Source organism: Centropristis striata, chromosome 2, assembly GCF_030273125.1.
Source record: "Centropristis striata isolate RG_2023a ecotype Rhode Island chromosome 2, C.striata_1.0, whole genome shotgun sequence".
NCBI classification, from domain to species: domain Eukaryota; kingdom Metazoa; phylum Chordata; class Actinopteri; order Perciformes; family Serranidae; genus Centropristis; species Centropristis striata.
The window spans coordinates 13,782,823-13,853,877 of record NC_081518.1 but is presented as its reverse complement, the minus strand read 5'-3'; the positions used below and the strand labels follow the sequence as shown (position 1 = coordinate 13,853,877).

At 39.2% G+C, this 71,055-nt stretch overlaps 3 protein-coding genes and 1 pseudogene across 6 annotated transcripts; all 4 read right to left on the bottom strand.

Moving 5' to 3' along the window:
* Positions 1-11,124: 11,124 nt before the first annotated feature.
* LOC131988375 (low affinity immunoglobulin epsilon Fc receptor-like) lies at positions 11,125-13,220 on the bottom strand (annotated as a pseudogene).
* Positions 13,221-14,168: 948 nt separating this feature from the next.
* On the bottom strand, positions 14,169-28,215 carry LOC131981373 (SHC-transforming protein 4-like). Its single transcript, XM_059345652.1, has 14 exons — positions 28,099-28,215; positions 27,850-27,928; positions 27,214-27,752; positions 25,276-25,346; positions 23,608-23,668; positions 23,380-23,499; positions 23,209-23,262; positions 21,397-21,448; positions 20,577-20,703; positions 18,032-18,218; positions 16,332-16,404; positions 15,999-16,077; positions 15,734-15,881; positions 14,169-14,859 (listed from the first exon to the last, which is right to left on the bottom strand). Exons 1-14 carry the CDS (start codon positions 28,150-28,152, stop codon positions 14,731-14,733), a joined length of 1,773 nt encoding a protein of 590 aa, XP_059201635.1. The 5' UTR covers positions 28,153-28,215; the 3' UTR covers positions 14,169-14,730.
* Positions 28,216-29,993: 1,778 nt separating this feature from the next.
* On the bottom strand, positions 29,994-49,184 carry secisbp2l (SECIS binding protein 2-like). Of its 2 annotated transcripts, none has more exons than XM_059348313.1 (18): positions 48,948-49,184; positions 44,549-44,757; positions 42,766-43,093; positions 42,513-42,651; positions 40,949-41,172; positions 40,303-40,327; positions 40,062-40,177; positions 39,576-39,686; positions 39,345-39,452; positions 38,523-38,690; positions 38,182-38,323; positions 37,262-37,437; positions 36,525-36,657; positions 36,239-36,401; positions 34,185-34,405; positions 33,765-33,919; positions 33,394-33,613; positions 29,994-33,133 (listed from the first exon to the last, which is right to left on the bottom strand). In XM_059348313.1, the coding sequence occupies exons 1-18, from the start codon at positions 48,963-48,965 to the stop codon at positions 32,502-32,504; spliced, it is 3,288 nt and encodes a 1,095-aa protein (XP_059204296.1). In that variant the 5' UTR covers positions 48,966-49,184; the 3' UTR covers positions 29,994-32,501. The 2 variants fall into 2 exon arrangements, with proteins under 2 accessions (XP_059204296.1, XP_059204305.1); XM_059348322.1 differs by having other exon boundaries at positions 40,062-40,174.
* Positions 49,185-49,848: 664 nt separating this feature from the next.
* Positions 49,849-56,267, bottom strand: cops2 (COP9 signalosome subunit 2). Of its 3 annotated transcripts, none has more exons than XM_059348337.1 (13): positions 56,061-56,267; positions 55,469-55,582; positions 55,297-55,374; positions 55,078-55,203; positions 54,874-54,963; positions 54,698-54,775; positions 54,273-54,447; positions 53,981-54,159; positions 53,671-53,723; positions 52,516-52,613; positions 52,341-52,423; positions 51,362-51,420; positions 49,849-50,443 (listed from the first exon to the last, which is right to left on the bottom strand). In XM_059348337.1, exons 1-13 carry the CDS (start codon positions 56,118-56,120, stop codon positions 50,299-50,301), a joined length of 1,338 nt encoding a protein of 445 aa, XP_059204320.1. In that variant the 5' UTR covers positions 56,121-56,267; the 3' UTR covers positions 49,849-50,298. The 3 variants fall into 3 exon arrangements, with proteins under 3 accessions (XP_059204320.1, XP_059204328.1, XP_059204336.1); XM_059348345.1 differs by having other exon boundaries at positions 56,067-56,266; XM_059348353.1 differs by lacking the exon at positions 56,061-56,267 and adding an exon at positions 55,879-56,029.
* Positions 56,268-71,055: the final 14,788 nt, after the last annotated feature.

Here is a 71,055-nt window from a genome sequence, read left to right as displayed (position 1 = left end):
AGTTAAACGACCAAGTATGGCGACACAAAATAAAACGTGGCGCTTTTCTAAGCGGATAAAAAGGATAACTATAATGTATGGCGGAATAGCACTTGGGAGCACTTCGACTCGGCGCAGTAATATCATCACTCCTGAAAAATCTTCTCCCCCTCTCCCCGGGCTGAACACTCAAGTTGGATAAGCTAACGTTATGTTATGGCCACTTCCAGGACAACCAAATACCATACAAAAGGATACTTACAGTGTTGGGTGATCCACTTTGTTGTGTTCGTGATTTGAGTATTGTCGGTGTGGCCGCATCCTTTAGGCGTAATTCTGTGGATGTATAGTCCTCCTGTGTGAAATGCTCGGAGCAAACACGCCAGTTCTTCAGAATATCCACCGATGTTGTTGGATCCATGTCCAAAGCAGCTAATCAAGCTTTCCGCCGTTTGCGGTGAGTTGGAATTCTGTGAAACATGACGGTGTCGTGCCAAAAAGTGATTGCCTGCCAGAATCTGATTTCTGGCCGCGGGAGCGCACACGGCAGCCCGTTGAGCGGTAGCGTAAACACGTCTGCTTTTCTCTGGATTAAACGGTCTTAATATGCAGATACACACAACTGTATTATAATGTAATTATAGCAAAGGCATGTGGCTTTGAAAGTTTAACGTTTGTTGTTGCGTAATTATTACAACTGTGGCCAAAAGAAGTGTATAGTTTGTAGCGAAATCAGACATGGCAACTACGTGATAGACACGTCTATTTCAGTTTTCACCTCGCGAAAACTGATTGAAGGCATAGTATAGTTACTGAGAGGTTATTTCTGCCTAAATATGACTTGATCTCATTCATGAGCTTCATAATGTAAACACTAGAGCTCACAGGACAGCTTGGAATCCCTTTAAAGCACCATTACAACACAAAATAGGCATTTTCACCTGCCAAAAATTGATTGAAGGCCAGATACAGTTACTCAAAGGTTATTTCTGCCTAAATATGACTTAATCTCATTCATGAACTTCATAATGTAAAGATCTGACCGCTCAACGGGCTGCCGTGCGCGCTCCCGCGGCCAGAAATCAGATTCTGGCAGGCAATCACTTTTTGGCACGACAACGGCACTATATACCTTCTGCTTGTTATCGCAACCCTTTACGATACACGTTATAACCATGATTGTTCACAAATATCTTCCTACAACCTGATACTTCGTCAGCTCTGCTCGAACTACTACTCCTGGTGCAGCTCACGTTGGTTCTGTTGACGGAAGTGAGAGGGAGAGGGAGAGGGAGGGGGAGAAGATTTTTCAGGAGTGATGATATTACTGCGCCGAGTCGAAGTGCTCCCAAGTGCTATTCCGCCATACATTATAGTTATCCTTTTTATCCGCTTAGAAAAGCGCCACGTTTTATTTTGTGTCGCCATACTTGGTCGTTTAACTACTCGTGTAGCTGTATTTAAATAGGGAAAACGTGGAGGAGTTTGGTCGCTTCTAACTGTCCATCTGTTTGGATCCTAATGAATGAACTGGGCTAAGCTAAGTGCTAGCCAAGTGGCGCCGCGGGCCAGGGCGATTGAGTGCACGCATTGAGACGCAAGAGGTCTGTATCAACTCGTCTTACTTGACCGAATAACATGTTTTAATATGAAAAAACGGTGGAGTGTTCCTTTAAGGTTTACTTTAACAGGTTTAAGTACAGTAGTTGACTAAATGTATGTAGTTACATTCCACCAATAAAAGACAAGCACAAGTACACTCAAACACAACATAGACACACACACACACACACACACACACACACACACACACACACACACAAAGACTGATGTCAGAGTGATGTCAGAGCTGAGTGTTTCTCGTGAAGCTTAAAGTCATGGTTCTCATCAACATGATGTAGTGTGGGAGAAAACTGATGCCTGGCAGAGCAGGGTTGCCCTCTGTTCTTCCTCAACACAGAGAGGAGGTGTCACTTACAGTAAGACACCACCTCCCCCTCCCATCTCTCCCTTCTCCTCCTCCCCATCCACCTCTGCGTCTCACCCCATCCTTTCCTCAGTTAATCCCTCCACTGTAACTAAGCGTGGGTTTCATTTTGGGGAATGTTTACTCCTCTGGCCTGAAATGGCTGAACGAAAGAGCCCGAAATAGCAAGACTGACACAGAGGTTGAATAAACACTTTTTATAGTAGTAGTCTGATTGTTTCAGCGAAGTATTTTAATACCAAACGCCAGGCAACCAAGTTATTATCATCTCATAATAACACAACTTGTGTTCTTTAATTTACTCGCTTCTTGCTTTAACATTCACCACGACAGAAGCTCATTTTTCTGCAGCTACATCACAAATACTCTTTCACCCAACGTATTTTCAGTGTTTATGTGTTTCGTGTATTCCAAGGCAGTTTTTTAATAGCGTAGATTGAGATTGTTTCTCACTGTGCTGCGAGCAGTAACTGTAGCGAGACTTTCTCACACTGTGTGTTGTCTTTGGCTCCAGCAGCCACGGTTCATTTCCTTTTGTCTTCTGCAGCACAACTGCTGCCAATATTCATGTGAAATATTTCAAGAAAATGAGCTGCAGCAGAAATGAGTCTCCCCACCCCACCCCCCGTCCTCTCTCTCACTCTCTCTCACACACACACTCAATCTGTGTGTGTGTGTGTGTGTGTATGTGTGTGTATGTGTCTGTGTATGTGTGTGTGTGTGTGTGTGTGTGTGTGTGTGTGTGAGTGTGTGTGTGTGTGTGTGTGTGTGTGTGTGTGTGTGTGTGTTGTGTGCGCGTAACAGGTTTACATGTGATTCTGGAGTTTAGCCTCCGTTGGTTTTTTGTCACAAGAAAAATGTAATGATTGAATTCTATCAACTGCTTGGGCTTGGTTGTCTATTATCACTTATGTTCTTCCTTCACTAGCACACACACTACACATATTAGACAGTGCGTCGCTGCAGCACAAAATCAAACATAACCACAAAATAACTCCAAGGAATCCCTTTTCGCCTCCAAATGGATCATTTTCCTCATGTGTACCTAGGCGCTGCATGAACTCATTTCCCTTAAAAATTGTTCCCCCAGAAGAACAGAATTGAATTTTTCGGGTCATAAAAAAGTCGTAATTGGTCTCTTTCATGGTGAGAATGCCTCCTTTAAGAAAAAAAAAGGTAATGAAGAAGAGGAGGAGAGGAGGACCACAGGGTTGACAGTATGAGTCATCTCTTAGTGTCCTGGGAGCAGAGTTTAATAGCTGCTGTACTCACCCTGGATGTTTTTTCGGCCGAACTCAGCCTCTGGCGTCACTCCTGATTGAGAAAACAGGACATTGCATTAGAACACCCCCCATGGATGGAGAAAAGTAGTTAGAAAGCCCCTTGCATCCCAGGTACTCAATGTCAGCAATAAACACTCTTGAATCTGCTTGTATAAACACCCAGGAGTGTACACATATTAAGGTTTGGTGTGTTCTACTCATACACACCCAGGGTTGGTGCCTTTTTGCAAACATTTTGTTCAAAATAACACATTTTTGGGAGGATGAACAGAATGACCTGAATCACATACTAATAATTCCTCAGTTAAGTTGATTTCTCAGTCAGTTGCAAGCCCAAAATGTGCAAGGCCCAGGACACCAAGTGAATGATTCAAGAAATTGAATTGTAAAACAATATCTTTATCCAGCTAAATTCTCAGCTCACTGGCTTATCCTTCATGAACAAATGGTCTTAGTTAACTGGGTAGCGAGCTGAATTGACAATTCAGCCACGTTTTAATGCACTACGCTTCGGAAAAGCACCTAAACTGCAACCCTTCCAAATTGTTAACCACTTCTTAAAACTATTTTGTTTCAAATCACACTGACCACATGTTTAAAACAGCAACTGTGATCTGGGAGAAAATAATTCCCTCAAAGCGTGTTTGACAGTGCAGTTTCATTGTACGGTAACATCATTTTCAGGAGACACTGATGGGGGCACTCATGAGCCACAACATGGCTGTCATGCCATTGCTACACCCACCACAACACCTTAATGCACAGCTATGAATTTGGCTGTAGATGTGCCAGCAGGCTGATTTTGAGTGAAGCTAATCATCTCTTGACTGTAGCTGAGTATTGAAACGGACAAATATGAGAGTGGTATCAGTCGTCTAATCTAACTTTCATCAAGAAAAAAAAATACTGTGTAAAAAAAGTAAAGAAAAAACAGGGAGTGCCACACAAAGAAATAGTGATGGAAAAGTTGGAGCAGTAATAAATGATTTTAATTCACAATCAGATTGCCTCTGATACTTACAAGACTGCCAGTCAACACCGTGGACTCCCACCAAAAGTAAAAAGGACTGTCATTGCTTTTTTATCCATTATTGTATAAATATAATTTCCAAAATGTCGTTTTAATCAAGTTTATTTTATGACTTAATGCCTTGTTGAAATACCCCTGCCCTGCAATAAATACTACCTCTAGTAGTTTATGAGATAGTTTCATAAACATTGGTGTTGATTTATCTACATGGTTATTTTCGAGGCTTTAACTTGTGATATTTGATTGTAATATATCATAAGGTGTTATTTTGTTCACACACTGTGTTTGAATACATACAGATTTATTCAGGGTCTGTCCCCTGTGGGGCACAGTGGATAGTATTTTTGGCCTGAGCCATCATCCAGGCTGGTCTAGCCGCCCACTTATCTCCCCTCCACATGTGATTTACGCAGAGTCAGTGTCCCCCCACACAAATCTGACCATCTTAGGGATGGAAAACATTCCCTGTTGAGTTTTCCCGCGAGGGGTTCGCTGCCACCATGTGTAGCTCAGCACAGATGTAGAGACCCATAAACACACTCTATGTAAATAGGCACATAGAGATATATACTAATATACACTCTCCCAGAGTACTATTGTGATTCATTTTCGCTAGGGCATCAATTCAGATATAAATAAACACTTTCTTTCATAAAGGGGAGAACAGAAGAGGAGCTGAGGAGGTGGAGGAGGAGGAGGAGGAGGAGGAGGACAGAGAAAGGGGTTTTCATCAAAGATACAGGAGATGAAAGGATGGCAATGAGAATAAAAACAGAATACAAAACAAAAACCCCTGAGCTTGGTTGACATTGGCTTGGCTTGTTCAAGTTTGGGTTTCCCCACTAATGTATAAGTAAAAGCACGACTCCACAGCAATACTAGCTGCTCTATGATGCTGCACTTTGAGTGCTTTGAGCTAAATGCTAACATCAACATGAAAACATGTCACAATGACAATGCTAACTAGCTAAATGCTGATGTTTGTGTCATGTTCAGCATGGTCACCCTCATTTTGGCCTGATGAGGGTGCAAGGTGACAAGTCAGAGGATCACCAGAGTTACTACACTTCATCCTGATGAGAGCATGTACAGTCTGACCTTAGTATAATCTAATGTGTAGAAGAGTATTGCAGTGGTAAGCATTCTTTTTGCCACAAAGTGAGCTTCTACATTCAATAACGTTGACCATACAGCATCGCTATCACACCAAATAAGGGATATTTTTCTAGCTTTACATGCAGTGGTGGAAGAAATATATTTTAAGTAAAAGTAGCAATGCCACATTGTAGAAATACTAAAGTAAAATTTCTTCATTTAAAATTCGACTTAAGTACAAAATTATAAAGAACAATATACTTTAAGAACCAAAAGTAAAAGTACTCATCATGTAGATTGATCCTTTTTTATAATAATGCATGTTATATTATTTGATTATGATTATTGATAATCAATTTAGTATTTAAGTTCATTATAAATAACTGCATTAATGTAAACATTACATTAATGTTGCATCTGGTAAAGGTGGGGCTAGTTTTAATAAGCCTACATATCTCACCCTATATACCTTAAATTGTTGATTACATTTAATTAATGTTAATTAGTTTAACTAATACTTAATCTGCAAATTAATTTAAGTCATGAACTAATGTAGTGTAGAAGCATGAAGTAGCAGAAAATGGAAAAGCTCATGTAAAGCACAAGTACAGAAACCTAACTGGACTTAAGTACAGTACATGAGTAAATCTAGCTAGTTTCCACCACTATTCATGTTATATGGGCTATGCACGAACAAGTATATACTCCATTCGTTTGCCAATAAGTAACTCAGAGACAAATGTGGTCAAAATAACTCCTATGAGCAATAAAATAACTAACTCTAGGAGAGATAGTGCTGTTGTTGACACCATTCACAAATAGTTAGATGCAATAGATTTCCAAATTCTCTGTGTTTTACTGCTGAGGTGTGTGAGGAAACCTCCAAACAGAAGAAATATGCCGTTTTCTACAGCTTCTGAAACACGTCATCAGTCTAAAAGCAAATTCTCATAAAATTAGTAAAAGTTATTGAGGTATTAAGGTGATAAGAACAATAATTCAAGTTGGTTTTCTGAGCTGCTAGAGACGCCCCAAGTTCTCCAGGACCACAAACAGAAAGTCCCAGCATGACAGAGATCCACTGAATCATCCCTCCTGTTGTTTGCTAGAATCAGAGTTTTGATCTCAGACTCTGCTTGAAATCCAAGAGAGAAGTGTGCGCTGCTGGCCAAAGCATGAGGAAACGGCAGAGGAATGGAGAGCAAGAGAGAGAGAAAAAAAAGAGACCAACACTGGAGGAAAAGTTGCCTTTTGAAGTTGGCCAACAGAAAAGTTTTGATTCAAGTCTCCCACATCTGCCTGCTGCCTCGTGCAAGAATCCTGGAATCCCCCACCCCCTCATCATCACCGTGACACACACACACACACACACACACAAATGCAGACTCGATTCAAATCCACCAGCACAGAGCATGAAAACAAACAATTTCAAGGCAGTTCTTGAGCCAAGTGGCAGATAAGCATTGAACATGAACATGCAACCACACACACACATACACAAGTCACACACACACACACACACACACACAAGTCACACACTTGGAGCAGAAGCTAATGGCATGAACTGACACTGACCTAGTTTCCAAAGGGGCAATGATAAAGAGAGAGTGGAAAGATGAAGATTTGGAAGAGGTAAAGAAACTCCAGGGCATGTTGTGCTTGAGGACACAGTGTGTTGTGCATTTGTGTGTGTGTGTGTGTGTGTGTGTATCCGCTCAGTAAGGCCTGCCAAACACACAAAAGTCCACACACCCATCAGAGCTTCAGAGACAAGTCGTCATGCTAAGCCGGGGTAGAGGGCTGAGGCCTGAGAGCAGAGGGAGGTAAAAGCTCAAGTAGAGCACTGCTGAGGAGTGAGGCGATCACCGTGGGGGTTACACACACACTCATCTATTCTGCACCGACTCTGGCCAACAGAAACTTACTGTATACTCATTTAACAGAGACTTTTGGCTCGCTCCTCTCCACAGCATGCCCTCACTGGTTCCTGACTTGTGGAAACAGGAAACAGACCACGGCACAAAAACTAGTCCCTCTCTTTGTTTTTGTGCATTTGTTTGCGAAGCTCACATGACTAACACATCTCCTCCTCTGCATCGTGTCTCCAGAGGAACATACATGTAGTTTTTGGCATGCCAGTAAGTAACGGCTGCAACGCGGCCCAGTCAGTGGCCAAGTCTTGTTTTGTTTCCTCCCAGTTTTGAACTCTGTGTGACTCTGATAACATTCAAACAAGGAACAATTTCATGCTCTCGTACTTCGGCCGCTTTTATGACTTTAATTGTTCCATTAAGGCGCTTCGGGGCCTGGGAATGCTTTGTCATACGTGCATTTTTCGTGTGTGTTTGTGTGTGCAAAGTTAATGCCCTCAGGCTCATCAGCACTCAAGTTTATTCTATAAAGGAATTCAAAGAGTTCAGGCTTTTTAATGCTCTGGATCTGAACCAAAGCCACGGAACCTGAAGATTATACTAAATGTTTATCATTTCCTGTTTCAGAGTCATGACTTGTCACTGGCTGGGTTCAAGGAATGCACGCACATGCACTAACAAATGCACACACAACATGTGGTTGCATAGATTAAGGTAATGCATCTGTATCTGGTGTTACAGACTTTGATTTCTCAAAGCCTCTACTTACCAACCTGCAGGCTGAATGCTGTTTGTCCTCTAAGCATCTTATCTAGAAGGTGGAACTCATGTATAATAATGTCAGCAGTTATTACTGGTGACTTTATCTGTGATGTTCTTTAAGCAGACTATCTGAAAATGAGTCACAGCTGAACACAGTGGCCATTTGGTGGAAGCTACTGGACATTATCCAGTGAGTTTAACCCTTTGCTTACATCACTACAAAAGTTAGACCATGGTTGCAGATTTTGTTAGTATAGCTACAAATAACAATTGTTTCTGACAGTTATTTTCTCAATTAATCGATAAATCCTTTGGGTTCTAGGATGAAAAATGTCACAATTTTCTCAAGTTGACTTATTGAACTTTCTTAATTTGTCCGACCAACAGTCCAAAACTAAAATATATTCAGTCTTCTTTAGTAAAAGACTGAGAAAAGACAAATATCCATACTTTACAAGTTGCGACCAGTGAGGCTTAAAAGTGACCATTATATGTTAATAACACCTGTTTGATCTATTTCATTTTAAAATACGGACATAGAGCTGACATGTATTTGGCCCACATAATTGCCCAAAATAAAGCAAATCGATAATTATCCTTTTAATATACAAGTTTGAATACATCTGTAAGTAAAAAATGACTTTAAAGAGCTTGCTTAATGTCGATTAAAAGACCCCTTGGCACAGTCTTTAGCTTGCTTTAAGGTTTAAGCGCTTACTGAGCTCATCTGAATTTACTGCAATTCATAAAGGTGCCAGAACCAGAAGAAACTATGCTTCTCTTGCCTTTTACCCTGCACAGGGATATTAGATTATCCATACACAAACAATAGCATTATGTTATTTCGGATTGGTAGGTTGGCACTCCCCGTATGGAAAAAAAAGGCAAAACTACCAGCACAGAATCCATACAATGTACTGCTGTGGACAGGGGAAGCAGCAAAATTATTATTTATATTTATTTTAGCCGCTAAAAGTGGTTTAATTGTATGTAACATTTAGAATATTTTCACCACATTATTTTGCAAGACAGCAGCCCTTTATTAGTTTTCTGGGGGGAATTGAAGCTGTTCTATGCTCTTGCCAAAGCCACTTGACTCCATTGACAAAAACAATAATTTTTACCTCGCAGAGCACAGAAGTTGCTTATTGTATGAATTAAGTGAATCCAAACTAAGATTTTCAAAATTTGTTGTAACATTTTTAAAAGACAATTACTTATGATCCTCTAAAATCTGCTTATACAGTAACTGCACACAGGTTGCCAGCTGCTACTTTGACGTGAATGAGGGGTCAGAGGGGTCAGAACAGTGACCTCACAGGTATGACAACATGTGACCATTAGCAGGCCTCGCACGTCAGGAAAAATAATAATGGCATGAAACGAGGTCATTGCTGTTCTTGGTAAGTTGTTTTGGGCGAGGTCTGTGTGACTCAGAGAAAGTCCAGAGGGACGTAATTGAAGCAGGAAAATCACTTTACTTGGTTGAAAAATCACCAAATTTCACACTTATGATAGCTTTCATGTTAACAGATGATGGATGATAGATGGTTTTTTTTTAGAGAGACACTTTCAGTTTCTGTTTATTTACTGACTGAATCAGATAAGATGTTGATATCATTATCACATTTAACTTGTGTAGGAGGAGGAGAGATAACATTTAAAGCATGTTCATTTCCTGCTCTTTGTAACAAACAAGATAAGCCCTCTTTTTGAAACCCCAAAAGCTAGGGATTGGGGGAAGTTATGTGAGATCTGTGATTACATTTGACACCATTATCTGAACAGAGAGGCTTTAAGTGCTGTTTTTCTTCAGATACCCTATCAGTGTTTGTATCAGTCTTTAGCAGAGCTGCTTCTTTCTCCATCAGCTGCCAGCGGTTCCCTGATCTCAGCCTCACAAGCTGCGCTGAGGGTGATTAATGTGGGCGAGACCCTCCGAGCCTCTCAGAGGACGATGAGGGCCACAGCCCCAAAAACAGTCAGCTGCATACTTTCAACACACAGTCATCTTTCACTTCACCAAAATCTGAAAGTGACATGCTGCTGAAAACCGAGGGAGAGGTGTTGCAGCAATTATTATAGGCTGTTTACTACCAGTCATTTTCACTGCTCTTTCAGACACACATCTGTTTTAAGAACACAGAAATAACCCAAAAAAAGGCTGGATGTCATTACAGTTATCAGTAATTTGAGCACATATATATATTTACCATTTTTCAGTATGAACATGTATACAAGATTATGGAGGGATGCAACAACCACATAGACCATTTTTAAAGGATTTTAGAAGTATAAGAGCATTTGACCAATCAAGGAAACATATTTTGGTTTAATCTGAAGAGGAATGAGCTTTTCCAAAGACTGACAGCACCATCTTGTGGTCTAATTAATTCAGTCAGTTATAAAGTATATAACTAGATTTCAATAGTGATTATATTTCCAGATGTGGGAAGAAACTGAAATCTTCATGAAATAACATCTCAAAACACTACACACTGCACTGTGTAGGGATATCACTTTTATAATATAAAGGCTTATGGGCATCTGTATACTGGAGTCAAGATTCCTTTACGATTTAAGATTTACATGAAGTTTCTACTGTTGCTAGTGCGATGCTGCCCTTAAACATGCAGGAGATATCACGTAACTTTCATTGCACGGCTTTCACACAAATCTTGTTCAGAACTGGAGCTGCTTTCAAGTTGCAACATGTGAAGTCAGCCCCAAGGAGAAGAGTCGCAGTAAAGTGAACAATTTCCTGTCTGCAGTCAATCATGTGTATCTCCAAAAATCAACTCTTCCTTTTCTTTGTGCAGCCCTTTGCAATAAGCACTTTGATTGGATCTTTCAATTTAGATCATTTCATATCTGGATACATTCATGTTATGTTCAATGAATATATGGTATATGGTTCAGGTATTAAATAATCATGTTAATCATGTGTGAATTAAATATTGACGAAAGAAAGGTATGTAAAAGTATTTTCTGATTAAAAAAACTTGCAAACGTGGAAAATAAGCAAAACTGTTTCCAGGAACAGTTTTTATAGGATTCCTTTTACAGGATTTATATACATACACACAAATCCAGAATAATCACATTAATACAATAGTTTTATATATCTGTCAGTCAGGACAAAATAAGAGCCATGGTCTCACACAAGTACCGCCGCTTGCCAGAACATGCAGTGTCATCCCAGGAGTTTAACCAGTTTCCCTGTCCAATTTGTTTCGGTGGGACGATGGCAACACAGTCCTGTCCTGTCCGCTCTGTGTCCCAGGAGGCCACGGCGTTGTTTGGCTGCAGTTGCTTCCAGTAAATTACATCTCTATGGATTTTGTTACCATTAACCCAGATGTAGACACCCTCTTTCACCAAGTCCTGCAACCCGATCCACACTGATTGCAAGTTTACTTGAGGGTGCTGCTGTGCAAACTGAAATGTCAGGTTTGTTAAAAATGCTTGGTCTTCCGCATTTAAAACAACAGCCAGGTCACCTCCAGCATCAAGACACTTCCTGCGTGCAGTTTCCCACTTCTCGGTTTCCTGGGACAGGGAGAAGCAGCGTGAAGCATGCTCAACCCAGGCAGGCAGGCAGCGTGAACACTGCAGAGTGTCATTGTTGCAGAATCTCCAGAGGAAGGACAGTTTGTCAGAGAACAGGATTGAACGCTGGTGTTGATTTTCTACTTTTAGCTGCACAGAGGTTTGTTGTTCATCGTTTAACAGCAGGTGCAGCTCTTCGTTCTTCACTTGGAGGTGTGCTTTTTCTTGCAATGTTTTCTTCAAAAGCAGGCTTAACAGTGTTTTTTCTTGCAATGTGTTCCTCAAAAGCAGCATGAGCTGTGTATTTTCAGGAGAAAATGAGGTGAAGTTGCTCCGTGTTGCATTTATGAGCAGCTTGAGTTGGTCGCACTCACTTCCCAGAGGGGTGAAGTTTTGATAAGTGGAGTGCACAAGTTGCATCAGCTGATTGTTTTTCATTTGCAATTGCTTGTTGTTCTTTGCTATATGTTGCAATGACGCTGTTAGATATTGTTGTTTACTTATTTGAGCAAAGAGGGCACCGGTCACACCACAAAAGAGCACCATCAAAATTCCAAGCAAAACAGCTTGCCAGCTGGATCGCAGTCTCTTCATGCATTCATTCTGGGTCTCTGTGTTGCCCATTTCCTCCTCAACTCCCGTGTCATTTTTTGCTGGTTCCTCACCACAATTTTCACCTTCAGAGCTAAGAGCAAATAAAAAGAGAAACAGGATTAAGAGATATTACTGTACACTCTCAGATAAATGTGACATGTAGTTTTATAAAACTAGATTCAGGAGCAAAGACCACGCCTCAAACACATCCCACTTCCGCACAAAAGTAGACTACAAATGCACATCTGATTCATTGCCTTCCCTTCTGACTCTGTTCTCTAAATCCCCTTTTTCATTTACTTCTAAATTTCAATTGTAGATTTGTATTCATGAACAAAAAATAGTTTGTCCACAAAATACACATATTATCATCATTATCAGGTTCTTAAGCATCCTGTGACACCATTCCTCACCTGCAGAAGTGATGGGACTCAAGCCTAAATATAGAGCACATTTGTCGATTATATTGCTTCATAAGTCAGCATGACATAGCATGTCAAGCATGAAATTCACATTGACATTAATGTGTAAAATAATACACAGTTTTGTTTTACATCCCATCACCTGAAATGTTCTTAAATTTCCCTTGGATTGGAGTGCATTTTATCATCAGGTTTCTGTGACTTTTTTCCTCAGTAAACATAAAAGATGTCCTTCATAATATCCTTTACGCTAGCTCCCTATGGCTCAATATCACCCCATATTCACACAAAGACTACCTTGTCCTATGCATGATTAACTATATAAAAAAATAATGATAATGAATTGTTCAAACGCTAGAAAAACTTCCAACAAACTAACACAAATATCTACCTCTCATGACTGTACACTTGATTTCATTACCTCAGGGAAACTTGAATCTCCTCCATGTCAAGCAGGTCTTCTTTGTGTTAATGTTTAATTTCTAGTTTTCCGCCAACAAATGCAACAAGTCCACCAAAAAACACCAAACTCTTGGATATGAAAACTTGATTGCCATTTGATTTTGTTGCCAAGCAACCTTCTGTGCTCTGGAACAACTGGACCGAGGCTGAGTTGCTAACTATGGTTGCTAACGTTACGTTAGATGTAGCTTTCAAGGTTTATTTTTGAAATGTAAATTGTATCCGCTTCCCGCTACACACACACACACACGCGCACGCACACACACACACACACACACACACACACACACATTAACGTACATATAAATATTTATATTACAACATTATTAAAAATAAATACTAAAGTTACTTGTGTTTATATCATATATAGGCTAACTGATATATGACCTAGCCAACCTATACACACAAAGAAAATATTTTGGGTGCAAAACGGACTTTGGAGATGTTAGTCTCTAGCAATACAGAAAATTACGTTATTTTGCGGATGCGCCATGTAATGCGAAAAACAATTAAATCTAGCAAGTCTTCCTCTTCTTAGTGCATGACAGATCAATACACTTCATCCCTTGGGGCTTCACTTTGAAAATAACAGTCATGTTTCGTACATTTTGTATTATTTAGTGGCCATATAGCATATAACTGGAAGTAGAACATATAAAATCTTTAGAATAATGTTAATGTCTTCATTGGCCATATTTTTCCATAAAATACAAAACTTTTGGCAGCATTATGAAATGTAAAATTTCACCAATGTTTTGACTATTATTTCAGCAGTAGAAATTAAATCCAAATAATATCTACATATGACTGGTAAATGTTCTGAAATGTTAAGTGTTTGCAACTAAAAATAAGGAAGTTAACCTTTTTCCTTTTTTTATGAGTCGCATTGTTAGATTTGGGCCCCTGTTAACTACCCAAATTACTGTAGTAGGTAAAATTGTGTTGTATTTTTCTTAGTTTATAATCCCTTGCATCATCTTGTAATGTGATTTGTGAAGAATAGTTTCTAGAAGAGTGTAATCCACTGGTGTAAGAATAAATTAACTGTTCTGTGTTTGGAGGCTTTACAAAAAATAATTTACAAACTCCACCAATCCATTCTGTAAAAGAACTGAAGATGAATTTGATTACACGTTTTGGGGAACAGGAATGTTTTTATTTGCATATTTGCCAGCTTGATTGAGACTAAACTGCAAATCTATTTCTGTAGATGCTGGTTACAAAGAGCCTATAAATTCCTTATTCAGGATGTAACAACTAAGTGGAACTGAAAAGTCAAGCGTGGGAAACACGCAGCAATAATAAATCAAAACAAATGAACACAATACAAATTTAGCATGTCAAAAAATGATTCTGAAAGTCAGCCAACATTCTGGTCATTTCCTCCAAACACCAGTGATTGTGCTTGAACTTGGAGTAAACACCATCAAATTCAGCCTGAGAGAGAGAGAGACAGGATGTTCTGCAGGCCAGCGTGCACTTACTTGTGCACAAGTATGACAATATAAATCAAATCAAACAATCAACTGCACACAAACAATATATGTACTTTAACGACTACAGTAAAGTATCAAAACGTGTTGGAAGGGTTTAAGCTTTTTTTCTTTGCTTTGGAACATTGTGCCTCAGCTCCAAAACTGTTGAGAGCTGCTACTGAAGCCTATTTAAAGCATGTGACAGTCTGTGAACGTGTGTGTTAGTGTCTTTGCAGGATCGGCTGTTTCAGACACAGTTCACTGCTTCCAGCAAAGATGGGCAACTGGTTCTCCATGTGGAACCGCACCAGGTGACCAACACTGAGAAACACTTGATCACGGGTCCGCACCTGGTCACACCAAGACACAGACAACAAAGTGAAAACTTGTCCATCCCTTTAAAGAAAACTCCTCTTTATTAACATAGAGGCCAAAATTATCCCAAAACTGCTTCAAATTATATATTGTTTTCATATCATAAAATATATCATTATCAATAGCAAGAGATTTAACATATTAAATATTTTAACCAATTTCAGTCCTGATCATAACTACCATTGCATTACATTTTCTGAATGTTAACCCTTTAATCCCTGTTTGTTAAATGGAATTGTTTTGCTATAATTGCTTGGATTTTATTTCACTGGCTGAGATAAGTCAATAATTAGCTTTGAATTTGATGCATTACATCAAACACTGCAGGGCTCCATGATACAGCAGCAGTAACCGAAGTAGAAACCAGAAAAATCGCTTGTAACCATGAGAAAATGGCTCAACTGGGAGGAAAGCAGTAAAAACTACACCTGTGAAACCATGGCTCTGGATTGAAAGCCTGATATTATGCGGCCTACATTTGATTGATTACAGTAAAAAGACTATAGCTAATGATCACACCGGGAATTTGTTTGTTTTTTGTAAATACATACAATAATTCTGCATTTGATGCATCCTGCATTTTTATTTTTGTTTTACACAGTCCCAACTTTTTTGTCATTGGGGTTGTTAAATGAATGCTTTTGTGCTATAATTGTGATTAAACCATATTTTTTTTGGTTCACTGGGTTTCAATAGTGTCTGTATTCTGGTTGAAAAGTCAGAGACATGATAAAAACAAACAAACATAAAAAGCCAAAAATGTCCCTAAGAATTCACAAGGGTTAGGGCCAACTGCCATTCATCTCTCCTCATGTTGTGTGTATTTGAAACCCAGCATCAAAACTCTACCTGTCCATGTGGATCGACTAGCAGCAGGTGGCGCACATTGGCTCCTTCCATCCCACTGAGAACATACTGACCAGAGGCAGAGCTGCTCTCTCGGACCAGGAAGTCTCCACTACAGGTGAGGAGCGCCTCCGCCTGCTCTCTTCCTAATCTGGGATGAAGGACACAAAGTTACTGAGAAAGGGAGCTGGAGACATACATTATCAGACACACACATTAAAGTTGGTAATTGACTAACAGAGGAAGTACGGGGATGTTGATGACCCACCTTCCGTGGAACCAGCCTTCCTCCTGGATCAGTGTCTCAGAGAGAGGAGTACACTGTTCAGCACTGACTGACACCAAGTCTGACGGAGATACAACAGAGGAAGAATACTCAGGTTTTAACTGAAATTACGCAGACTGGATTCAGTTTAAACTGGGTGTAATCATTTTAAAAACTACAATTAACCCTAATATTAGTTTAACGTGCACTGTCTCATTCACATACAGTAGTCACAGTTAACTTTAATGTAGTTACATACAGACACATTCAGTACTAGTATAGTACAAACACCAGACCGATTTTAAATTAGTCTAGAAGTGTGTTGATGAGTTTTACCTGCAGGTGGAGCTGGAGTTTCTTCTGTGACAGAGCAGTTCTCATACAGTGAAACAGGATGAGATGAAGAAACCTGCAACAGCGCTTGATGAGTCATACACACAAGATCTTTGTACGTGTGTGTGTGTGTGTGTGTGTGTGTGTGTGTGTGTGTGTGTGTGTGTGTGTGTGTGTAAATCCAGGGACAGTTATGGCTTAAAGATTAGATGTGTGTGCTCTTGACAAAAAAGTCACTCACTTAATTCCCTGACCTACATAATAATTCTGGGAAGTTAATATAAACAACTGATGTGTCCTTGAGAAAGGCATTTACAACTCAACTGCTTCTGCTCGATGGTCATGATTTCCTTTTACATGCATACATGTAGCCTCTCACACAGACTACACACACACTTTTTCATCTGGCCTATACTGCCACTGCACTCCGCTGTGCCTTCCTGTAACTGTGAAATTATCTGTTCCCTTATTGCACCTATATATTTATAGTGTTATTATACACTGTTTTTTAGCCCACTATTTAATATTTCTCTGTATTTATTGATCTGATATCTGATTCTCATAGTTAACACTGGATTTGCACACTTTAAATAACTATCTGCAATATATTGTTTTGTCTTTTATATTGTTCTTTGTGTGTCTGTTCTGTTTTGCACCTTGAACAATGAGATATGACATTTTGTTCACCTGTATGTAAATAATGGACAATAAATTGACTTTGACTTTTTTAAAGTGTCTTTGTCTTGGTAAAAAAAAAAATCAATTTATTTCATATTAATTCCACTATAGAAATGTAATGCCATACTGTAAAAAATCATTGTAATGTTTAAAACGGCAGAACTGTGGATTGAATACACTGGACTCTAATACAACAACATGCACAGTGACATTTCCCGGGAAATTCTGTGAGAAATCTGTGGGATGGGAGTCAATTTTACTATTTTCCACCGACTGGAACAGGACAGTGAAATAAAAGAAAGAAAAGAAAATCAACAGAAGCAAGCAGGACGGAAATCATAATAAGAATAGGTCAGTTTTTATATGTAAATAAATACTATAACTGGCTCCAAAAGTGTTAGAAACAGTTTGCCCACATTAGAAAAAGTATAGGAACCCCTGGCCAATGTTTTCGAGCTATTTAGATAAGGCATTTTGGATCTGAAACACGGGAACAGAGTGGGAGTCATCTTCTAGGATTGGGATGGGACAGGAGTCTTTTTGTTACACTATCATGGGATTGGGAAAGAAGTCACAGGGTATGACTTTTTTTGTTTTGTTTGTGAGAGTGGGCTGGGACAGGAGAGAAAATCCACTCCAGTGTCATCATCTAGGACTCACGCCAATTACTTCATGTCAGAAGAAGAATGAACCTAATGGCATGTGCCCCTACTGACTACAAATGTGACCACAAAATCAGCAACAAGTTCCAACTTTCTTATTTCTGCAGCTTTCAAACACATCTCATGGCCTTCTACAATGGATGGAGTTGCACAGTTGCTACAACTACATAACACTACACTTCACAGTGTATAATAGAATATATAACTTGTGTTAATATAAATTAATGTTAAGATTATATCACTATCATTATTATATTCAATTCTTTGATCATTTTGAAACAGTGTAGTTCAAGGTCAAACTAAATATTTACAGTCATCTTACTACACATGTATGTTTGTTTTGGCATTACAATGAACTCTTACCTCGCGGATGTCAGGATCCTGTTTGTTCTCCTCTCTTGTGACCCGCAGATCCTCTATCCCACCAGCAGGTGGCGTCTTTCCAGTGATCACATTGTAGTAGTCATGATGCTCACCATCCTGTTTGGCCTTTTGGTTTGCCATCGCCTCCTCTTGCTTGTTTATGCCCTCCATGATCCTCAGTGCAGACCTGCACGCAGAAAGTTACATGAAGTTAACCCTCTGAAGTCCAGGAGATTTGGTTCAAATTTGTCAACTTCCTATGCATTAATTACTGTCTCTGTTAAGCATCTTTCAGTCTGTCTTACATCACATGCATGGTTCCTTTCTCTCAGAAACACTTCACTGCAAAAAACATGAAACTTACCAAGTATTTTCTTCTTATACCTAGCAATAGTATCTTAATTACATTGTCTTGAGTATAATTTAACTACTGACCATAGCTTTATGTGCTTATTTAATTATTAGTGTTATTATTATATGTTTTTTAATTATCTTATTGTTTAAAGAGTTTTTAGTTAAAGTTTTTACCTAAAATATTGGTTCCAGTTGAGAGTTTTAGTTGCATGTAGTTTAAATTATATTTCAAAAGCATTTTCTATCACCAAAACATGCTTGTTTCAAGTATTTCTGGCTTATTTTATTGTTACTACAGTCAGGCTTTTCAAGCCACAATTGATCAAAAATAATAATTTATTTCAACATATAATTGGTTTTTCCAGTGCCGAGATATTTTTATTTATTTAAATAGTTCTTACAAAGAAAAATGTACTTACTGTACTGGCAGATAATTTTACTTGTTTCGAGCATTCATTTGCTTAATTCTAATTATGTATTTCCTCTTTTTTAATCAGTTGGTTTTTGCAGTGTTGGCTATCAGTCTGATTTTACATTTTTTCAAATGAACAAAGTATAAAGCTGCCAGGAACCCAAAATACAAACAAAAGACACAGGTTTCCATGGAAATGGTTTTGAACAGCAGAAAAAATAATAGATAAATAAATTTATAAAACAGTCTATTTGCATGTAAACTGAAAATAGTTTTCATTGTAGAAAGAAAATTCATATTTAAAAATGGTCTAGAAACATAAATGGCACTTTCAATTGGGTTTCTCAGCTCGTCTGTTATATGAATAAAGTTATTAATGCAAATAAAAACATGCTCAGTATGTTTTCAATAATTAGATGGACTTCAGGAGGTTAACACAGTGAAGAAGCTGTGAAAGGTGTTGCTACAATGTACAGGCATACCTGTAGATATAAGGTCGAGTGCACGGACAAATTGGCCTTGATTTTTCAGTACAACGTCGACCCATGCAGTTTAGATCACCGTGTTGAAAAAAGCACTCCATGATGGTTAACTCGCTCTGGCGCCTTGAGCACCAGACAACAATCGTATAGAAGATGAAAAGCTCAAGTGACAAAGACCTACGCAGGTTGGGGAGACTGTTTTAGTTTCTCCTCAGTACATACAGCTGAGCGCTCATTGGGAGTTTTAACCACGTGCTATTTATTAAACTCTCCAATTGGTTATAAAAAAGTAGAACTAGGTTTTCAGGGGGGTGTTCCATCAAGGCAGTAAAGGAAACCCTGGTTTATTTTGATAAATTTCGCTATTTTAAGTGAGAGATCCGTTACTGTGGCTTGTGTCATTCCCTACTCAGTAACCATGGTAACGTAAACAGTTGAACTCCGTGGCTAGCTGACAAGCTAAATTTAGCTGTGTGTCAAATAATTTCCTACGGGCGGAAACAAAATCCCAAAAGACGGTTCCGTCATGTTGTTTTTTTTGCGCTCGCGTCACTTTTGTCATGTACGTGCGGAACCACAAGTTTAGACTTAGTTTTTTAGACCTCTTTCCCCACAATGTGACGAGGCATGGATTTACACACCTATTCAGTTAATGCTTTATTGAATTCATGCAACTTTTGTTTTGGAATGGATCCTTTATTTAAATTTTTTAGTGTGCAAAAGGTTTGTAGCAGTCCTTTATGAATTCATTTTGTTCTTGCTGTGAAGGCAAAAGACCCGCCCCATATCAAATACAGTCAAAACCATGACCGTATGCTGTGGTAAAATGTATGGTTGCATCCAGTTTCCACTCTAGTTTCTTTATCTCCAGCTTAATGTATTTCATCTGTAGCTTTTTCTACTCTATATCATATTTTTGGTTTTCAATTCCCATTAGCAGATGACGCTTGCTGATTTGAGCCAAAGAGTAGCTGATTCATAGAGCTGATTATGTAGTTGCCCTATTATTATTTAATTTATTTCTTTTCTAAAAAATTAAAAAAAAAAAAAGATATCTCCTTTGGTTTTCATCATTAACCTTAACCTACATTTACTTGAGCAAAAAGAAATGTAGCTAATGTAATGAGTACATTTCTGACAAAAATAAGCATTCTTCATAACTCCAGACTGGTCAAAACCACTGACTGCAAGTGCTTGGTAAAGTAATAAATTCAACCTCAGTTTGATTTGTTTTCAAATGAACAGACACTTGAGTTTAACACACTAATAAGACAGCTACAGTAGACAGAAAGACAACCTGGGATTGTTGGAGAGGAGTGATGGCGTGTGGCTGAGAAGTTGGCGGAAACGAGTCTCAAAGGCCTGACCGATGCTGTTGATAACCTCAACGGCACAACCCCGGGGACACTGCAGGATGTGACATGCTGACAGAGAGCGAGAAAGAGATATTTTGACTAAAAACCTTTTGAATTTACACAATAAAGAAAGTCAGACCGTCCTTACATACAAAACGGACATATCTGACTTCTCTGCAAACAGCTTATTACAACCGATGTTTACGTTTAGTGTATGGCAAAGGGCAAAGATGCTCCATGCAAAGGTCTGGAAGGGTGTGGATCAAGGGTCCAATTTGAAAAGTTGTTCCTTGTCCCTATTTCTGAATGGCGGGCCTGTAAGGCAGTGACTGTCTTAGTAATTATGACAGGAGCAAACGAGCCAGTCCGATGATTTGGTTGTAATATAATTTAATAAATTAACAAAGGATTAGCAAATGATAAGATTATGTTTTGCTAAAGTTTTAGTCAACTTGTTTGGAATCAGGCTTGTACTAAACACTGGGCTTTCACTCAGGGGAACCCAATTTGTGTGAAATCACAAGTAACTGTCAACTTACATTCACAAGTTTTGCCATTTAACAGACCTGAACTGAAACCATGATATTTTCCTAAACCTAACCAAGTAGTTCTGTTTACAATGTTCTTAACATTCTAACAGTTCACAACATTGTTAAATAGAACGGTCATGTTTCATTTTCGGAGTCACTGGCAAGCCGTCGTGTTGTAGCCAGTCCAGTGGAAGCCGAGCTCACCATAATGAGAAATTAAGCTGTCCTTTACCTCTCTGATTGACGAGGTCCTTGGCAACATAAGCAATGTAATCTGCCATGTCCTGTAAACACATTGAGAGAAAATAATAGCAATTATGACTAAAAGGTAGATTTTTGGCTATACAGCAGCCATGGCAATGGCAATTACAAGATGCTAAATTCTATATATATACAGTACATAGTGTATACATGTAGTTTAACAGAAGTACAAGTAGATAAAATAATAATTAAGTCAGGAAAAAGTCAGAACACCAACTCAATAATTAAACAGTAGTAGCTGTTTATAATGTGCAACATTAACTACGGGCTGGAATGTGTTATTTCGTCTTTCCAAAATTACACAATGTCACTTGAAAGGTATTCTCCGTATTTCTCTGTATGTGCAAGAGGTCACTAATAAACCTGCAGACTGTGTTGTTGCGTAGTTCAGTTCAGAACTGGTGTATCTGGCAGCTTTAGGATCTGTAATCAGCCTCTCGATTCATAACTCTGCTTGGTGGCGGCACTTTTAATCATTGAAAACACAGCAGACATTTTCAGTAAACTGTCATCCATGTGTATTCTCGGTTTAATTAATTCACTCCCTATCATTGGCTCTCTTATACTAATACAAGAGCAGAGTCAGCTGAATATGTTTCACCATAAAGCCTTTGTGGCGGATTGATTTTAATTCCCCACGCTATCCTCTATGTGTCCAAGCCAATTGAGCCGAGGCTTAGAGCACACTACAAGATTATTTTAGCTAATTAATTAAACAGCGGGCTATAATCCCATCCATAGCTTCGCTGGTGTTGTGTTTCCCAAAGAGAAAGAAGCTGCCTTCTCTCTAATCTTTGGCCAGCGCAACGTCGCAAAATGGCAATGAAATATTAGAGCGTGTGCAGAGGCATTTGTATTCACTGTTCGTTGGGGCTGAAAAAGTGAATACAAACTACTTGATAAATAACAAGTTAGTCAAGATTATTATTAAGCTGGGTTTGACCTAGACAGCAGCCAAAAACTGACATGTCCTGCTGATTGTTCAGACATTTACAGTGCAGCATTGATTTTTTCTTTTTTCACTCAGGATGCATAACCCAAATTCAGTCATATGGAAATAATGAGGGCATGGAGGGAAAGAGAAGGAAAATAGAGAAGTCCAGTTTGTTCTCATTCACTGTTTGTAGTTGAACCTATGAAAAGGAGTGCACTGTAATTTGTAGATAACCCAGCAACCACAGTTTCCTGCTGTGGTTGCTGGGTTATCTACAAATATCTACAACCTCTATTGGTCAGAGTTATTATAACAGGAGGAACAGAGGACGCAAGGCAACGTAGAATAATGAGCGAGAAAGTATGAAAGAACGCTGTTCATGTTCTCTGTTAAACAAAAAGCCAATATTGTTTTTAAAAGTTTCCCCTTAAATTAACGTCTTCATGTAAATACGTAAAGTAACACGTCACCAACGTAACGCCATCCGTTTGAAATATTTATTTTAGTAGTTTTGGTGCCTAAAACAGACCCGAGTGGTTCCACACTATTTAAAACCCTCATCTTTTGTTGTTGTTTAGTTGTTGTTTTGAACCCTGAGTGGCAGAAAAATACATATTGTGTGTTTAAACTTAAAATATCACCTTTAATGGCTGCATAGATACAGGCCCAGACTTTGCACTGCCTATTTAAAGTATAGAAGGATCAAGAGTCAGGGTAGGAAATAATTAAATCTTCCACAAATGTCAGCCAACTAAGCTGTAATCCAATTACTCACTGTGTATGTGTGTGTGTTTGTATCCCTATCTGCTCATGGTTTTACATGTGAAACATTTGGGAATATGAACATACTGGATCTCCTCCTGAGGCAAATGAAATGGCCTGCATGGGGTGATGGGCGATCTTCTGTGGAGGAGAAGAGGGGAAAAAAACAGAAGCACAGAAGGGTTTAGCCTCAATATTTCAGATGTGTGAGGTATGATGCTTGTGGTATAGTGTGGTTAAGCGTGTTGAGGCTGTCACCTGTAAGGAGGAGGCTGCGATCAGAGTCACACTGTCTGTGGAGACAGTGAGGATGATCCTTCTCCCAGAAAACTGCAGGTTGATTTGACCCAGAAGAGCTGACAGTGCCTTGCATACAGGCTGACGACGACAAAAATCTGTTATTCTAGTTGATTGTGTTGTGTTGATTGCATTGTTGTGTGTGTGTGTGTGTGTGTGTGTGTGTGTGTGTGTGTGTGTGTGTGTTACCCTTTTAGTTTTCATTGCTGTCTTGGCCGATGTCCTCTCACACAGCCTGCTGATTGCCTCTCTGCGCACACACACACACACACACACACACACACACACACACAGATTATAAACATGTACAGATGCACATACACACAGTAAACACAGAGATACCTTTGTAAAAATGTGATCCAGTGCACTCTGATAACATGTGACTTGCATGTGAGAACGTTAGAGGAGGGAAACTACATCACAAGAGGCTCATTTGCAGTGAATCAGTGAAATAAAATATACAGTATCATGACTCGAAGACCCACTATTCAGGAATTGTTGCACAACATTCAAACTTGGCCCCTCCTCCCCGGCCCAATAAAAGTGAAAGCAAATGAGTTTTGTCCCCTTGGTGTTTACTATATTTGTGTTTTCCTGCGTTGTATCTTCATGTCAAAAGAGTCTGCAGATACAGACACACTTCCAGTAGTTCTATACAGATATGTAGTGGTGAAATGTTCCTAAACACATTTATGGACAAGTTTTACTGCTTTATCACCTTGTGCTCATACTCCACTACCTTTCAGAGGGAAATACTGTACTTTTGTGCTCCAGTACATTTATTTGACACTGATAGTTACTTTAAAAAAAACTTATGACATGATGATATGCAGTACTATTCTTTTAAATTACCCAAAACATCAAACACTGCCCCCAATCTGATGAACTACTTCATCAAATGCTCTTACATGTATTCATTAGAGATAAAAACAGAATATTATAATATTTATATCATAATATAACCCTTTAAAATGAGCCATTCTGCATTAGTGCTTTTACTCTTGATACTTTAAATACATTTTTGCTGAAAATAGTTTTGTACTACAAATACTAATACTAAAGTAACATTTTGTAACATTTTCAGAGTACTTCTTCAGTAATTCTACGGTTTCTACTTTAACCTTAAGGAATACTCCGACTTTATAATGACCATTTGGATATAAACTCTCCCTATGTTACCTTAAATGTGTTTTTCTTGCATGCCTCCACGGTCTGAAACAAAAAATGGAGTGAAGTCCAATGCAAGTGTCATATGTCTGGATAAATGCTTTGCAGTTGCTCATCTTTAGAGAGCTGATGTTGGGGTTAGAGAGGCCAAACCAGGCAAACACCCACACACACAAAAGTAACATCCTTACTATTCAGGAAGCAAGACTTTTTTTTCTAGGAATTGCTTTTCTCCTCTTTGAAAACAAATTGTATGTAATGGATTGAGGTATCCCCCCCTCCCCCCTATGAGAGATCATTAGGAGGAAATTCATGTAATTGGATTTTCTGCCCCATCATTCAGCAGTGTTGTTTTGAACAGAAGTGGCTGTGTCCTTTGGCGTTTTGGCATCCTGCACAAGGATGTCAATACCAAATGATGAGGAGAAAGGATGGGTTTATGAAACATTATACATTTAATTTCATTTCCCCCTTTAAAACATTTTTCAGACAAACCGCACGCCTTGCTTGGAATATATATGTAAGTTGTTATCTAGTTTCGTCTTTTCTTTTTCTTCTAACATGCACAGCTCATTCATATATAACTTCAGTATGTGACCATGTCAGCAGTTAGATTCATTCCTATTCCTATCTTAAATCTGCGTGTGCGTGTGTATGTGTGTGCGTAGTGGCAGTGGGATAACATCCTACCGTGTGACTTTCATTCTTGTATCAAAGTCGAGGGCTCTCATGGACTGGGTCACCTCCACACTACCCATGTACTGGGAAAACACAACAGAACACTAGTTACTCACTGACTGCAATGTAAAATAACACAACGAGAAACAGCTACAATAAAAGTGTTAAGAGATCTCAGATGGTGCTGGTGTGGACAATGTTTTTGTCCTGTTTCTTATTTAGAAAAGTTTTAAAATCACATACAATCACATTTTTACAACACAAACTTTACTTTTCTGTTAGTTCCCGATAACCTCATGAATCTAAAATGATTCACAGACTGCTTAAGGAGCATTATAAATACTGGTTCATACTCAAATAAATACTATTTCTTCAGCAAAAGGTTTAGCCACCAACCTTTTTCCACCAACATGGAATGGGTTCTGTTCGAGTTTGCACACCTAATTTTAAACCGTTTGCAGGATTTCGACCAAAAATAAATTGGTTCGTAACCCTAAAAAAACCAAAGCCAAAAATTTGCTGAAGTGTGAACCATAGATGAAAAGTCATTAGAATTCATCATCTGGGAGCCATGAATGTGTGTTCAAAAATGTGCTGCCAATCCATCTAGCAGTGTGGCGCTAAAGAAACTTTTAGGAGTTCAGTAGACTCCATCCTCTGGGGACCATGAATGTTTGTACAAAATGTCATAAAAAAGAAGTAGAAAAGTAAAGTAATGAGTTGTGATGAGGTGCTGATCACTGGAAGTCGACTTCAAAGTAGAAAAAAGTGTTACACACTTCATTGGTGTTCAATTTGGTGGAAAAATTGTCCATACGCATTTTTATTTTTACTACTGTATTTTCTCCCTGTGACTTTTTGAATTAATTAAGGAGAAATAAAGACTAGTTTAGCACCTTCATGCATATGTAACTGTCCCTTCTTTTTCACTTTAAATGTAGATACAGTTGTGCTTATGAACACCTGTCCATACTTATCCAACATGCAACTTCAGCACTTTTTGGACATATTTACATGAAGTTAATGCAACCAGACAACATTTAAGCCATGTGCTTGGATACACTTTGGCCCACTTCTATTGGTTGTAAGCTTCAGCAGAGCAGACCGTATAGGCTGGAGGCAGGATGAGTAAGTCAACTGATGAAGACCAGATTTAAATCAATACATGTGTGTGTGAAGGTGGGGCGAGTGGGCAGGGGAGTGTGTAATGTATGTGTGTGTGCTTGTTTATCAAACAGTCCGTTCTCATTTCCATCAGTGGTCGGCTCACATGCCCTGCTCCTAATCACCCATGCGGACACACCTCCGGTTCTAGGACAGCATGGGCTCTGCTGATACCGGATACGTTCACTCACATGCACTCACACACACGCACTTAGACACACACGCACACACACACGCGCACATGCACACACAGAAGCAGAGTAGATCTAGAGAGGAGCAGAGAGCCAGGATGAGTCACTACTGCCTACACAGGAAGCTTTATCTGAGAGGGAGGGGATGAACGTACGAAAGTGAGTGTGATGGTGTGGATAGAGCACAGGGGGACAATGTCTATGTGTGTATGTGTGTGTGTGTGTGTGTGTGTGTGCATGCGCATGTGTAGACAGTTTGTCTATGTGTGTGTGTTCTGTGCTCATGCATGTGTTTGTGTTGGGACTGGTAGGAATTAAACTGCGTACTTCAGCTCTCTAATGGGACCCTGTATATGAAGTTAGCTGCGCTTCCTTACATAGTGTGCAGTCATGAATCTTTACACTGACACACAATGAATATTTGAGTAAGAAAAGTAACAGTTTTAGGCAAACCGTCCAAGTGAAAAACATAAAATTTGTCTGGCAAAGAAGCTCCCACACAACTCTTAGTTGCAGTCTGCTGCAAAACCAGATTCCTGTCTGTGCACAGCTGAGTGTATTCACGCACAGTTATTAGATAATATGTGATGGGTACCTTGATTTGATGGTGAACCACTCTGTTTGATGTCCCCTTTACTGTACAGTCGTCTACTGCAGAGGAAGTCTTCAAACGACACAGACCATCTCTGTGTTGTGAGCACGGAGGACAGCCAGGGGTCCAAGGGAAGCTGGCCATCCGATGCAGGGTGATGGGTCTTTTTGTGCAGCACAGAGCTGAGTGAGTCAGGTTTTGGTCGGTAGGTAGGGGCACATTGAGGGAAGGTTGGCTACAAAACCTCTGGTCAGGCCCTGAGCCCCACTCTGCAGAGTGTCCATCAATGGTTCTGTCCCGGGCTGTTTGTCCCCTCAGGCCTCGCAGGGAAATAGGACTTTGCAATCGGATGTTGGCCACGCGGGGGATGAAGTCCCTCAGGGTGGACGGGCCATGGTGTGTAGGCGTCCCAGGATCCAGCTGAGCAAAATCAGAGTCCAAGCAAAGGTCCCTCTTTAGGGGTAGCATTCTCTGAGGCCGATCCTCCAGGGACGTGAGTGAATCGTTGTGCAGACGACTGTATTTGGTGCGCTTCAGCATGCCTGTAGAAGATGAAACAAAAAGTGACACAATCAGATATGCAGCACATTGATTTTCATTGCACTGATTATGCCTGTAATGACAAAAGTGGTGAGCTACCTGGTAAGAGTCCTTTCTGTAATTTGAACCTGGGTATGGTTTGCTCTCTCATAATCAGCAAACTGGAGAAAGTCGAGCACTGGGACAAAGTAGAAAAGAGAAAAGGAAACCCTGCCAGGAATTAGACAAACAATCACAGTTATTACACACAGAGATTTGACTAGATATCAGAAAGAAGGAGAGGCATTAAATGCATTTAGATGATCTTAGCATCTGGCATTCTGTTTCCTCAGATTATTCTCAACTCACCAGCGTGCGACTGGGGATGTCCTGTGTAAGTCCAGCCTGCTCCACTCCAGTCATGCCGAGTACAGTCCCATCATAATGACCCACACACTTTCCCAGTCAGTTGCCAGGCTTCCAGCTCTGCTTCACCTCCACATCAACTTTCCTCCTTTTCTTTCTGAGGCACAGCACAACTGTGCAGCTTTTATGAATGAACTTTTTTTTTTTTATGAATGAGAGGCTCTCGCTCACTTCCTCTGTGTCTCTCTATGACGGTGCATGTAGATGAATGTGTGAATGAAGCGGAGAGAGATTGACACACGGCCCCTAAGGCTCTCTCCCCCTCCCTCACCCATAAACTACCATCCAATCACAAGCGGGTAGGGTGACTCATGCTGTACACACACACACTCACACTTACACACTGAGGCAGAGCCAATACAGTACATGAGTGCTTTATTCCTTCAAATTCACCTCAGAGATGCTGTTAAAGTGTGTTATTAATACCCCCTAAACATGTTTTCTCTTAATCTTTTGTAGAATAGATCAAACTGACTTGATTTACACAATATAGAGTACCTAATGCACGTAATATTCAAATGTCCTGCATGAACACATAAGAGGAAGGGGATTTAAATTAAACATTTGCATTTCCGTTTGATTCCAATCAGAACAAGACAGGAGCCGACGAAAGAGTGTTTTACATCCTCTGCACTTATTTCTGATTAAAAGATTAATATCTTACAACAGTAAAATGCATGCAGAGTATAAAATACTTACAAACCAAGCATGGAATTACATCTTAGATTTAAGACATGTAAGAGAACAGAACTAATTCTGAATTGATAATTTTTCTTTAAAAAAAAAAACCCAACTTAATTGCAGATTATTTGATTTCTGCATACTGTATGTAAATAAGTTGTATGTGACAAATAAAGGAGATAAGTCTTCAAGTCTGAGTGAATAAAATGCTGTACAGCAGAGTTTTGTCCCTTCCTAGTGGTCGATTAGTAAAACTGCAATCTAATCCTAAAACTACAGTAACAATTATTTCAACCTCTTCCACTCTTCCTCTCCCTAGTTTTGTCTCCTGTCTTTTTAAGTTGATTTTTATGGGGCGATAGCAGGTCAACAGTATATACCCAATAGAAATGTTTTATTTAAAACTGGAAACCTGAAGATTAACAAGAGATGCAGCTCAGCATTGTGTGCCAAGTTGCTCTAAATCATAAATCTGGAATAAACAGTGTAAGATTAGGTGCTTATTAAAAGTTTAGTGAATAAGAGCTTTATGATGTTATATATGTTAAATATTATCATGATCAATTATGTCTCATAAATTGTTGCAGCAATTTTATGGATTGATACCATGTTACACCAATCTGACATGACTTAATTTGACTATTTTTGACCACTTGGCAATTGATATAAAATCCCTCCAAAATACAACATTAACACACCAAGATCTTAAGGAACACTATAGAAAAATCCATGCAATGATTCAATATCAAACACTGGAAATTTCTTTAAGGATTTGATGGCGAGCACCTTCGTTCTGGAAACTGCAGAGAAACACCCTTGTTTATGTATCGCTACAATATAGCCTTACTTTGAAGTGTTATTTTGCCCTATTTCTAACAAGATATCATGACAAGGTCGGTACCAATTGCTAAGATCTTCAATGACAAAAATGTGGCCCTCCCGCAGGCCTCAGAGGGTTAATTAGTGATGATGCGATGAATATAGCACCTGGAAACAGAGAATATTTGTCATTTCTGCTTAAAATGTGATTGAAACGATAAATCGACTATCAAACTAGTTGCTGATTAATTTTCTACTCACTGTGCTGCAAGCGAATCATGTACACACTAATGAAACACTCAACAGTGGAGAGAAGAAAAGAGGCATCAGTCAAAGGATTTATTTAAACAACATTTTAATGATGTTAATCATCAGTCCATATAGGTTAAGAGTGATAACAGGATTATGAGAAACAGCCTATAACAACGTTGCTAGTGATGTACAGTCTGAAGGAGATGGTCTTAAATATCCATATAAAGACAAGGAACACGCTGAAAAAAGTACTTCATTGAACCGTTTTTTTGTTTTGTTTTTTGTTCACATTAGTTACGAGACCTTTACCAGTACTGTATTTACATAGTGCAAAGAAACACACTTGCTGTCGATTAACACACTTGAAACACTTTGATGGAAGTCATAGCAACAAAAAGCCTACACACAGCGAACATTTTATCAAACTAGAAATACTTTCATAATCCCGAGTATGATATTCACCGTCATCTCCCATCTCAGGGCTTCACATTGCATACAGCCCGGCATACTGCATCTACACATCGCATCATCATCGACTGGCTGAAGTCTCACTAGAATTCACTATCAAATACCATTATTAAACTGGGTTCCAACTGTTAAAATGTTAAAACTATCAAATGGCTTTAAGAACGGGATGATTGTGTTTTTTAATACAATGAAAAATCAAAATCTCTTTTGTACACTTGTATTTACAAGGGTTTATCATTAGTGTGTGCATGACTTTGTGATGATTTGCTTGACTTCCAGAGGTGACTCGGCTCCAATTAGGGAGCCTCTCAGCTGTGACTTTAGGCTGGCATTTTTTCTGTCTAGAACATGTAGAAGAGCTCTACACGGAGTCATTTCTTTTCCAAGCAATCATATGATTTTTGTCAACTGGGGTATAGTTAAACTTCATGAAGAACAGCAAACACCTGTTTTTCCTATTGGTTATGATCTGTCATTACAGGTCTAAGGCTTTACGACAAAGTGCTGTGCTAGCTGCTGAACACAGAAGCCCTGAGAGGCAAATGAGGAAGGAAAAGTGAAAAAAAAAACCACTTCCTTCAAAAAGGTTTTCATCTGTAATTTTTTGTGTTAGGTTAAAGAAAAAAAAAGTTTTGCCAGGATCCTTTTTTCAAATTACTTTTTTAATCAGTGAAAAAAGGTTAAAAAGTTCAAAAGTGTTTGTTGTAATACTTATTTAAAGCCACAAGACAGAGTGCATGTTGAAATTAAAACTCACCTGGAAGTAAACATGAATTATTTAGTTTATGAAATAGGGTAGTAGTGCACTTCAGCCTCCTGTTTTCATAGATGGTATAAAATAAAAAGGATCCTGGCAAACTTTTTTTTAACCTGTTCTTAAGTCATATAAACAGGAGAAAATTGTTTAGATAAGCCTAAAGAAATGGATCACCAGTATTTGTTTTCTTATACCTGCCTCTCAGGACTTCCATAGTTTATTTAACAAAAGACTTTCTTTATATCTTTCTGCATGGGAGAATTTAAAAAGATCTCATTGTTTGGGCTTCTAAAAATGTTTTTAAGTCATTGCCAAGCCTTAGTAAGTGACAGCATGAGAGCGTCCCCAAACTCCACCAGAAACAACAAAACTGAAGCACTTTTTTATGAAGCACAAACAGCATCTGGGAACTCAAGACAATTCCAGTCAGAGGAAATCAACCAAAATAGTTTCACACTAGGCAAGATCAATATGACAAACCATTATATACTGTAGTAGAACCACACAGACAAGGTTATATATACACAAAGCTTGTTTTGCTTCTTAGAAGTTAAGGTCATCTGAATCATCTGAATACAGAATGGGACACTTATTATTTGAACATTAAAAAACATCTCTGATGACTGATGGGTGGGAGTGGTTTTGGTAGAAAGACAGAAACCCCTGACACTGTAATATTCTGCAAGGAAAGCTAAATGCCAACTGAGAAGTAATTAAGAAATGCATGTCTCTCCTTCCCCCCATGGAGCAGGTGAAAAACACACATTATTTACAAAGATAAAGCTAAAGAACACAGCAAAAATAAATGCAAACTATGTGCCTGTAAACACACACACACACACACACACACACACACACACACAAACACGCACACACGCACACACACACACAAATACTTGCAGAGCTGTAAACCTTCTGAGCTCTGTATGAAGTAAGATGGGAGCTTAAAGGTTCCAACTTTCCTCCTCTGTGAGCTACAGACAGCAGTTTTTTTTTTTTTAGCGCTCATCACTTGCTCCCAGAAACGTCCCTGACTCTAAAAGAGTTCAGCTTCGGAGGAGGAAAGTCAAAAACTTCCCTCTGAATTCAAGTGTAGCAGGTTATGGGCAGATGAAGTTAATTACAAGATAAGTGTTGGTGTCAGTTACAGTCCCTCACACTGCGTTAGTTGCTGTTTGGTCTGCGACGCTGTGTGTTGGTCAGCTTCTCTGTAATGTGTGTGTTGGTCAGTTAGTTGGATACCTGAGATTATGTCTGGTGTCAGGGGTTAGAGACGAAGGAGGAAAAGCTGCTGGTCGCTGTGAAGGATGTGAACAACAGAGGACAGAGGGAATGAGTCGAGCAGAGGGAGGAAGAGGAGGAGGAGACATCAACCGGTGACCTTCTTCGCCTCCACTTGCTCTTCACCCTCCGTCCTCGTCTCTGTGATGTCAGCTGAATCGAGGTCCTCCTCCTCTTCACTCTGCCCTCTCTCCTCTTCTTCCTCCTCCTCCTCCTCCTCCTCTTCTTCTTCTTCTGTACTTTCTTGGCTCTTTCCCAGCTGAAGGTTTTCCAGGGTCTTCGACACCCAGGATTCGATGCGGCTGCTGAGGGTGGGCACCTCCACGGAAATAGGCTCAGGAGTGTAGTCCTCCTCCTCCTCTTCCTCCTCCTCCGCCTCTTCCAACATCCCGGGGACCAGGGTGGAAGTGGTGGAGGTGATGGAGGAGTTCAGCGGGCCCCTGCAGCTCCCATCCAATGAGCCCGTCTCTGTGCTCTGCTGAGAGGCCAGCTCCAGCCGGTCGTCAACCCGGACCTCGTCTCTCTCACTGGTACCCTGTGTCAGTGTTGAAGGCGCTGCCCTGGGCGGGGGAGCAGTGGAGCAAGGCGGGGCGGTGATGGTGGTGGCTGCCACAGTCTCACTGTCTTTCTGGGTGGCTGTGGAAGGTGCAGGGCGACTGGGCTCAGCCTCTACAGGCTCCAGTGCATCTGAAGTCTCCACCATACTCCTCCAGTTGGTCTCTGAAGGAATCAATAGATTTGTTAAGCTCCATAACCGGTGCTTAAAGGGCTGATGTGAAAGATATGGCAACATGCTCCAAAAAGTAGTGGGCAGTAATTCCCCTTGTGCAAGAATTATATGATTTATTAATTGCAGCATTGCCACTGTGTAAGATTATGTTACATTCAAATCTATCACCATTCCTCACCTTGACTAAAAATCTGATCATATCTTACAAATTGCACCCTTAAAAATAATGACAGATTACGAGGGAGCTTACCATACTCCTTTTCATTGACCTCAGAGATTGGTTCAGAAAAGATGGAGCAAAAGGAAATGGCAGAAGCAGCAGAGTGGTTGCGGGAATGCCCCATGTGGTGTGGGACTTTCTTGTCATTTTTCATAGCCTCCTCAGCCTGCTCCTGCTCCAGAGCTGACACCATGTCCTTGTAGGCCTTCCTAGCCTCTTCTGTCAGAGACACCAGACGGTTGAAGAGACCCTGAAGGATGTTAAACCAAGTGAGTAAGAAGCAAAAAGCATGAGTGTGTTTCTAATGCTCTAAATAGACAACTACTGAACATGTACATAGTTCATTTGTTCATTCATTCACCTGGTGTGAATATGTATATATTGGAGTTTTACTGACTTACCTCGGCACCAGAATAGTTGAAAATGCCAACCACACTAACAGGCACTAGTTTGTTCACGCAGCGTCCAAGAGCTTTCCTGCCCAAGGCGAACACAAACGGGATCTCCTGCTCCCTCGCCATCGCAATTACATTATATAGAGCTTCATCCAAACCACCTGCAACACAGTAAACAATCAATGACTTAAATGCTCTCTTTTTTTAGAAAGTTTGAATATGCAATGTCTGTTTTTGCCAACTTGAATGCAACGGAAACAAGTCTTTGTTGGTTCATAACTGCAGGTAACCCCTTTTACATTTTCACCTAATACTGTTATCCTAAAGTATTGATTATAGCCAATTATACATGTTTACAACTCAGATAATCAGACAGTTTGATAAAATATGTATTGATGCTGGAGATGATATTACTACATAATTTACCTTTGGCCTGGATCTTCTCACAGTTGGGAGAGATGATAACACACTTAATCTTATGCAACTTCATGTGCTTGGTGACCTCCCTGAGCCCCATGACCAGGCGGCGTTTGGATTTGGCCTTGGTAGGGTCCTTCTGGTAGACCCGCTCCTGGAAGCGAACCAGTTCCTGTAACAGCATCGTCACGCTCTCGTCGATCTCTTTACTCAGCACCTGGTTACAGTACCTGCAGGAGAAATAGAGTGAGAGTAAAAATAATGGAAGTTACAGATGTCAAAACAGTGTTTTAAAGGATTAGTTTATTCATGTATTCAATTTGAGTAATCCAATCTGCTTTGATAATCAATGAAAATGTTTTTAAAGCAAAAAAATCATTATTTTATTGCAGCCTCTAAATTTTAAGGAAATGTGACTTCTCTTTTGTATAATGCGACAGATAACCAAACTTAAAAGGAGCATTTTCTACAATTTTCTTGAATGCCATCGACAGTTGTAATTATTTCCAAAGGAATCACTCAAAGGTTATACAGTTGCTGATGCCAATGGTGTTTAACTAATTATTGGTTATGTTTATACTAGGGCTGTCAAAGTGAACACGATAATAAGATGTTAATGCAAATTCCTTTCAACACCGTTGATTTTTTAATGCACGACTAACGCGCGCACGTTGTGTGAGTATGACCCAGCAGAAACAACCCTCCGTGAGTAAAAATCAATAAAGACCGTCTTTTGAATGGCAAGTTCAGCTTCAACAAACTTAAGTTATCTGTAGTTACTGTCAGTGTAAATGAGTTACCACAGAGAGACTCCTCCCCCTTGCATCACACTCCTCACGGTACATGGGCACTTTATTTATCGTTTGTTTTCATTTATTTTTTCTATCATTCTGGTTTTGATCCCACTTAGAAGAAGAGAATGTTTTTGTGAACCTTTGTTTTCCCCATGTGAGGTTAGACACAGTTACACTGTGTGAGATTATTCACTTTAAGTGTGAAGGATCCAGGGAAAGATCTTATTTACCTGACCAATGTACCTGTTGTACACTATGTCTGTTGTTATCATGCATGAAGTCATCATTTTGTGTTGAGTTGTTTAAAACAAGATATTTAGCTAACCTTAACACATGTTAAGTTACATGTTAAGACACTACACGGTTTTAGTATTAAAGAGTCATCTTGCATTCATCTGTTGTTTCTTGCTGGGCCTCAGTTTTGCTTTCATCATATTTTTTGAGCATGCAGTACCTTTGAGGTTATCCTGGACAAAATTTGTCATTCGTTGGATTGTTTCAATAATAATAAATGTACATTTGCATAAAGCAAGCATAATTGTTCACTCCTGTGCTGATAAGAGAATAAAAAACTTGAAAAATATCCTGTTAAGGTACATTTTGAACAGTTAAAAAATGTGTGAATTAATTGCAAGTCAACTATGGACAACAATGCTATAAATCACGATTAAATATTTAAATCGATTGACAGCCCTAGTTTTTACACTTTGTTGCTGTCTGAGCTCTTTCCTGAGTCAGGATAAACCCTGCAGCCTCTCTAAGAAAAGCTGAGACATCAGATAGCATGCATACTCCCAGTGGCTTTGTGGTTTGGTGAAATATCTATCGGAAGATCGACGTAGTGTGGCCTGAGGAACAAGGGTCCTGGAGGTCAGAGCTGAGAGGAGGAGCTTGGCTACAGAGGCCTTTTGGAGGCTTTAAATGCAAAATCTGTTGGAGAAGGGTGGGCTGGGACAATAGGCCTACAGCAGTGGGACAAAGCTGTGTTTGTGACCACTAGCATACATTTTTGCTAAGAAGGGACAATGTGCTTGGCATCTCTGCTATACTCTACAATTCTTTATTGTAGTTCTGTCCTTAAAAACACCAGATAACTCTCCGAGCATGCATCTCACAGCCAATGCTCTGGTTTTTCTGTGGGACAAGTATTTGCTCTGCTCACCATTTTTTGTCGCCATGTGGAGCATTTTTTGAGACATTCTGATGCCGGGGGATTCCTACAAAAGGTCTTGGTTTCTCACTCCTTGTGGGATGGGAGTGTGTACTCACTCTCTGAAACGTCGGCTGTGGATTTTGGTGATGGCGTTTGAGGCCATGGGACTCCCGATGCCAGAGCTGGCAGGTGAACCCTGCGACACCGGGGTGATGCTGTACGGAGAGTTCTGACTGGCCGGGGAGAGGGATGCATCACTGGGCATGCTCAGTCCATTCTCTGTGGAACAAATGGCAAACCAGAAATAACTATTAGAAAATGTATACAAAATGGATCATGGATAAAATACATATAGGTACTTAACTGAATTGTTTTCAGTTATTAATAATGAATTACTCTCACCTTCTTGGGACGCAGGCTCTCGTGTAAGATCATCAGTAAAATGTAAACACTCGTCCCCATGCTCCTCCTGGCCTGAAGACTCTTGCTCTACACTCGTCTTTCCTTTCTTCCCTTCACGTTCCTTTAAGATAATCTACCAAAACAAAACAAAAAGTAAAAAAACAGGGGCACTAGAAAGATTTGCAGGTTCAAAGATCTTACCACTTTTTGTTTTAACTTGTTTTCTTGTTAGAGTGTTATTATAATGAGTAAAAAAAGAGACAAAGACAGAAAAGGAAAGAAAATATAATAAATAGCGAACATAGCTTATAGGGAAGTCAACAGTGCACTGAGACAACATTGCTATTTATGCCTTCATTCAAATTAATTTGCACCTATCTTGTGTAGTGTGTGGTGTATTTTTCTGTAGTGTAAAGCACTTTGAGTGGTTGCAAGGGGGCTAGAAAAGCACTATGTAAGTGCAGGTCCATTTACCATTTACCATTTCTGGGATCACTTCATTCAGTTTTTTCTCTCCCATTTAGACTTAACATATAATGTTGAGACCTTTTTAGACAAACAAAAGTACAGAATTGACATAACTCTGGGAATAAACTTACATTAAGCTTGTACAAACACTTTTATGATAGGATGCATTTTTCCATAATTGTTCTTAATTCCTTTTACCAATTTTATCGTAGACTAAATAATATTTTCCACCCTCCCTAATTTTGAATGATTAACTTCAAAATAACTACCTTCTTAAGGGCGGTTGGCCGTTTAACTTTGGGGATCTCTCTCTCCTTCCCTCTCTTGATGCGGGGTGCGGTGGAATCCAGGGAATTGTGTGGCGCCAAGTACGGCTGCTGATGACCTTTCAACATGGATGGCACGCTGGTCGAGCCTGAACCGTGGAATGGAGTAGTTGTTCCAACTGGAGAGAAGGACAACAAAGTTGGTACACAGGCAGAATATTAATATGTGTTTATGGAATGTAAGGACAATTATAGTAAGGTACAATAATGCCAGAATGTCTGCAGCTTCAGGGGGTGGGGGGGTTGGGGCTCAAGGAAAGTCCTGATAATCATAATGCTATAGTCAGCAAAAATTAATGAAATATACCTAAGAGGATCCTTGCTTAACATGAGACATATAATAGCCCAAAATCAACAATTTCACAATCTTAGCCTCAACCCATTATTGTCATTTACTGCAGGGCTGTTTTCTGTAAAATGTTTATTCATTGTTTGTTTATTAATCTTTGCAGCAGTTTCCTCTTCTTCAAACACTTCATTTCAAAATACTATTGATGGTTTATAAAGCACTAAACAGTTTCGGGGCAAAATATAGCTCTGATCTTCGCAAACAATAGGACTCAACTCTCAGATCTTTCGACTCAAGGCTAAAGTCTTTTCTGTTTGTGCTGCCTATTATTAAATCAAATAATTATTCATTGCTTACACTGCTGTATTCAATTTATTTTTGTATTTTATACCTGTCTTATTTAATTTTTAGTGTTCTTTTGCGGTGGATTTCTTTTGTACTTTGTCTCGATGCTTTTGACATTGTGTGTAAAGCACTTTGAATTGCCTTCTTGCTAAAATTTGATATATACAGTAAATAAACCTGTCTTTCCTATTTTAACAGCTTGTAAATGTCTCATTGAGTTTATGAATACCTGTAAAAGATAGTGGCTTGGTGTTGGTGAGTTGTTTGGCCTTCATAGCCTGCTGGTGTTTCTCTAAAGCTGCCAACATGTCTCCCAGGTCCAGCTCAACAGAGGTTTTACTCTTCTTCCCTGCTGCTTTGGTGAATGCCTCCTGCGGAGCGAGGAAAGAAAAGACAGAACAAGGTCACACCAATTAAATTAAACCAGTCAAACATAACTGCACATCAGAATGGTAATTTTACGCCAGAAAGTGATGAGAGCCAAAACTGATGAAACAAATGCATCAGAAAGCCATAACTGTTCAGTCTGAACCATCCTATATGACTAGCTAACGTGGTGCAGGTTAATACCTGTAATTTCTTCTGTTCCATGCTGATTTCAGAGTACTCCTGTGCAGTGGCCAAGGCCGCAGCCAGAGCCTTCTTCCTCTGGCTCTTAGCCCTCTTGGGAACAGAGGTGGTAATTGGGATGGGGGTCTGCACGATGTTGATAGGGGAGTTTTCTGGCAGGTTATCCAGCTGTGATGCACATAGAATCACAGAATTTGTATTTAGCAGAGGTGAACAGCAAGTGATACACATGTCATAAAAACAATCCTTCTAAAGTGCTTTCTCCATATCCATTTTGAGTCAGTGAATGCATTTCATCCCAAGTCATCACACACCTTGCTGCTAATTTAAGATAGGTGCCATGTGATGGTGAAGTTACAGGAAGCAGAAGAAAACACAAGACGAACAAAGATTCTCCTGTTTCAAGGCAAAACAGTTCCTGAAGACTTGCTGTTTTATTCACATGGACATGCACCTATACAGCATTATTACAAATGCAAAATTATATACCCAGGTAGCAGCGTTTCAGTGAAAAAAATAGTAAAAACTCCTAGGTAACCAGTAGATGACTGCCCATGTTTACTACTGTTAGCAGAAAATATAACTATTCTGGGGTATAATTGATTTTTCATTTAAAATTAAAATATGAGAAAATTAATAATATATAATTTAAGCGAAATGTATTGCGTCATTACTGATTTATTGATTGATTTATTTGCATGATTTTTGTATGAAATGGTTAACTGGTAGATACACACGCCTAGATTTTAGTCCTGCAAATAGTCAGTACATGGCACAGAGATCCTTCACAGACACTTGTTTTCACAAAGTGCTTTCTCTTACCAGGTTTTTGGGCAGTTTAGGTTGCGTGTGTGTCTGGGCTGCAGTAGATTCTGGTTTGGTGCTGCGTTGGGCCCCTCCAGTAGGGAGATCTGGGAATTCATCTTCATCCTGACAAACATGTAGAAAACCTTTAAACCATTACTCTATCCAAAATAAATATAATCAGTGTGATGGTGACAGTGCTGCATTGAACATTTAATACAATGAAATTCACAAGAAACCTTCTCTCACCTCAAAGTAGAGAGGCCCTGGTGTGAGCTCAGTGCCAGTGACCACTGCTGGCTGCAGCCTTTGTTCTGACTGACTGGGCGGCCCACGCCCTGGATAGCCACTGTGGAAATCCTGAAAGGCAGAGACAGATGGAGGGGGTCAAACAGGGTAGCACTGATATTCCACAAATATATTATACTCTGTATACTGTGGCAATGCAAGATTGAACATGGCAAAACTTGCAAGCTAATTCAAGTTAATACAAGTGGTTCTGCATCCAATTGTCATTAAAGTTGGTTGACTCATGTTTAGCCAAATGCAACATTGAAATAGACAATTAATTGATCTCTCTAAATCTGCTGCTCAATAAGCTTTAGTGTAAATTACAGGACATAGCCTTTATGCTAAAATGAATTGCATTTTACCAGTACTTCTTACTGAATGCCAGTTGTTGCCCTAACAAGCAGCAACCTTTCCCCAGTGTCTGCTCCATTAGTATTACTGTACCTGTGAGAAGTTTCTCTGTTCAGGATTCTTCCTCTGGTCTGCTCTGTGAAACTGGCCGTTCCTTTCCCCCCAGGACTTCGGGAGAGCTTGAGAGGCTGCATTAACCCAGGTACCTGCTGGTGAATAAAAGGTTACAGAAAAATATCCATTAATTTGTAATATACTATATACAGAATGTATAAGAAATATGGCTAGGAAAGCAGGAAGTGAAGATGTTCAAAACATGTTGCATCACACTTACCAGTCATTACACCAGCCTCTACGCCCTGTACAGCACATAAAACAAGGAGAGGATAGAGAAAAGAATAACAAGGTGAGATATCTAGTGTATGTAAAATATGATAATAACATTGTGAGAGCCAGGGTAATGTAAGGACTATACATTACATTTCTCTCGTTGGCTTTTGTTCTGTACAGAGCTGTTACACAAGGGGAGTCATGTATGTTGTGACATATCCTAACTGTTCCTTCTGTTAGATCTATGACCTCTACCACTGCTACTACAAAACACTGGCATGACCTCAATATCTATTAGCACTTTTGTGATAAAGTATGATAAAGACTTAAAGTGCTTGGGCTGTGATTTAAAGCTTTCTCCACTTAGCAATGAACTTAAAAAGCATTAAGTGAATCCACTTTCAGCCAGCAATTTATTAACTTCAGCCAAAATCTGACAATTTACAGACATCATTACCCACCTGCAATTGGACAATTCAAAAAACAGCTTTATGCATTGCAAAAAAGCATTTCCTAATTGCTTTTTAATAGTTTCATTAGCCAACCTCAAAACTGTTTATTTAAATCATTTAATCACTTAATTTACAACAAAGTCTGCACTTTACTATAAGTCTATTTGGTTTGGACCTGATGGGAAGCAGCCAACTCACTGTGGGTGCTGCTGTGTTCTCTGCTGTTCGTTGCGTTACTCCTGCCGCCTGGTTGTGTTTGGGGCTACAGTAGCCACTGTCACTGTCTATATCTGCCTCACTGGCGCCCTGCTCGTTGTAGTTTTCAGCTGGATGGGACGCCCGTCTTCTCTTTGTTCGGTTCTTCCACAGCAGGGGACTGGCACGTTCAGCAGCACATCGGCCTGCAACCTCACCTGGGAAATCTGAGGACAAAGTTAGAGAGTGTTAGACCCAAGATGAACTTGTTCTCAGTGTTACAAGTTTCAGTCCTGCTCCTACAATTTACATTAAATATGTATTTAAAATCATGTATATAAAAATGGGAATCTAAGACATAACATAGTGTAAGGTTAAAATATAGTAATAAAATATGACATATAAAACATAAAATAAAATATATATATTGTTGTCATTGCAAAATGAACTAGTCACATCATATTTGGCCAGGGGCGTAAAATGTGCGGAACAAATTAAATAAAAAACAATCTTCTTTTTAATAAAACAAATACATATAGTGCATATACACATATAAGTGTGAATTTCTAATTATGTTATGTATTGATATTTTCACTTTACATCAATGATAGTGGATTGGTGATCATTCAAATCGATATACACCCCTAAGTACACACCTGTTAAACTCTCATGTTGACAAAATCTGTCCACCAACAGACAGACAGACAGAAATAGAAACATTAAAGTTCTCAAACCAGCTTTTGTGATAGTTCCTACTCGATACTTGATAGTATGAAATTAACAGTATTGTTATTGCTGTAGACATAGCAGTGGCATGTGTGTAGTTCAGACTATTGGTCGTGGAATAAATGCTATAACTCCACAAGGCCCAAGCTAAGTTCCCCTGTTTTGCTTGCCACCTGCTGATAGAAGTAAAGAGAGTTAGCCTCGAAGTTAGCAACAATTTAGGCTTAAGCTCAACTGACCTTTAAGGTGGACCAGCTATTCTTATTTTAGTCACCAGCTTCTCACTTATTGAGATAAGTGATCAGCTCAAGAGTTCAAAATGATAATTCCTGAATAGAGACTAATTAGTCCAGTAAACTTGGACCATTTTCAAGTTACATAAACAACAGAGCAGCCAAACTATTTACACAGGCTCATTAGCTTTTTTCAAGAACAATGGCATCACTGGTGACGCCATGAGCTGCACACATGTTCACCTCTCCAACTGGAAACTCTGCATTCCAGTTCTTTCAGGAGTTAAGAACAAGCATCATCAGCCTGCACGACCAGACACCACTCTTACTGGCATTGTGTCCTGCTTCCTCTATTACAGGAAAGATTCTTGTTGGCAAGAAAACCGGAAAACTTAAAAAAGTCTGGAATGTTTTAAGCATCAGCATCACTGACGTTAGCCGTACACTGGAAATTCAAGTTCAGACTTACCACACTGCTACAACATAAAGGTTTCTCACCTTTCATTGGCAGAGTTCCTGTTTGACTCATGTTATTGTTAAAAAACCTTTGTATGCACCTTGCACGGCAGGACTTGTTGTATCTTTATTTATTGCTGCAGTATTCTTACCAGTCTGCTGTGCTGCATCCACCAGCATGACTGTCTTGGTCCTACCATCGGGCCCCAAGGTGCACACCTCCTTCTGCACAGCTACACTCCTGGTTGGAGGCCGACGACCCCTTGGAGGCTGGCACACACCCAGCTGTTGCTGCAGGAGAAACAAAAAGATGTAAGCATGCTCACTGAATCGATTGAGGATGTGATACAAAAAGCATATGACATCAATGTGACAGAATCACAATTAGGCTGTTTCACTCTGTACCTTTGGGAGAACATTAGGTCGGACCATGCCTCTCCCCCTCTGACTGGCCATCCCATATGTTGGCCCCAGAGGCAGTGGTCTTTCACTAACATCTGCTGAGACAGGGTTGACCACTCCAGCTTGCACGGGACCTGCATAGGTGCCAGGGAAGGGCTGGTAGAAACCCATCACAGGTGGGCATGGAGCAGGCATAATCTGGTAGTAAGTGTAGTCATTGGAGACAGGTGGCTGGGGTGAAGACAGGATGGGGTAAGCCAGGTATGAACCACCAGGGCTGGGGTTAGGCTGCTGCCAGCGCAGCTCCCCTCCATTATACATAGGATGTTGCCTGTGAAGGAGTAGAAAGGTAAAATTATGTTATATTCTACTCTCTCATCTAAAGATAGCTTGGCTTGCATGGCAGCTGGATTCTCATAATATCATGAGATCATGCAAGAAACCATCTTGTCGACCGAATATAAAGCTTTGTGTCGTGTGAGGAACTACTGGCAGTGACAGACATGGTTTTAGATGCCTTATGACACAGTGGAGGAACTATCCAAATCCAATCCAGAATTTCCTGCCGTAGCATTAACAGAATGACTCTCCTATCCCAATGGATGCTATACTAAATACTACAGGGCACTCTACAAAACATTGTATGGAATCATACAAGGAAGGCTGTGATGCAGGTCATTTCAATACGAAGTCGAATTATTTCTCAAATGTTATTATATAGTAGGTCAACTGTGCAAGTGTGCACTGTGCACCTGTGATAGGTGGGAAAGGAAGAGATTAAAAGCACAATTTGGCTCAGTATTGGCAGATACTCAACAGAAACTCACATACTCATCTTAGAGAAACATGACCACGACATCCTGAATAAATCACAGTATTGTGTAATATTTTTGGGTCTTTGTTTCCCTTATTAAAAACATTTCTCAGTTTGTTTTTTTCTTTAGCAAGGTTGGTGAGACCAAATGCCTTCCACAATAGAAGTAAAACCTTAAAACCCCTTTAAAGTAAGAGAGGGGGTCAAATAATGGGTATTGGTTAACATCTGCGATGCTGTTGTGATGTGCATTTTGCTTGGTTTGTTAGTGGGTGTGTATGTGGTATGCAGAAATGTTGATAAGGATCCAGATGACATTTTCACAGCCAGCCTACTATAGCGGGCATTTCCTTGCATTCAAATAGGGGGGAAGGAAACAAAGGAACGGATGTGTGCAAGGATACAGCAGATCACTCTGGACAAAGAAAGAGCCACTGGAAACATAGACTGTGGTTCCATGTGAACTCTGGGGAGGTTTCCATTCATAATTAAACAGCCTTAAACTACAGAACTATCTAATACTCTCACTAAATACACTGTTTAAAGGATCTGATCGTGATTTCTTTTGAGAAACACATCAGGGACACAGTGTTGTATAGTAAATAGTGCAGTGAATCAGTTTTCTGAAAGTAGAAGGGTCCAGAAGGGAGCAGGTTATTCTTGAGCGGTTCAAAATGGGGACACCAGACTTCCCACAATACCACAAGGAATAGAAATATTTCTGCCAAAGTGGACAACATCGGCAAAAATCCAGAATAATAATCTGGCGGAGCCAGGTTCGAATCCGGCCTGAGCTCCCTTTGCCGCATGTCTTCCCCTCTATCACCCCTGTTCACCCTATCACTTTCAATAAAAGCATAAAAATGCCCAAAAAATAATCCAGAATAATCATGAACCAGAAGCACTGGTGTCATTAGGTCAAAGACAAATGGGGTTGGAAAATGGCGTGTAGTGGAGTTTCACCCATAGTACCTGTTGGGTTGGTTTTCCTGGACGAAAGGGTAGCAGGTGATGAGGTAGCTGGGTATGGGAGTGGTTTCCACCCCTCCACTGCCTCCTCCTATACCTCCGCCCCCTCCTCCGCCTGCCTCTCCAGAAAGACTCATGCTGACTAGTGATCCTTCGACGAGACCTTTCTTCTGTGGGATGAATGGTTCCACTTCGGCTGAAAGCTTCACATCCTGTACAAAAGACAAATAAACAGTAATTACTGTCACACTGTGAGCAATAGCAGCCAGTTAATGACAACATGCTGCGTTTGAGCGAGAAGTAGCAGACAAAGATCTAGAGAAAGAGATCTATTTTTCAAATTGCTCAAATAAAGTTGCTCAAGTCAATCACCACCTGCTCTATTGTTTTTATAAAGCCCAATGTTTTCCATTGTCTCTGTATCTACACAGTACAACTGATCACATTATTCTATTATTGTTATTGCCCTCCTGCACATGTAAAATAGGATACTTATTGGGTGGAGCAACAATCTATATCAGCATAGTAATTAAAATCCACGCCTAGGTTTCTACATAAATTGATTTTATTGCCCAGGTAGGTTTGTGTAGTTATTTAAGCCCTCTCTCTAGGGCTTAAAATTTATGAGACTCAACTTACCAACATCATCTCTTAGAACATTATAAAAACTACAATTAAATGCACAGGATTCCTTAAGTTATTAACTTTCTGAATGTCTTAAAGACAGAGCTGTAGAGTCTACGGACCATCCTCTCATTTGTTTGGTGGTAATCAAACCTGAGCACTGATTTCCTCATACTGCTCCAGTTGGTTTACAGTCTTGAGTATCTACTACCATCAATAAAAAAGGTATCAGGCCTTATAATATCACGAGCACACGAAACCTTCATGAGTTCAAAGATGACATAAGACAAAGCTGCCAGAAGATCTAAACAGACACTACATGTCAAAAAACATTCCGGCTATTTTTGACAGTCAATTTCTCACATGACCAAGACATCTGTAGCTAGATAAACAGAGGTGAATAATTTAAACAATGACAAACCTCTTGTTAATATAGTGAGGAGACTCTCTGTACCTCAAAGCAAGACAAGCTTATAGTTTGTTTTGGGAGACATTTGGTTTTATAAAGGCTATCATCTATGGCTAAAACATTCAAAAGGTAACAGTAGGTGCAAAGCTGGTGTTTGCCTTAAATATTATGTTGTTCAATTCCGTCAAAGCCAAAGTGCTCAAAACAATCACCTGAGTTTTGGCCGAATGAGAATATGAAGGAAAGGATACTGGCAACTTACCTAAGCAGGAAGCATATTTCTCTTAGTCTTACATTGTCCCTAGTATCTATAAACACTCTTTCATATGATGACATATTCATGTTACACTGACTAAATTGCAAAGTATTTCTTCAAAGGTTTAATAAGTATCTGGAAAAAAAATTACCCTTAAGTAGACTTTTTCATTACTTTAGGGCCACGATCATTTTAATAGATTTTTCAATAAAAATGAGAAGAATCATGCAAAAATGATCATTCCCTCTAATTTCATGAATCGTATTGGAATTGCATTATCAGTTGATTACAATTAGATATTTTTCACAAATTGTGTAGCCCCACTTTTCATGCAAAACAGAGCTATGTACTAACTAGATGTCTTCTTCTAGCCAGTCTGGTTTTATGGGACTCCAAATTTATGGCCTGGACACAAGGCCAACAGTCAGACTGTCGTACTGAAGGAAGTGGTACAGCAGGCCACAGAAAGGCCAAAGATTAGAGGTCTGGAGCATTGGAAGGCAGACATGGGACTGAAACACTGAAGTACTTCCAAGCTCAATCACCCACTTCAGACAATTGTTCTGTATAAAAGTAGTGACACAGACTCAAATGGATGGGATATGCTTAGTGAGAACACTAAGCAATTGGCAGGCCTACATTTAATCAACTAAAAGCAAAAATGTAATCAGAAAATATGCCACTGTTTAATGTAAAGTACTGTAAACTATATGTAAAAACCAACAGAGCAGAGCAAATATGCTACATAAACTCAAAATGTAATTCTTAAAAATCAAAATATGCATGATAATTATTATGAATTATCTTGATGTAAGTTAAAATGTCTTCTTAATGACAAATAAGGAACTGTAAACTAAGTAACATGTTTTTTATAGTGTCAGTATAAATACTATCTTCTCTTTCCTTAGTGCTTGTTATACAAAGTAAACCATGAAGAATTACACCTGAAAATGAGCAACACACGTGCTAGAAATGTCAAAGAGCTATTGCTATAATGCCGAAAAAACATGAAATTGTTAAATAAACGACATGACAAATTTGTACCAAAATCCTCAAACACTTCTGCTGATGAAGGACAGGAAAATAAAGGCTGTTATGTTGTGACTGATGAAGATGCACCTGGAATTGATAGCTTAGTCCAAGTAAAAAATAATTTGCCTCAAGTCAGTGTGCACAAGAATGCTTTGGACCAAATCTCGTGAGTTTCTCCTGGTACAGTAAAGTTATTTTGTCTCTGTCTGTTTCCATTGCTGAAGCTTCTCTGATACCTCTGCTTGCTCTTTATTGACATCATGGTGGCATTGGTCTAACCCGAGGTGGCAGCTCTGTCTAAGAGTTCCCATTAAAATAATCTGCTATTTTGCAAAAGATGAAAAGAGGTGACAGGGTTCATAGTACAAAGGCACCCCCTCACTTTTCTGAAACAGTGGTCAGGATGCATGAATAGAGTCATCAGTGTGGCCAGTGGATGTCACACAGACAGCTATTGTCTCCCACTGCTGCTGTCCGTGGGTGGTTCTTTCACTTTTTCTGAGATTATCTATAGATCCCATCCTATCTAAATAGAATACTGGTGTATAAAGCCTGTTCTACCAGTTCAGCAAAGAAAAACAAACTACAGTCGTAGCAAAAGAGTTTTTATAAACCTAAAGTAATAGCCCAGACTGATATGGGTACAATAGTTTGAGACTACAGTAGTTAGTCTGAACCTGTAGAATGGTACAGTATAGCTGAAAGGGTGTTGTTATTGGATTAAGAGGATCAAGTAGGGACAGTACTACAGGATCAACTAATTATAAAGTAAACCACGGCATGGAGACCTTGTGGTGAATCTTGAAATGTAAGAGCAAGTGGAAAAATCCAACTATCAAAATAAAAAAGTGTGCAGGAAAACAGAGCTGGTCAGAGGATCCATCAATCATATGTCTTTGTAGTATCTCTGTGTTAGTGAGAGGGTGAGTGAGAATGGCTGTGATTGTGGAAAAGGCAATGAGGTCAGACCCAGATGTGCATTCACTGGGGATGACAGATCTCGGAGTGATTAGACTGGGGGCTACTGATCTCACAAGCCTCTGTTTGTGTAAGGACTTATTCTCACACCAGTTGCTTTCAAACACTGACAGACAATATCTGTTTCTGGAGAGCCGGATATGCTGTGAAAAAATTCGAGCATGTGCATTAACGCATTTAAGAGGTTTCACGTTAATGAAAACAACATTTATGATTATTAAAACACTACATTACGCATTTTCAGATGCAGGGAATCTTACGCATTGTCAGATGCAGGGAATCTGACGCATTTGACACGAGGAGCCCCCATTCTGTCAACCACAAAACACCATCATTAAATGTGCCAGCTAACAGGTTAATCTGAGGCATTGGCAATATGCCCTGGGACACCAAACCAAACTTAACTTAACTTTCTGCATCGCAGACCGCGTCAGAAGAATGCCATGCATGCAGAATAACCAGATATTCCTCTCCTCCTCCTGACAATAACAAAGTTCTCAAGCACACATTCCTTCTCGACTGAAACCTTTTTGTGAAGCCAAATTGTTACCAGTAAATACATTCTCCAAAATTCCCCTAACAGTATTGGTCGCTCAGTTTAAAATGACAAGCAGCGTAAAATGACAGCTGTAATATTTAGCTTTAACGCTACTAGCTAGCCAAGCTAACACTTAACACTAGACTGTCGCTTTGGGCTTACTACATACAATTATTGTCATCGAAATAAATCCATATCATTTTGCATAACGACTGAAAACACATGAACTGTGAGAGAAAACATAAAATGTTTTTTTCGTCTCTTTAATAATGAGCTGTGGTTACCGTTAGCTGCTTTACGTTAGCTTCCTAGCCAAATAGGATCACTGTTTAGTCACAAAACATCAAAACATGACGTGTGGTCAAAAAGCTAATCTGACACACCATCAAGCAAAGCTGCTAATTAAAATTTCTACAACGGAAAGGCGGCTTGTTTTGGATAACGTTAACGGGAGTGCGATGCTGGGCCTCGGCAGCATAAACTAACGCTGTGTCGCTTCTCCCACAGGCTAAGCTGTTAGCCAGACTACTAACAAAAAACAGATAATTTTTAAAATGAACTGTACCTTATTGTCAGCGTCCATGTCAGTCACCGACACCGCGACGGACAGTCATTGACCGAAATGTGGACGTCAGGATGCGGGCCTTTTTAATTTTTTCATTGTTAATAACAATAATAATAATCGCTGAAGGCTTAAGAGAGACTCACACCCAGTTCTGATAACCGCTAGCTGCTGCTGCGTCAGCTGGCTGCTCTCTCCACAGACCAGCTCGTAGCTAAGGCTCGCTGCGAGTGAGCTAGCTGCTGTCAGTGTGGAAATGGGAGTCACCTGGAACGGAAGCTGTCGAGGATCAAAAAACCTTAATCTGGCTGGGAACTCCAGTTCGTCATGAGTGCAGACAAATATCCTCCAAGTGATTTAACCCTCTGGAGTCCATCTTTTTATTGAAAATACACGTTTTATTTACTGTAATAACTTTATTTATATATGATATGTAGACAAGCTGAGAAAGCCAGTTGAAAGTGCAATCATAGGAGCTTTCAGTGTGCCATTTATCTTTCTAGGCCATTTTTAAATTGTGAATTTTCTTTCTACAATGAAAACTATTACTATTTTTAATTTATATGCAAATAGACTGTTTTGTAGTTTTATTTGATTTTTTTTTCTGATGTTTTTGTGTGTATAAATGGTAAAAATGAAAATTGTACATTTCCATAGACACGTCTTTTGTTTGTATTTTCGGTTACTGGCAGCATTATACTTTAATTAAGATAAAATGAAAAATCTGACTGATAGCCAAGTTTGTGCTGAGAAAAAGGAGCCATGCATGTGTTAAGGACAGACTGAAAGACACTAAACAGAGACAGAAACGAATGCATAGGAAGTTGACAAATTTGAACCAAAATCTCCTGGACTTCAGAGGTTTAAATCAAGCAAAAGAAAAGATTTCTTTAGGGCTCATTGGTGACAGTTAAAAACATTTTATTCATCTCCTGCTTGCAGTCACAGAGTTAAAACTTTGTAGCGAGTCAAAGGCAGCTGAATCCTTTTAGTGCTGAGAGAAATCTGTTTATTACCAACAGGCAACAGTATACATTAAAATACTGTGTACACATTTTCATACACATTTGGACTTTTTTGAAACAACTGAAGCATTTGTGTGTTGCACATGGAAGATTCTGCCAATCAGGAACATGAAAAACAAAAATAAGTGTCAGTGATTTCCTCTCATCACGACAAAACAACACACTTTGAACACGATCTTGGGGCTCCTGGAGTCTTCTTGAAATTGGTGGCATTCTCAAAACCTGTGCTGTGTGTCTTGTCTCAGAGGATTTAGTTGAAGAAGCACAGTAGCATACTTTATGGATGTATTTCACATGCCATTTTCCTTGTCTCTTGATTTTACATGCCATCATGTGAGCTTGCTAACAATGGCTTGGTTGAGAGAGTTCAGCTGATTTGTCCATTTGTCTAAAGCTGTGTAGCGTGCCCCTCCTCTCTTCTGGTAGTCCAGTTCTAGTAGTTGGTTGACTTGGTCAATTCGGCCATGGATTGTGCTGCAAGACAAAAAACACAAGATTATAAGTAGAGAAGCCAGTAGTGCTGTCCTCAACTAAAAGCAATTGGTATTCAACTATCATTCATATGATTTTCTCGACTAATTGCTTAGTTAATTTCATCAAAGCATCTATACAACTGAGTTGTTCAGAGATATGCTCATGAGGTTCTTGGAACTCTGCATGAAAAAAAAGATAGTCAACTAATCGACAAAGCCAGGGAAGCCCTAGAAGCCACAGATATTGCACTATTAATATAATTATAGTCCCCACACAATTCAGCAAGTCTAATAGTAGGGCTGTCACAAATTAGCTTTCACAACACTATTGTTGTGGCCAAAATAATAAATGACAATGATATTACCATGACATCTATAGGATATTTGTAATACAATTTTTAAGTGAATTTATGGTGGAGAAAAAAAAATCAATATTTAACTTTTTACATATCATGATTATCATCAATACTGGTATATTGGGACACCCCTATCTATGTTCTTTCAGTTAAAATTGTATCACTGATATGGCTGTTAATTGCAGAATAATGCAATGGCATTGATAATTTAATAAAGCCACTTTAAAATGTAAGAAAGTGATGGCAACAATGAAAAGCAATAAAAAGATTGTTATTTAAAACATTCCCTCTGCAGTTGTAGTTATGTCAGATTAAGCTGGCTTTTTCACAAAGTCATTTACGTCAGAGAACCAGTACAGCTGGCATGTGAACATACGTAAATGTCAGATAACAATTTCAGTGATAATTAATTAAGTACGAGATGTGACTGAAACTGTCAATTCATACCACCTGACTCCCTTAAGGGCCAGAGGATGCAAACTATGAGGAACTGCAGCTATTTACAGGAAGGGAGACATTTTTTTTCTTTGACTTCTCAGCAGGCATGCAAGACAGAAACTTACTTATCCAAGATGCACTGAACCAGCAAACTTTCCACATCACACACATCAATGTTCAGCTCCTGAAACACAAGACAGACAGACAAGACTCACATCCGTCAAGAAGTATCTCAACCGGTGATTACATTAAAGCATTAAAAGGATTTACAGAATTCAACACACTGCAGATCTTGTGGTTAACATTGAGTATGTGTTGAAAAAGACCCGAACAGAAAGTCTATCATGCAGGTATATAAACTGATAAGTAAATACAGAGAATGTGTTAAAAAAAGCATTAACAAATACAGTCCATGTACAAGCATTACTGACAACTGTCATACGCACTGAGAGATGAACCAGAAACATGAGAAAATACAATTATTACTTCCTCATTAATGCTGCTTTTTTTATTTCCTTGTTTGTAACTCAATCATTTGAACAAAGATACACTCTCAGCTGCTCCTTCTGTGTACAGAGTTTCAACTGTACACACAAAGAACATAACTAGCGCAGGGAAAAAAAAAAAAGAATTAAAAACTTTCATAAGGAAAATAAATTCTTAAAAATTACTAAATCCAGAGCCATGAATATAAATGTATATTTTTTGTTTAGTGTTGCTTACCTGTTATGGATGTTATTATTATGCATGATTCATGTTAATGTTAAAACTGTAAATCATTCACTTGCATTATTTGCTAATCAAGGCATGTCAATAAAGCGCTGCCTCTACTTTCAAAGTGCTAGCCCTGCATAACAAGACCAAATCTTGTAACATCAGTTTTTGTGAGTGATTATTTTTGTTTTTCCAATTATACCCTTCTCTTCATTGATGTCTGATGCAAGCAAAATAATGAAAATATTACATTTAAAACGACCCAAACAAGGTCACATGGCCATCAGTGCAAATTATTGTCTAATATTATTTTTAAAAAGTATGTGATCGTAGAGAAATGATAACAGACAAAATCACTGTACAGGACTTGTTTGGATCATGTTGACTCACCTTAGAAATGAAAGGGATGTGTATTCTTGTGTACGGTTTGATGAGTTTGATAAGTACTTGAGTTCTAATGTTCCGCAGGAGCTCTGCAACACAATAACAATGATCAGCTACATTTAGAAAAATGTTTTCAACACATTTCTCATGCATGTGGACCAAAGTCACGTTCACCACTCACCCTCTATGTGCTCTCTAATGAAGGGGTCGTCCATTATGTTACTGTGATTTGTTTTCAAGATTTTCTCAAATTCAGTGATGTCATTGTTCTGGTAGGCGCTGAAAGGGAAAAAGTCAGTGTTGTTATACTCTGCACATTGTGTCTCCATGACCCACACCAAAACTCTCATCCTGATAGCTGTCAAACACATTTCAAAATATCAGACTTTTTGTAAACACTATTCTTATGACAGTGTTGAGTGTGCATTTTTAGTTTCTTGTTTATGTAATGCAGATTTTAAATATATGCATGGAACCAGAGCAATTTGAGACAGTGCCAGTCATTTTTTTTTAAACATGAGGACAAAAGAGTGCAAACAAGGAAGCAGAAGACAACGAAAGGCTAAGGGAAGACAATAGTCATGTTCCCTACTTTAAACAAATACTGTTAAATGTACACTAATGTTTACAGGGCAACTGGTATGAATGATATTAAGACCATTAATGTTGTTAATGTATCATTGTGTACCAAGAGGAAATGATACAAGAGACCTTTTGAAATATGTCAACAAACTGCCAAACCAAACTGTATCAACAAATATCTAACTGGGGCACAGGGAATGAGAAGCAGAGCTGAACTACTGACCAAAGGCCATGCAGTAAAATCTGCTGGCTCCAAGAGATAATCTATTCAAAACAATATAGTATAAAAGTATAGTCTAAACATTTTTCATTTCTAGTACCCTGGGTCCATTTTAATAGTTAAGGCCACCAGTAATAACATTTTCCTCACAAACTTTGTTCTTCATAAAATGCAGGACGCAAAGCACAGCCAAGAGCACCATCAGTAATCAATTAATTCTACAAGTCTCATTTTAACCAGCCAAACATTGCCTTAACACTGAGCATATGGGACAACCATACAATGATTAGACAGCTCAACCATATTATCTAACCTATTGTTTTAAAATAAAAAAGTGAACCACAAAGTATTTACCAAAATAATCTGTTAAAAACATCTTAGGCCCACTCACTTCTGTTCTTATTTAAAAGTTCAGTAGTGTAGACGGTCAGGGTAAACAACTGTCAATACCACAGCTACTATTCTTGTCCCGTTTGTGCTGCTTAGTAAAGCTGTCAGACAAAAAAGTCAATTAAAACATAGATGCATGCTTACCTTACTAAGTTTGTCATTGCTAGGATCTCCGGGTCATTTTTGTATGGTTTGGCCTACGGAAAAAATATGAAAAGTTTAGCCTGGCACTAAAACTTGAATAAAGTAAATGTCATCTGATTAAGCACAAAACCCACAAAAATACTTTTGGCTTGTCATTTTGATTAGAGACATTCTGTCTGTGCTTTATCAAAAATTGCACAACTTATGTGGCAACCGCCAGTCTGGCTTTTTCTTGTTTTACATTCTGACATAGAGTGTCTGCAGAGTTATTAAAAGAAAAGTTTCAAAAAGGTAACAAATACTTTCATACCTCTTGTGAGTCAAAAGGGTTTATTCCTGACTTCATCAGCATGTTGGCTAAAACCAGGTACTTCAGGCATGTCGTCCTTCTTGGGCTTCCGGACTCATCGTAGTTTTTAAAGGCCTCAAAGAAGTCTGTGTGAGCTTTCTCAAACTCACCCTCTCTCAAATGCATCTTTCCACCACACTCTGGTCAGGAGAAAACAAGCACAGGTCATTCAGCAATGGCACAGTACAAAGTGTGACAGTCACACCTAACACAAAGCTAAACAAGAATCAAAGATTTATGTGCACCATTATACCTCTGATAACTCCCATGATGAGCGGGTGAGGAATGGCAGATTTAATATGAAGTGACTGCTCATACAGGGCTTTCAATTTCTTGTTGTTTTTTTGTGCTGTGTACATCTGGATCTCCAGAGCATAGATCTCCAACAGCTGTGTGCCTTTCTTCAGGTCATCCTCTCCATCATCTGTCTGTAGTTATTACAAATATAGAACAACCACTTATTAGATCACTGTCATGGTCAAATCTACATATACTGAATATAGATTGCTGAGAGAAAAAAACATTGGTTTCATATAGTGTCATACTGATACTCTGTACTGATTAGCTTAGGTTTAAAACAGCCACGTAATAAATAGGCCACAATATATTCTGAGACCTCAAGATAAAACTAAAACATATGACTATACAGACAAAAAGGATTAAAATGTATCTAGTTACCTGACACGACTGGTGAAGTTGCCTAAGGATCTTTTGCAGTTTCCCGTACTCTTCTCTCTCCAAGTAAAGCTTCCCCAACTGCAAGGGAGGAATAAAAAAGGAACAATTTAGACACCTATTTTATTAGGAAATTGTGGTTCAACACAACCTGGCATCAATGAAGAGCCTTTGTATACCTTTGTGTTAGTCTTAAACCACAGTCTGTCATTTTTTGCATCTTTCAAGGCCTCCAATGTGGTTTCGTAGAACTCCTGTAGTAAGTCCATCTAGCAACACATGAAACACATTTCAGAAAGACAGATTTCAAACATCTGGTACTGCAAAGTCCAAGGACACATTTTTGCCAGGTGGATGTTACAGGTCATAGTGCCTATCCCTACCTGTTTGGAGGTAGAGATATAGTCCAGAATGGAGTTGATGGACTTCTCTGAGTAGTTCCTGGTGACAGCACTTCTGATGTAGGTAAGGAGCTGTTTGTACCTGTTCATCATCTCTGGGAAGTTTGTCTACAGGATTATACACAAAGAAAGAAACTCAATAATTTGTATCTGACAGGATAGGTGTAAAAAAAAGTTAACGTCATGTGTTGCAGAGCCTACCAGCTTGAAGTTTATTTTGATCATCTGTTTCAGTGCTTTGAATCCCCATTCTCCTTTCTCTCCTTCTAGTTCCAAAACCTGAACACAGGATAAACCCAAAAGATGTCAGTAAATCTTATACTTTTCAATAACTGAGTTAAAAACAGATTGTTTTGGTGGAGTACTACTCCACCTTCTGGAAACTGCTAAGTGCTGCTTTGGGATCATCCTCCTTCAATGCTTTGGAGTTGTAGTACTGGTTCTCCAGGTCCACATTTGGCTCTGAGTTACTGTCCTCTGAGTATTCCTGAATTTTTGTAGAAAATCATATCAAAGTTTAAATCACAAGATCCAGTTCAAACATAGCGATTTCGCTTTGATACAACAAAACATATCAGAAACTCTTAGCTCGCTAACACAAAGAAAATGATAGCAGAATGCTCCTGAATAAAATTCTGCCAGTATTAGCCTTTAGCTAACGTAAAGTTAGCCATCACCATGCTTGCTTTTAACACCTGCAACTTAATTCCAGTGTCAGCAGAACATATGCACCCTACGTCAAATATTCAGCATACTTATTGACTATTAATATGTACCACCTACATAGTTTTTAAAGTCAATTGTCGTTAGCAGGCTATGAAGCTAACGTTAGTCATCCGCTGTCAGTTTGATATTAGCCAACAAGCTAACTAAACAGCTAACATTAGCTAGCCCGTACTGTCGGCCTTTAGCGCTCAACGGACAAACGTTTAAAATATAAGTAAAAACCAAGAAATTTCAGTTACAGATACCAGGTCGTAATCTTCTTCATCGTCGCACATAAAATCGTCTTCCATGTCAGACATATTGATGGTCTTCCTTGCTCTTATTCAGGGACAGTCAGTAGCCCGGCCTGTGCTGTGTTTTGCAGCGATGGTGAGGTGGTGTGTGTCAGAGTGGCAAGAAGCAACAACACACCTGTTTCCGTCCATAGATGGTGCTGTTGGATCACCTCAGACACATTAACTCTATGGAGTCTTGGGCTATTTTGTCCATTTTTGAATCCTTTTCATCCTGCCTGTATACACCACTTAAAAATGTTTGTATATTTTTTTCAGCACACCCTCACCTATATGACCTAAAAAATAATTGATTTTTTATTCTGACTTACTGGATCAACATTTTGAACCAAAAAGAAACAAAGAAAAAACAACATAAATGTCATCTTGTGATTGTGTGTGATCCTGTCATCCAACTCTGGTTTTTCTTCTAGTGTGATTTTATTTGTGTCTCATTTAGCGTAAACATTTTTGGTCATTTTGTGTATTTTTTAGTCATTTTGTGAGTCATTTTGTGTCTTTTTGGTCATTTAGTGTCTCTTTTTTTTAGTCATTTTGTGTATTTTTTAGTCCTTTAGTCCAACATAAAATGTGATTTTGAATCTTTTTTTTAACTTTCAAAACACTATTGTAACCTAGTTTTTGTTATGGTTACACTATCATGCTCAATAAAGAAATGAAATGTTGCAAATGTGAACAAAGGTTGCAAATATAACATATCAGAACTTTAGACGTAAATTTACAGTAGGGATCTGCTTTGTTTTTACGTCTGGATATGATGAAAAAGTCATGCTTTGGCGCTTTTGGAGACTCCAGAGGGTTAACACGAGTGTGTTTCACCAGCCACAATCCTCTGGATGCTGTAGCGTGACATGGCTGTAGTTTTTTAGTTTTTCATGCATTTTAAACAATGTACTGGAAGATTAAAATTTGTTTTAATATTACATCCAGTGGTCGAAAGTAACTAAATACATTCACTTAAGTACTGCATTTAAAATGCAGTATGAGTATAAACATTTGACAAGTTTTACTCCAGTACATTCATCTGTCATATTAAGGGAGATACAAGTTAATTTTCAGATACAGAATATGCATTCCACTTTGTATCAATACATTTTATTGATAAAAGGGACATATTATACCCATTTTCGGATTCACAAGCTTTAATGTTTAAAAAACACTTTATTTTCTTCATAGTGTCCTTGAATATACCTTGCATTCGCCCTACGTCTGAAATGCTCAGTTTTAGCGCCTTTCTCTTTAACTACAACTCCTGAAAAAGCCAAGTTCAGTTTGGTAAGCGTTTCTGGACCTTCTGCATCTGTAATGTTCTCTCAGTGTCTCTGCACCGTCATTGCAGCAGGTGAAGGACTGCCACAGAGTTTAGTGGCACTTTCAACATACTGTATATATGATTGCCACATCACAACTTTATGGAAGTGCTAACAGCTCATTTAAAGACACAGTTTCTAAATATAAGATGTGTGCATTTCTCCTAATTGACTTTTTAGATACTTAAGTTAGCACCTAGACCTGCTTTATTATGAAAAAGGAATCTAACTTTTTACAATGTGGGACATTTAACATAATTATGTGTTTTAACAGTATAATCATATTCATAACTATTACTAAGTTCTTTTCTGTGATTTATCCGTTTTGCATCATTACATTTGGTGAAAAGTGTTACATTTGATTCTGAATATCATTAAATAAAATAAGAAAGAAAATAAATATTTGGCACTGTGGAAATTTAGATGGACTGAGACTGATATGGACTTTAGGTGACCCTTACTTGATGCCCTGTTAGTGTTTGCTTTTTTATGCTTGCCTTTCTTCCTGAGACTATTGGCAAATTAACCCTTTACACAAGGCTGACTAAAGAGTCATAAAGAGCACATGAACTGTTTTGTATACCACTGGAGACCTGTCTGTTCAGGTATCCTGCACATTTGTGTTACTCTTAAACAAAACCTACAAAACTAAAGTATTTAAAAAGAAAATAATATACATACAAAATATTTGAACATATGTCTTGAACACATACAGTAGGTTTACAAAATATGATGCATCAATACAGATTAAACTGCATTATTCACATGCATCTGCGATCAAAATCAAATAATATATCATCACATAACACTGACGGGCCATTCAGCTGCATAGCTTTACTTATATAGATATATATTGCTGATCATTTGTTTATTTGTTTGTTTTTGATTGATTTTTAATGCATGACTTTTTGTAATGGAGTATTTTTACACTGTGGCATGGCTACTTTTATTTAGGATGCTAATATCTGAATAAATAAGCCACAAATACACATAAAATATGTGACTTGACTGCAAATATACCCATCACTGACCATCACCGTGACTTTAGTCTTTAGCCAAAGAAACTGTGGGGAGATCACAAGCAATGACCATGCAGAAGTAACCACACAGAAACAAACACAACAACCCTAGCCACTACACACATGTGATGTATCACAGTGAACCAAATTCACCAAAGTGACCAAATTCATCTGAACCATTTGGCAGTGTGGGAGATTTTACAGGCAAGGCTACATATACCCTCCAAAAAATAGAGAAATTCAATTTTTATTTCTCTAAATTTTCAGAGGGAAAGAAGTATACAGCTATTTTAGGTGATTAAGAGTAAGAAATGTTATCAGCAAAATGTAATTTAAGTATCAGAGTAAAAATATTCATTATGGTTGATTGACTGGGTGGAGCTGATTTTAAGTACTTTATATACTGTTGTGCATTTTAATCTATAACTAAGCATATTTCATATGATTATTATATGTTTTGCATGAAAATTCTTTATCTGCAAAGTAACCAGTAACTCCACTTATGATATACATGACATACTTGAAGAAAAGTTCAATGATCCTCTCTGTAAATATAAAGTAGCATTCACTGTAAACGCACAAGTACTTCAAAATTGTGCTTATATACAGTACTTGAGTAGATTTATTTTGTTAATTTCCATCACTGCAAATATCCCATGAACTCCAGTTGTGCGTGTCAGATTTCCGCCAGCCCCGTGAATCAGGTTCATGTCAAAAGGATTTCGTGACTGTTCTTTCAACAGTCTTGGCTGCCACACAGAGAGAGCATTGGCAGCATCACACCGCTCTCCAGCCTCTCTGCCTCACTCAGGGAGTGAGTCCACACTGAACCCTGTGAAAGTTTTAAGACATTACGTTCCTGTTCCGAAAATTTACGCAATCAGCTTGTGTGTCATCAAGTTATGTGTCATACATTTTTTTTTTTTTTTAAACCAAAACTGATGAGTGTGGGTGACTGGCCATAATATTTACAGTATCTAGACATAAATCACCAATACTGGAGGGAAAAATGTATTCACAGCCAGAGCTATAACTTTAACAGCATTATGATCATCCGCAGTAATATTGAGTGTGTGTTTACAAATATGTCATAAGGCCCATTCATACTGCCATTTCAAGCCGTGATATTTACGCCTCTGTAAAGTCTTGCCTGCACTATGAAAGCGCCAGAGGCGGAGTGGGGGGTTCAAGTGATCCCGGCTCTGTTACGCCTTCAGAGGAAGTAAAAGAGGCATTAAATTGGTGGGACTGTTGGAAGCGGGATCATTATGAATGCCGGCAAGCCGTGAAATACGTGATGTGAAACACTGAGTCCGACAGTCATCAAATCATGTTCAGCAACATGCACAACAACTGTGGCCGCCGTCGCTAACCGTACAGAGTCTACAGATCACTGTGCACAGAATGTCCGCTGCTTGTTGTAAACGAACAGACGTCGCTAATTGTGCATAGTGTCCGCTGCTGATTGTAAACAAACCGGCATCGCTTACTGTAGAGAAAGTGTCCGCCGCTCCTTGTAAACAAACTGGCATCGATCACTGTGCACAGAGTGTCGGCTGCTTGTTGTAGATAAATGGACGTTGCTAATTGTGCACAGTGTCCGCCGCTGATTGTAAACAAACAGGCTTCGCTAACTGTATAGAAAGTGTCCGATGCTTGTTGTAAACAAATGGACGTCGCTAACTGTACCCATACTGCTGCAGCACATACATACTGTACTGCTACAGTGCTAACTGTGCAGCCCATTAGCACTATGCTACTGTGCAGCACTACTGCTGTTGTGTTTCATGTCACTATCGTCTCCTCCAACCTTGTTCCGCGGCGCCAGACTGCACTTTGAATGGGCACAAATATCACTTCACATATCTTTACGGCAATATAGAAGGACTTTTGTGGGAACGAAAAGGCCTATAGAGTGTACTTTTCTTCAGCCATATTATTGATCATGTGTGTATCTTCTGTGGTTGTCTACTGGTTTTCACAAAGAAACCAAAATAACCCAATTTCTCAGCATCCACCCCGTGGTGGTTACCTTTGTGTGCATACAAGCTGTGATGACATGATACAGTATGTGCACACCCTTTTGTTGCATGCTTAGGATGCAGCAGGGGTGCGTGTGTAGTGTCTGTCAACATTTCATTAATTGCACGAAGGTTTGCATCAACAGAAAGACTTAATGAATGAGCAGTGCTTCTCTGCTGGAACCAACAATGCCAGAAAAGCTGTGGGTCTGAGACAAAAGACACATGGGTGCTAATACACCCTGATTTGTCATCAGAACGCCCACACAGCCTCCTCAAATTATATGGCATTAGGCTTCTTCACATACCTGAAATACACCGTTATCACCACAGACTGACTGATCTGTCAACACATTGACATCTCTAAAGAAGGCATTCCCCAGCTGTGGTAGAGCGATACTGCAGTACTTAAAGGGCAAAGGAGTACCCTTCCTACCCGAGCTTAATACAACTCTATCTCAGGCACCAACTTAGTGCCAAAGAGTTTTATTTATTTGCATGAGTCACAGGGATGGTGTGATAAACACAAGTTCATCATGTTTAACCTTGCCATGTAAACCTACTAACCTTATTTAGAGATCCACAAGTGTGGTATGAAGCCTTATAAACACCCCCGAGCAGCCCTTCTTCTTTCGGATAATCTTTGATAAAATTAGTACATTGATATTATTTCCGTGGCGTCAATGTATACACTGGGTTTTATAAGCCGTTTAATTTTTGGTTGCCAAAAACTGTTTTATGCCGAACCTAATAACCTTAATGGAGTTAATATAATCTAATTTCTGACAGTTCCTTAAACATGAGACAAGTCTTTAATATATCTCCAGCATGGCATCTGGCAGCAAACGCTTGTGTACCTCTCTCAGCAGGCTGCCTGCTTGTATACTCTACACAAATGGCTCTCACCATTTAAGTGCTAACACAAGGGTGCTTACCCTTGTTGTACTGCTGCCAACTCCCTTGTAGATCATTACTCATATATGCACACAAATGCACGCACAGTCGCACACATTGATATTTATATAGTATATATGGTCTATTATACACACCTGCTTAATCATGTGTGCCTCCTCATACACATACTGTTAACTGCCCTGAGAATCTGCAGTTGCCAACCTCATACAACCTACCCTTAGGTCATCATAGCTGCTCTCACTTCTCAACTTGTGCAAGATGCGTGACTAGCCTGTTTGTTTTTCTCTCTCTTTTTTGTTGCTGTTTTCATTTTTACAAGGTATGTAGAAGCGTGTCTCAATTTTATGCAACAACTTCCATCGAGTGGGGCTGTTATTACAGATGAAATCCAACTTCCAAGAGCTGAAACAGCCACTGAAGCCAAGTCCACACGCACCCCCTCTGCATCACACGCTAGCATACTGTGGTATGTGTGTGGTATGTGTTCTGAGTGGGATATCGGTTGGAGTTTGAGGGTATTGGGGTGAAGTTTGTGTATATTATAAATGTATGGAGGTTAGCAAAATACTATCCAGTGAAGACTTTCATGATTTTAGACAAAACTAAGCTTGACAGGAACTAATCTAGGACAAAGCATGGTGGTTCGGGTTTAGGACTAATTTTCAGCTTTGTTTGCAGCGTTATAGAATAAATATGAAACCCCCCCAATTTAAAATGTGAATTAACTTGCCAAGAGTTAGATGAGAATACCAATACCAATACCCATAAGCCAACACTAGCAGCCGATTAGATTAGTTCAGCATAAAGACTGAAAACAGGGGGAAACAGCTAGGTATTTCTTGGTGAGCACTTATCTAGCTCAATAGCTCAATAATGAGCTAATAATAAAACGAATTAATGTTATATTATTGTTGTAATAATTGTATTGTTTAATTTGGGCAAAAATCGAAATGTAAAAACAATGCATAGTTTTATAGGGGTTTATGTGCTGGACTATTTCTTGGTCAGGTGCAGTATATGTTAAACTACAAATAAAACACCAGGAAGCTACTGAGTGCCTTTGTTTACTATGTTGAACTACTCCTTTAAGGATAACTCCACTTCCAACACTCATTACGAAACATAACAACTGTCAAGTCAGACATATCTGTGGTTTATGTTAAGTAAAATTCCTTAAACCTTTGGAATTGCAGAGCAATTCTCCCTACACAATTACAGAGTTTGTAGAAGGGAAGTTGAGTTTATTGTTGTTTCATGACTGCAAACATGTCACGAAGTCCAGCCAGCCAAAACTCTCCCTGGAGCACAGAGCACCAGAATATCCCACCCATGCTTGCTGATGTGACTTCCCCCCCGACAATGGGATGTCAGGCTAACAGCTCCAAGCTGCCCTGTTTTTATTATTCTCTTCTGCAGATGAAAATAAAAACAGATGCGGCACAAAAGTGAGTCCAGCTTTAAAGTCAGGTCCAGGATGCAGAGTGCAGGATGTAAAATACCCACCCGTCTTTCCTGTCCTCCTTCTCCACCTCCTCCTCTGCTGCTTCATGCCCTCTCCCTCTCTCCTGGTGTACTCATCCCTGTGAGTTTGGTTTACGGAAATCAAACCAGAGGATGGGGTATATTTAGATGCCTGTACATATTTCAAATGCCAAGGCTGGGGCTCTGGGATTGGTATCCAACTTCTTGTTCATGCAAAGCAACAGGACAACAATCAGTACCAGTCAAACAGAAGATGTGAGACCTTCTAGATGCTCTCGTTGACATTAAACAGTGTGGAATCCTTTGGCAGACCATAGCGGTGAACTAACCTTCTGCTGTCATAGTTTTGACCTGTCTGAGTAAGCAGAGTGATTTATGCTCTTAGCTGACAGCCAAGCTCAGAAGAGTCACAGCTGTGAAAGTGCTTGTTAGAAGTGGAGTAATAAAACCTCTGCTGGTGCATAACTCTGCTCCTGTTGAAAGGTTTGCATGTGTCTTCTGCCTCTACATACTGTAAATATAGATCAAATACCATGCCTATTTCTGGAAACTCTCAGCATGCAAGCTAACAATGAAATATTCTCCTTTTCAGGGTCTCTTTCTTTCATACGAATTTGGCCTATTTTGAATTTCTTTCTAATATTTGTCATTTATTTCTGGTGTGCAGCTGTCATGGCTTTATAGTGTCATCTGCCCACAGTGTGATAAAGAAGAAGATGACAGTCTTAGAAGGATTGCCAAAAAACTGTAGGTGCAACAACAGAGTTCTTTGTTGTGGAAAAAATACAATAATAATCTTACAAGCTTTAATGTAGTCATTTACTGATTTGTAAACTTCTAGGAGCTGTTTCTTCTTAGTGTAATGAATCAATATGTGCTGTGTGTGAGTCTGAGTGTGTGTTTGTGTGCGTGCATGACTAAATGCTTGTGTGTGCATGTTTGTGTATGTATACTTACAGATGTGTATGTGGGGGAGGGAGGGGTGGGTTTTGTCGTTTTTATTGTCTGTTTTTATTCTTATTTTTTGTAAAGCACTTTGTGTTGCATTTTTATGTATGAAAAGCGCTATATAAATAAAAAATAAAGTTTGAAGATTTGGAGTGAAAACGATGTAGCTAAAAGTTATATGCTCTCTGTGTGGTTGCCTGGGAGCTAAGGCAATGATTGTTATTCATTGTATGTTTCCATATGTTAGTGATAGTATTCTGTTTTGTCAATTTGAGTACAGTACTGATTGTGCTTGGCTCTCTGTAATGCGCCATGTGTTGTATTTCAGTTAACCGTTTCACATTGTGGGATAAATACTGTAAATAAAACTAAACAACACTAATACTAACACTAATATTAGTGTAAGCAATATCTCTAAGTATGCTACTGAGAATATCAATAGATGTTTGGCCTAAGATCAGGGAGGAATTGTTTTTATGTGATCCACCACTTAATATCAATGAAACGAAGTTTAGCTATTGCACAAATCCCCAGACAACGTTTATCCAGGATTAAATTTGTGTTCGTTTTGCAACAGATGATACAACCTTTTGTTTCTTGAACAATAGTTGCATGTTGCCAACTTTGATTGGACTTTCTAAGCTGAAAAAGAAAGAAGATATTAAAAGGACAAAGCAACAGAAAGCCACAAAAAGTTAATAACAAGACTAAGAGCCAAAGCTCACAGTTGCATGCAGTCAACTTGCAGAAACACAGATATTACAGCGGTTGAATGCGCACTGTATACTGCCTGTTGTAGCCCTGTGTGTCTGACCTTGTTATGTCTGAAGCTAAAGTCTATGAGCATCCCCCAGATCAAATAAAAGCCTTCACATTCATCCATTAGGACCTACTTTGTTTATTTCTCAATAGTGAGTCGCCCATATTGTGAGCTGAGACTTGAGGTCTACTAACAGAGCGGCATGCGAGATTTTCCAGCCAGTCACAAAAAGTAACTTTCCATTGCATGGAACCAGGGACCTTGCTGAGAGATTACTTTGATGTACCTTATCTGTCTCTGAGGGCCCTCGATGTTAAATGGCAACAAATTACAGTTCTAGGAAAGGCAGAGGGCATTTAAGTGGGAGGAAAACATCTTGATAATAGTGTGGATTGATGGACATTTATTTGGCTCTAGCCTTGTTTACATTTGAGACAACAAGTGTCCATGTATGTGTCTTCCTGACTGTAAGTGCATCAGTGCTGGGTGTAAGTTGTGTCTGGTCCTGTTGTACAACCTCCTTAAAGACTGAAGATTCACCCTTCTCTTTCGTTTCCCACACTTGATGAAATCACTGCTTATACAAGATACAGAGCTGCTGTTGAGGTGACACGTACACTGTAGCTGTCAACACTCCGCAGATCACTGTAAACAGAGACATTTAACAATAGGCCTATTTAAACCAACATCAAAACCACATTTGCAGTATTTAGGCATCCAACAAGGGGGGGGGGGTGAGAAGTACAAAAAGCAGTTCAATATTCAATGTTTTTTCTTCTGCTGTGGTCCCAAATGAGTAAGGTTCTGCTGAACCTGAGATGAGGCAAAAAAGCTGGCAAAAGCATATGGCCAGTGTTGGAAGAAGTATTTAGATCCTTAACTTGAGTAAAAGTAATAATACCACACTGTAAAGATACTCTGCCCACCAATGAAAAAGGGTAAGGGTTGATACCTGGTTGCCAATAAATTTAATTGTGATATGTTTGGAAGAGATTGTTTAAGATTATTTTTTGGGGGTATTTTTCATGCTTTTTATTGATAGTGACAGATAGAAAGGGGGTGACAGAGGGGAGGACATGCGACAAAGGGAGCTCAGGCCAGATTTGAACCTGGCTCCGCCGCAGCAAGGACTCAGCCTACATGGTAAGCGCTCTACCAGTGTGAGCCACCGGGACGCCCTGGAAGAGATTGTTTAATAATGTTTTGAGAAAATATACCCTTAATCTGTCAGGTAAAAAATATTTTCTTCCAACTTTATGAGCAATAGTGTAATATCCAGCATAAAACGATTTACAGAATGAAAATGAAAAATGAAAACAATGAAAAACCAATGTCCCCCCAGTAGTTGTATGAGAGCATGCTGTAAAAAGTTTAGGTGCTGTGCCCAAGTAGGGAAAACCCTGCTGTTTTTATGGCATCATGTGGGCATCTTGTTGGTGACAATTTTATGCAAACAAACATGCATGTTAACACAATGGACGATATTGTGCGATATATGGACATGACCTTGATTACCTATGATATTGTTTCATATTATGTTTTCTGCGCCAAAATCATAATTTGTAATGTTTCTAAAGCTGTGAAGCAGAGTAGAAGTAGAAAGTTGCATGAAAAGAAGATATTTAAATAGGCTTAGGCGGCATTAGGGTATTCCATTTTATTTTTTAATCCCAAAATAAGACGCTGCTCTTTCAGTCTATGTATTAAACTAATCTGTCGTGCACAGCGTGTGCCACCAGAGGTCGCTTAATCAAGTGATGATAAAGGTGAGGCATTGTATGTACACAAAAATACAATATCTGGTGAAAAGTTATAACGGTATGAAAAACCCCAGTATCACAAGTACCTGAAAAGTACAGTACTTGATTAATGTACTTGAATTCATTCCACTACTGCTGATGGAAGAAGTTGGAGTAAGATCACAGCTGAAACCTGGAACAAGGCATGTTGTGGGGCTAAGGCTGGCGCTAGTGTTTAGAATACGAAGGCCGTCGGATGACTCTGCGTGCAGACGTTTTTATGAACTCAAACTCAATTGCCACAACATTTCACATTTATGAGCACGAGATTCGTGCTAAGTATAATAAAACAAATGTTATTACACAATGTATTGCAGATTAAGTTGAGGCATATGGCTCAGGTTTAACCATGTCCATTGTAAAGGCTGGACGCCTGCCAACGCTTCCATGTGATTGTAGACTCTTATACTTGTAAAGGCGAAACAGGCAAACACTTTTCCCCCTGGAGTTAAGTCATGGGCTTAATGTGTAACATGCAACACAATACAGTAAGTCTATATCATTCACAGTGTTGTCTACATGTAAACTGTCTATGTTATGTTGAAGTCTGCTAACCACATATTTACACAGAAGCAACAGGCTATAGCGTAGTGTGCGTATGTTCTCAAAATACCATGGAAATGAATACATGTGACCAAACCTGTTAGGTTTCAACCAGAGAAAGATAAATATATATTGGGTTTTTTTGCGTGACTGCATTTTTTTTTGGTCTGTCACGAACTATAGAAAGAAGGGCAAGAACCTCAGCAGAGTAGGCTACGATAGAAAACCAGAGTTTTACAATCTGTAAAGAGTTAGGAGGCGGCGGAGAAGAGGGTTTACAAATGGTTCTGGGCACATTTCCCACAAAGGCGGGAATTCCATCCCGCTTTACCAATCTGGAGATGTTTACCTACAAATGTGGAAGCATGATGCCGTGTCTATGTGTCAGTGTCAGCGTGTGTGTGTATGTGCATGTGTGGTCAAAGGAGACCCTCGGCTCTCGTGACTCTGGCTGGGGATCGGAGCGGGGGGGTGGGGGAGATACTATCAGGCCCTGATTTCTGTGGTTATGATGACATCCAGATAATAGCACACACACACACACACGCACACACACACACACACACACACGCACACACACACACACACACAATAGATACACATGCACAAGCGTCTTTTCTGCTCCGGGCCCACCACTACTCGCCTCTCACACACACACAGAAACACTGACACACACACCAGAGCCTGAAAATTACAGCTTAGCATGCAAGCATTGAGCAGATGGGTTCCCTAATGACTGTTGTGTACAGTGCAGAGGGAGTGTGCTGCTTTCCCATTACACTCCCCCCTTACAACTCACTCACTAGACCCCAAAGCACAGGTCTGGCTTTCATTTACTTTATGTCTTAACTGGCACTAGCATGACATATGCAAGTTGCAGGTGGTCAGACTATGAAAAAAAAAAAGAAAACATATTGGAGACTGATTTGCACTTGCTGTTATTTTTTTTTGGGGGGGGGTCATCACTTGTCAAATGCAATGTGAAGTTTCTTATTTATGGCACTGAATCAGTTGATGAAGTAACATCATCTACTTCCTTTGTTTCCTTTGTGTTTTTATATCTGTTTGTTTTCTAATGCGGCATAACGTGATGAAAGTCTATTATTGTCAAAGTGTCTACAAATAACAATCCTTTTAGAAGAAGGGGCTTTAAATGACATCAGCATGTTAGCGTGAGAGTCGGAGGTAGACTGCTGAGGATCTGTCATGATTGCTGTCAAGGGATGATTACTTTAAGATGATCTCATTTAATGATCTAATATTTTACAAGATATCGCCCTACGCTCCTATCATTAAAGGGGGATAATTTGCTTCTTAAAATCAACCTGGGCTCCTTTCCTCCTCCTTGGAGAATTCTTGGACAATATCCTTGCGTATCAAAGGATTTCCACAGACTATAATCAATAGAAATTGGAAACATTCAGAAACAACACGTTATTAAAGCTAACACAAAGAGACAGGACTAAACTGCTCAGTACTGAGCTGGATGATTTATTCTTTACAGAATACCACTCTAATTTTCCCCCCAAAATCCTTACATTTCATCTCCACTAAACACACAAAATAAGTGCTGACTGACTGAAAATGATTGAAAAACCTGCCCTGAAATCACCCGTAATACATGAATTACTGAATATTTTACATATATTGCCTCCAGGTGATTCAACCTTTTTTTTTTCCATTAACTACAATATGTTATCAAATATGTTATCTTTCCCCTTTGATTGAGAAATGAATACCACTACTCGATTACCTTGTGTTTTTCACAGGCAGGGATGGTAATTAGGTTATCTATCTGACAATATATTTGAAGAATAGTGTGTCTTTATAGTTGACGGAAGAGTAGGCAAATTGAAAATGAAGACAAATGTAGCTTACATGTTCTGTATCTTTTACTTTTGTGGGATAAAAACTTTGAAAATCAATAAAATACATTTGGGAAAACAAAACAAAATAACCCACCAACATAACACAGATCAAAAGCAGATTTTCCCAGATGCTGAACCAGTATATATCATATTATATAAAAATGTCTATATATATTATTATATAATTTTTATCACAATGTGGAAAAATCAGCGGCCAAACTGTGTTACAGCAGTATTTCCATATTTCCATCATTCGGATGATGCTTCCTGTTCTGAGCCTTACACGTTGGAGCAAAACTGGAGAAACCATGGAAAAATATTTTTAATTTGTCAACTATTTAATTCGTACATAATATAATATTAATTTGCTTTATCATGTATTTATTTCACGTAGACTTTTTGTTTATTGAATAGCCAAAGGGCATGCTATACTGTGTAAGATACTGTGATTGAGATATGAAATCACACATATTGTGATAGAAGTGTTGGCCATATCACCCAGCCATATGTAGATGTCATTTTGCTTTAGTTATAATTTGAGGTTTTTCAATAGTATGGTTTTTTTTAAAACAGTGTAATAAGTGTATTGCTTAGCCTTTCATTTTTATCAGACTACTCATTTTGTGTTGTTTGTCTTTCCTTAATTAAATTGTTGCTTATTTAAATTTTGTATTATTACTCTGCGTTGGCCTCAGGAACACTAGCAACCACACAACCAGAAAACTAATGAAAGTTGAGTTCATATACTTTGAAGTGAGTCATTCCCCCAGACTAATTTAGTTTTCTTTTTACTCACCATTATGCCTTAATTGTCCAGCTGGGGCCTTAAAGAAACAAGTACAGCAAGAAACAAACTGTCTAGGCACGCAAATATAACATTTGTCAAGATGTAATATTATCTCTACTCAGTTTTATTCATATTAAATAAATCCATTATCATTAAAGATTGATAAAGAAAAAGCATGCTGTAACAACCAAAAAATGTCAATAGCTCTCCAGCAAAGGGACCAGCTGACTGACAAGGTCACAATGACTCCATCTGACCAATTTCCCAGATACAGTGTCAAACACACGTAGATACAGTAAAAACATTTATGAAGCCAAACCAACTACAACGCACATTGAAGAAGCACCCATCAAGTCACACTCACAGACCGACATTTACACACACCTATCTTTGTTATGAGCTCCCTTTAAGAGGCATCAGTCAGCAGTTCGCTCAAAGACATACGAGAGAGCGTTAGAAGTTGTCCTCATGTGCGTGACCCCTCTCTATGCATGTTCAGTGGGTGCGTGTGGAAGAGACAAAAGGGGGGAAGGCCTGTCTGCAGGCCTGTCTATACCTAATCTACTGTTGCATGCAAAAGGTGGTGTGTCAGACAACCATGGAGGTAACTTAAGATGGACAAACGGCCGCTCTGAATTACATCACTTTGTGAGGATGCCTTTGTTTCTGTGAAACCAAACACATCCACATGAATGACATGGTGAGCTGGCTGTAATTGAGATGTCTACGCAGGAAGGCGTGTTGAACTTCTGTTAGTCTCAATTTCTCCCCTTCTCGCACGATATCTCATCCATGATACCTCCCTTCCCCATTCTCCTCTCTCTCCCCCTCTATCTTCATCCTCATCACTCTGTCTCTCTGTGAGGCACAGAGCTGTGATATCCTATACAGTCTGCACTTTTGACCAACGGTCCTGGATAATGGTTTTCAGATTCTTCAAGGTGGCCTGAATCTGTGCCAGAGCTGAAAATGGAAAGCAAACACGAGTCCACCGCCCTCTGTTCCTACTTAGCTCCAATGTAAGCTGATTATTCAGGTTCTTAGAAAATTCTTTCATGCTTTTTCATGTGAGGATCCCATCCTTCAGTGGTTGCACAGACAGCGCGTGAGTTTGTTGTATTACTGCCTGTCTATGTAATCTCGTCAACTACAGAGGAGTCTGTATAAGTTTAAGAGAGAGTAGAACGCTCCAAGCAACATACATACATTCTTGTTATACCTCTGCATGTGTGAGCTTGGTTTTTATAATGAAGCTAGTTAGTTGTTACAGATTATCTCTGGATCAGTAAACACAGTGGTGTCCATAATCTCACATGCATTATTCGGGTTGCTTTCACAAGCCCTTCTCACATCCCACATGGCCTTGGTGTGTGGTTCACCCAGACCACAGAACTATGTTTACTCTACCAGCCTCTGTTTTTTTTTCTTGTCTTACAATCGTTGTGGTTTCTGTCCAAGAGTTTGTCTAGAAAGCCATGATTCCACCATG

What these genes read in the sequence shown, in the direction of transcription:
- LOC131981373 (XM_059345652.1), bottom strand. Translation starts at nt 28,152, where the DNA reads ATGACTGGAGTGGAGCAGGCTGGACTTACACAGGACATCCCCAGTCGC. An exon ending in TTGCCTCAGGAGGAGATCCA is followed by an intron (nt 21,449 to 23,208) that starts GTATGTTCATAT and finishes ATGTGTTTACAG; the next exon opens with GACATGGCAGATTACATTGC. An exon ending in TAGTCGATCCACATGGACAG is followed by an intron (nt 14,860 to 15,733) that starts GTAGAGTTTTGA and finishes TGGTGTGACCAG; the next exon opens with GTGCGGACCCGTGATCAAGT.
- secisbp2l (XM_059348313.1), bottom strand. An exon ending in CAGGAAAACCAACCCAACAG is followed by an intron (nt 43,094 to 44,548) that starts GTACTATGGGTG and finishes ACTCCTTCACAG; the next exon opens with GCAACATCCTATGTATAATG. An exon ending in CAAGCCACTATCTTTTACAG is followed by an intron (nt 37,438 to 38,181) that starts GTATTCATAAAC and finishes CCTTCTCTCCAG; the next exon opens with TTGGAACAACTACTCCATTC.
- cops2 (XM_059348337.1), bottom strand. Translation starts at nt 56,120, where the DNA reads ATGTCTGACATGGAAGACGATTTTATGTGCGACGATGAAGAAGATTAC. An exon ending in ATATCTCTACCTCCAAACAG is followed by an intron (nt 54,964 to 55,077) that starts GTAGGGATAGGC and finishes ATGTGTTGCTAG; the next exon opens with ATGGACTTACTACAGGAGTT. An exon ending in CATTAGAGAGCACATAGAGG is followed by an intron (nt 52,424 to 52,515) that starts GTGAGTGGTGAA and finishes ATTGTGTTGCAG; the next exon opens with AGCTCCTGCGGAACATTAGA.